At 34.7% G+C, this 60948-nt stretch overlaps 2 protein-coding genes and 1 long non-coding RNA gene across 5 annotated transcripts; 1 reads left to right on the plus strand and 2 right to left on the minus strand.

Annotated features, from left to right (window-relative positions):
• The first annotated feature begins 25085 nt into the window (after nt 1-25085).
• Nucleotides 25086-44711, plus strand: LOC106667206 (sorting nexin-2). 2 transcript variants are annotated; one of them, XM_014395018.2, is made up of 13 exons: nt 25086-25104; nt 32598-32821; nt 32893-32958; nt 33060-33161; nt 37395-37647; nt 39009-39164; nt 39237-39358; nt 39419-39510; nt 39566-39680; nt 39749-39841; nt 42848-42991; nt 43220-43372; nt 44518-44711. In XM_014395018.2, the coding sequence occupies exons 2-13, from the start codon at nt 32735-32737 to the stop codon at nt 44566-44568; spliced, it is 1434 nt and encodes a 477-aa protein (XP_014250504.1). In that variant the 5' UTR covers nt 25086-25104; nt 32598-32734; the 3' UTR covers nt 44569-44711. The 2 variants fall into 2 exon arrangements, with proteins under 2 accessions (XP_014250504.1, XP_024081023.1); XM_024225255.1 differs by lacking the exons at nt 25086-25104; nt 32598-32821; nt 32893-32958; nt 33060-33161 and adding an exon at nt 36800-36990.
• On the minus strand, nt 33986-38115 carry LOC112126353. The gene is made up of 2 exons (XR_002909923.1): nt 37728-38115; nt 33986-34255 (listed from the first exon to the last, which is right to left on the minus strand). It is a non-coding gene; the product is annotated as an uncharacterized LOC112126353 (long non-coding RNA).
• A 4329-nt stretch (nt 44712-49040) lies between the features above and the next one.
• On the minus strand, nt 49041-58612 carry LOC106667191 (E3 ubiquitin-protein ligase UBR2). 2 transcript variants are annotated; one of them, XM_014394979.2, is made up of 4 exons: nt 58107-58612; nt 52782-58021; nt 51378-51714; nt 49041-49225 (listed from the first exon to the last, which is right to left on the minus strand). In XM_014394979.2, exons 2-3 carry the CDS (start codon nt 57984-57986, stop codon nt 51412-51414), a joined length of 5508 nt encoding a protein of 1835 aa, XP_014250465.1. In that variant the 5' UTR covers nt 57987-58021; nt 58107-58612; the 3' UTR covers nt 49041-49225; nt 51378-51411. The 2 variants fall into 2 exon arrangements, with proteins under 2 accessions (XP_014250465.1, XP_014250464.1); XM_014394978.2 differs by lacking the exon at nt 49041-49225 and adding an exon at nt 49252-50558 and having other exon boundaries at nt 58107-58611.
• Nucleotides 58613-60948: the final 2336 nt, after the last annotated feature.

Raw genomic sequence — 60948 nt, forward strand, 5'->3', positions numbered from 1 at the left:
ACACCTTTGTTTGTAATCTTAACGTAAACGAAAAATTAAATTTCTCTTGAATTTATTTAAAGAAAATTTCTAATATATCGCATTTAATAAATTATAGGGTATTTCAACCATTTTACTTTAGTATTCCCTGTATATTAATGAAATACAACATACTCCTAGTGTAGGTATGCTCAGCCATTTAAACTTAACACTTATTGATATTTATTTTTATTTAATCACAATTAAAATTTTAAACTTTGGAGATTAAATATTTACCAGGAATATCGCAATTTAGTTTATATGTGCTTCAAAGTGAGATGAGGCAATGAATAGTCAGGTAGTCTTATAGTCTTTTAACCCGATTCTTTATCCAAGAAATCTCCAACATACAAAAACACCTTGAGTTTATCAATATGGTGCAAAAAGTGGAGAAAAACATTTGATTAATAAACATTTACTCAGTGTACGTACATATTGAAAACACAAGTCTTTCTGCAACGAGAGGAAAACACCTCCTTTAAAAACGGCACCATCCTTTGGTACACAGATAGATCTAGAACACAAGAAGATACAGGGGTAGGAGTATTCGGTCCTGGAACCAAACACTCACAACCCATGGGAAAATACACCGGTATCTTCCAAGCTGAGATTTACGCAATCAAGGGATGTACTCAATTCAACTTGATTAAAAAAGTACAAAAACAAGAACATATAAACTCAGATAACGAAGCAGGCATCACAGCACTAAGTTCAAATATCATTAATTCAAAAATGGTGTTTGTTGGCGCCAGCCATCTCATTTTTAAATATACTTTGTTTTGGATTATTGTAATCCCTAATCCTACTCCCACGCTCCTTGCAAATCCAGTCCTGTTCTACTCCTACGAAAGAAAGTGTCCTTACGCCTCTCTTTAATCTCGTATGTTTCTCTTCTTTATTAATTAAAAAAGATTCAAAATAACGCGAATCTCCGAAAAACCCTCTGTGCTGCTGCATCGATCTCTTCCACCTGAATTCATCGGATATTCTGCGACGAGGTCAGAGGAATCGGGCCCGAGCTCCCTACACTTCGTGCAGCCGGCATCTGAAGGAAGGTGGTAAGTCCACTATGAATTTCTCCCTTATTTTATTTTAATTTAGAATTTTTCTTAAATTTATTTTATTAACGTTTCATTTTTTTTAATTTTTTTTTCTTACACGGCATTGACCGTAACAGTGTTGAACTGCAAAACAGAACAAAGTTAGCCCCTGCTGGGTCCCAGGACATATGGGAGTAAAAGGCAACGTGAAAGCGGAAACCCTTGCGAGAAAAGGTGCTGCTATACCGCAAATAGGACCAGAACCCTTCTGTGTCATAGGAATCCACACTATCAATGAATAACTCAGACAGAAGTATAAAAAGAAAATAAGAGAACTATGGAATTCGCTCATTGAACACAAACAATCCAAGATCTTCCTAACAAATTTCGGACGGAAAGAAGTGATGTAAAGGAAGCAGGAAAAACTGCGAATCCTAACAGCACATGGAGATTCTGCAAAGAGGCAGAGGAGACACCAACACACCTATTAACAAACTAAGATGCCACACTTGCTCGCAGGTTTTTGGGATGTACAATGTGATTCTTAGGCCTATAACTAGACGGCAGACTGTCGTCGAATCCCCCGGGATAACAACTTACCACGAGACTTGGACACGTACGAAGACTTCTCCGACCGAAATCTGGCTTGACTGTCAAAACTAATATAACACTTTACTGGAACCACCACACGGAGTGCGACTGTAATGTTCTGCCAAGCTATCCAGGTAACATCCAGGTCATTTAATCCTTGCAATCAAAAGTCCTCAGTCACTAACCTCAGTTTCACAACTACACAACGAAATTGACCAAATACACCAAATATACACCAAATTTTCAATCCAACCCAATCCTATTGCCCAAACCCCTACCTACTATTTCCAATCTTGAGACCTCCTCCTTTTTTTATACCAGTAAGTACAAACCTCTTTAGCTATTACAAAAGCAATCTAGAGTTAGGAAGTTCCAGAGCCTTCGTTATGTAATTAAAATGCAGTAATAATATACGCTGGAACAGTTCCTTCTGTACGCCCTCCAACTTGAAAAGTTGGCAGTAAAGTCTGAGACTGCTAACAGTTTTTTAGAAAAGAACCTTGCAAAGCACCATACTTAAACTATGTAACACACTATAGCTCTACTTTTATTTTGTTTTAGTATATTTATTTTATTTTTTTAGTTTATCCGTGTATAAATGATACCAAACATAGTTATTGAATGTTCTACTTTCAAGAAAAAAATTAATTAGAAAGACAGGACACTGTTAGGTGGGAACTGATTGTTGTCACACTCGATCGCAAATCGAATCATTCTTTCAACCTAGGTAAGGTGAAAGTTAGTCGAGAAATAGACGAAAGACTAAAAAGTTAAGCGTCTGACCACTCCTCTTAATCGCGCACGTACAAATGACAAAGTGTTTCTGGCCCTTTCTATATCTCGGGGCGACCGAAATGTCATTAATAATACTGATGATAGAACTAAAACGGCTCCGGTCGTTTTCCGACCCGTCCGACCATAACTTTCCAACCGATCGCAACTCCCAGCTTTCCTGAACGGTTGTGAACAGCATGAATGAGCCTCAATTTACTCTTTGTCAAGTATGGGTATGTTGATGTCCGGTTGTTAATTTACTCGATGCCGCACTGGATCCTTTGAATAGGACCCGAGGGAGAGATATCAGATATTAGATGCAAAATAGGTAGTAAATTAATAGAAATGATAAAAGTGAAGTGATTATGTAGATTCACTTTTTTGTAAATTATGGTTTGTTTTTTACAACAATACGGATTTCGAGCATGAAACGCTCATCATCAGGTTGAAGGAGTTACAAGCACGTCTCTCGACATACTGTAGGAGTGAACCCGCCGATCCTCCCCAACGAGATGTTAGAATGAGAAGCTGGTTTTTATTGCCGCTCAATGCGAAAAACGTCAATTACAACACTACATAATAGGGGTATTCACGATCTTTGTGTTAACTCTGTTAGGTCCTGTTAGAACGAGAACAATGATGACGTAGGCTTGTAAGAATCGGCTAGTTAACATTGCTCGATCTAACAGGGTAAGGCCAATGTTATATGCTAAGTCGAAAATGTAGACACCTTGCTATCCGTTAGGGCGTAGGTAACCAACATGGCAGCCATGAATTTAACAGATGTTTTATGTTTACATGTACATATATTTATTCTTAAATACGCATTAATTAAATCAGACCAATACATTTCTTTTGTTAATATCTGACCTTTTCCTTGTACTCTCATTCATAATAGATACATCCCCAACCCTATAAAGTTATAGGCTGTTAGACGTTAGGATACAGGTTAGGTATGTCGGCAGGAATTGAAGCGTGTCATTTGTTAGTACTTTTCGAGTGCATAGCATTTTGACTGAAAGAGTTGATTAATTTTCCTTTTTTACTAACTTCTGGCATCTTACAGTTTAACACAAAATTAAACCATAACATACAACAACAAGCTTTCAAGGACTATTGTATCTTTATTTTTGGTCCTACCAATCGCCACACGGAAAAATTAACGTTTAAAGCTGAGCTCTCACTAGGTCGATGGCGCGGCGCGGCGCGGAACCGACCACCAAGAAGAATACATTGAAATAAATCTAACCACGCACGCTAGGCCGGTAGGGCGGCGCGGCGCGGAGCCGGGTTCCAGAAGTCTGGCAACTTCCTCCGGCTCCGCGCCGCCCTACCGGCCTAGCGTGCGTGGTTAGATTTATTTCAATGTATTCTTCTTGGTGGTCGGTTCCGCGAAGCGCCCCGCCGCGCCATCGACCTAGTGAGAGCTCAGCTTTAAACGTTAAGTTTTATCGTTTCATCGTTCAGAGGAAACAGATGTGCCACTAAGACAACAAATTGAACAACTGACAGGTTCTGATAGGTCACTTTCATATTAGAAGAATATGGGTCATTCCCTATTCACAAAAGAGGAAATTAGGAAAAACTCAAAATATTTATAAAACATCGAAAGCCCACTATCGATGGTCAAAAAACATTGACACAATAACATCGATGTTGAAAACATCGTACATCGGTCGCCTACCATCGATGATTTCTAAACATCAACCATCGATGCTCATCCCTACTACAATGTGTACGGACCTTCACAATTCCGCGCCGCGCCACCGACCTAGCGTGCGCCCAGCTTAGAAAAGAAGGAGGATTTTACGATCTAACTGGGCATTTCTATATTCAAGTTAACACGAGTTAACATCTTACAAACATCGTGAATACCCATATTATCCTATAAGGTAGTAAATTATATTCACTATTTTTCGTGGTCCGCTTGACCAATTAATATCATTCAATTAATTAAGGTTTTAAGTTGGGAATCATTTGTCGCCGAGAATCAAATAGATTACACGACATTTGAAAAATGGCAAAGAGGAGGGAAAATTCAAAAAAGGTGAGGTTGAGATGGGAAGATAGTGCCCGAGGGGATCGAAGATCACGATAGCTCAAGTGGTAGAGTAGCGGCGTATCAAGCCGAAGGTCGTGGGTTCGAATCCCGCTCGTGACACTGACTTTTTTTATCCCAACTTAAAACCTTAATTAATTGAATGGTAGAAAATTATGTTGCTCTAATATTTGACACAGTTTATAAAAAGCCGCGTTAATCTTTAGACTTATAAATTTTACACAAAAACCTAAACATGTAAAAAAAAAATTTATTCATCTCTAGAAACGTTTGTGTTTTTTTTTGTTATTTTTATTAAAAGAATCGAACGCGGGGTAAAATCGACTGTGTTGAAGCTTCCGGGCACGGATAATTTTTTGAATCCGAGCGTAAGATTGTGTCTACGGCACGTCCTGCCGTTACGCTGAAACCCATGAAAGTTTGATTTGATGACCGGAAGCCAACTGGATCGACATATATTGAATTTGGCCAAATCGAATGACGAATAGCGGCGGTTTACTCAGAAAATGGAACAGAAATTACATCCACCGGGTCCGCCATTCGAAAGAATTCTATTACGCCCATCCATTTAAACGGGCATGTACTTTTTTTCTGATCTAATTGCAGATATACGAATTACATCAAATTAAGGCATAGTTTTTTGCATGTTATTTATGTAGAAGTACCTATATTTAAAAAAACATGACTTTATTACCTTGAATCGTCTCGCACTCCCCTAAATATTATTTGTCTTGAGACTCACGGAGATCCGAGGTCGCGGGTTGATTCCCACCGTCGCCCCTGGAATTGTTGACACATCCTACCTCAAAAAAATTTCTCATACGAAATTGACGATTGGCTTATATGATAAATACGAGCCCATTACAAATAAATAAAATTTATTCTTCCTCAAACAGTGTTGGTAAATAAAGCTTAACGAATCATAAATAATAGATAGATATTGTGTGATAGATAGGCAAATCGTTAGGTACACTAGGTCAAAAATTATTCATACACTTGGTTTTTGGCAATTTTTTTTGTAATTAAAACCTCCTTTCTTTACAATGTTATACCTATCGACCACTTTTTCACTCTCGAATAATCCTCGATCATCTTGGCATGGCCTGGATGAAGAAAAAATGCTCTTGTTACTGCCAAGCTTTCGACATGCTTTAACGTCATCATCAGGACAAAACCATCTTAAATATGTCTACATATTGGCACAATTAAGTTTTAAATAGATAGTTTCAACTTTCTTTGACCAAATCCCATCATTGCCAGGAATTGTGAAGTCCCTTGGTTCACAGTTTTCATGGTTCATGGGCACAATATGTCTAATTTAAGGTACAAACTGTCAATCTGTATATCTCAAAAAAATATGTAGACTGTATATTATTGAGAACACGCTGCAACCAAAGCAAGCTTAACAAATCTTTGCTAGTATTAATGACTCCAAGGTATTTTAATTAATAATTGAAACGACTTTGGATCTCCCAAGAGTTCAGTTACTAAATGTTTTAGGTTTATCTGCACCCTTCAGGACGTCCAAACAATGAAAAACTAAAGAAGACTCGAATTATGTGCATTTGCAGCAAAACACTATTACATGCCAATGTAAAATCTCCATCTTGGAATCTTCAATCATCAACTCTTCATCTAGTACAACCTGCCAATAAATGTGTTCCTCCGCCATGTAAAAAGTGATCAAATAGCAGCAACGTTATTAGGGGCATTCACGATGTTTGTAAGATGCTAACTCGTGTTATCGAATATAGAAATGTCCAGTAAGATCGTGAAAGCCTCCTTCTTTTCTTAGCATGTTAAGCTGGGCGCACACTAGGTCGGTGGCGCGGCGCGGAATTGTGAAGGTCCGTACACATTGTAGTAGGGATGAGCATCGATGGTTGATGTTAAGAAAACATCGATGGTAGGCGACCGATGTACGATGTTTTCAACATCGATGTTATTGTGTCAATGTTTTTTGACCATCGATAGTGGGCTTTCGATGTTTTATAAATATTTTGAGTTTTTCCTAATTTCCTCTTTTGTGAATAGGGAATGACCCATATTCTTCTAATATGAAAGTGACCTATCAGAACCTGTCAGTTATTCAATTTGTTGTCTTAGTGCCACATCTGTTTCCTCTGAACGATTATTTTCCAAATCTGGCTGGATTATTTCGAAAACCAGAAATCGCTTAGAGAACTATGGCGTCCGAAGGCAGCCGAATATACCCGAATAGGCCGGTAGCACGGCGCGGAGCCGGGTTCCAGAAGTCTGGCAACTTCCTCCTGCTCCGCGCCGCCCTACCGGCCTGGTGTGCGGGGTTACATTTATTTCAATGTATTCTTCTTGGTGGTCGGTTCCGCGACGCGCCGCGCCATCGACCTAGTCAGCACCCAAATTTAAACGTTAATTTTTCCGTGTGGCGATTGGTAGTACCAAAAATAAAGCTATAACAGTCCTTGAAAGCTTCTTGGTGTATGTTATGGTTTACTTTTGTGTTAAATTGTACGATTCCGCAAGTTAATAAAAAATGAAAATTATTGAACTCTTTCATTCAAAATGCTATGCTAATATTTATGCACTCGAAAAGTACGAACAAATGACACTCTTCAATTCATGCCGACATACCTAACTTGCATCCTAACGTCTAACAGCCTACAACTTTATAGGACAGGGGATGTATCTATTATGAATGAGAGTATAAGGACAAGTCAGAAATTAACAAAAGCAACAAACAGCACAAAAACGTAAACAAAAAACAGCTATTAAATTCATGGATGCCATGTTGATTTCCTCCGCCCTAGCAGCTAGCAATGTGCCTACATTTTCGACTTAACATCTAACATTGGCCTTACCCTGTTAGATCGAGCAATGTTAACTAGCCGATTCTTACAAGTCTACGTCATCATTTTGCTCGATCTAACAGGACCTAACAGAGTTAACAGTTTTTTTTTTTTTTTTTTGAATTATAAAAGGCGATCAACCGCTTTGGGTCATTTTCCGCCTTAAAAAACTTTCAAGCTGGGTGGTGAGTGGGCCACAGCTCAGGAACCCCCAATAGCGGAAACCAGGGCCCCGGCAGCATCACACGCCCCAGACACCCCTTCACAACCACCACCAGATGGGCACCCAAACCGCACCCCAAGACACCTCCCAACATTGAGTGGATTACAGATTATTGTATACTGAACTTGAAAGATTTTGTATTAAATTATTATATCATTTTATCTTCATATTTCCGAAATTAGTTTAGCTTTTTTAAGGAAAGTTACTAGTTTGTCTATTTGGTCGAAGTCATCACCAAGTCTTTGATGTTGGTTGGAATTTCCAACCGATGTCTTTCTTCTACATATTTTTTGCAATTTGTCAAAATGTGTTTAACTATGATTCTTTCTGTGCAAACATCACAAAGCGTTAACAGGGTTAACACAAAGATCGTGAATACACCTATTAACCCTTTCTGGTCAAATGTAGCCCCAGAGCGACTCCGACATTAGAAAATTTGCTCAGTTAGCAAATATTAGTTTAGGAAATCAATTTTTCTTTCAGTTTATTGGCATTGCTGATTTTTTTGCCGCAAATGTAACATCTCCATCTTGGAATATTCAATCACCACCTCATCACCTAACAACTTCCCCAGTAAATTAGACAAATCCCGTGAGATTAGCACTTGCTTAATAATTTTACGAATATTTAAAAAAATTAAAAGTAAAATTAAATTCGAAGTATGTTTTAAATGGTCAACGAGATAAATCAAATAAATTTTCCCATCGCGTTTATACCATTTTTAAATTAATTATACACAATCCATCCATAATAAACAATGTACATTGATAACTGTAATAAATTCTCAATTATGAATTAATTTTTCGATTGAAAACATGTCGAAATGCTGCGAGGTTACGCGGACCAGAACTATTGAGGGGTGGATCAAACTGCGGGTAGATTTTCAACAAATCGCCGACATACTAGGCTGGCCGCATTATGCACAGTCCGTCTATTTCAACTCTTGCTCACTTCCTTCTTCGATTTTCTCGTGGAACTTTTCCCATGAGGTTTATTATCAATTTAGACGTGATAATATCCAGAACACAGAGGATAAATAAAAAAAGACTGTTGATATTGAATAGGACCATTTAAATTGTATAAAGATGAAGCGTCAGCATAATTTCGTTCTGCAGACTTCATTGAGCAAATGTTGCCATCATTACGGAAAGATGATGAATTCTTTTTTTCTGCCCCTTGTACAATAAAATGTGAATTCAGCGTTTTTCTGTCTCTACTGGAGGGAAAAAACACTACCAACAACTTCCACACAAAAGCCAATGGATTCATTGAGGCCATCTGTTAAGAAACCCTCGGGCAATAGTTTGAAATAAAGAAGAATACAAACGGCAGTTTTATCGGTCCAACTGTTCACAGAGCGTGTTTTTCAACTTACGTAATTTTTGTTTTTCAATCTAGGGTGCATTATTGAAAGTTAATAAGAAATTCTTAAATAACGGGTTTCATTAGCTTTCATGAAAAACAGATTAAACTTATCTACAAAAAGCATCTAAATTACCTTAAATCTGCTCAGAAAAATGGGGCCAAGTTCTTCCATACAATGTCGTTTAATCAACCAAATTTTTCTATACTACGAAATTAACTTTTCATCGATTCGTCGGTTGTTAGGATTCTGCCGTGAATACGCATTAATGTCATCACTGATTGTATGGAAAATTTGCAACAGTTACAAAAATAAACAAACATGCTGGATAAGAGAAAACTCCTTCCGTTTTAATTTCAATCTCATTTTGGATAACACAAATTACTGGCCTACAAAAGATGGTTTTATTTGAGCTGGAACGATGAAATTGGAATTGATTTCTGGCCACTGGATTGAGTGCCATGAATAACAAATATCCTTTGCTTTTTTTTTCTTTTTTAAGGTGAACTGTATTATTAAAACAAAAAGCGTAATTGCAAGGGCCCGATAAGAAAATACAAACAAGATAGAAAAAAATACAAACTTGTAACAAATGTTGGTAATTTTTTTCAGTTTATTTACTTAACTGGAATACATTAAATTCGCAGCTGTACTTCGACTTTTTTCCTTTTCGACCATTTCATTAATCACAACGCACATTCCATACTGAATGATGAGTGATAAAACCATTCTGTCGTTTTGGAACATTATGGAAATAACAAATAATAAATTTAAAGTAACGCAACACGTGAGAATTGCTAAGTAGAGGGTAAAGATTCCATGTCAACCAGCACAGCGGGTAAAAGTGAAGAAAATCCCTATGTTTCAAAGAGTATTGGTCAAGTATTTTATACATTTATCTACATTATTATACATTTTACATAAATACATAAACATATACATACATTTTACATATTATACATAAATTTTATACATTTCAAAGTTTTAATACTATTAATTGTACTATGATATGCCACCTTTTATTTAGGTTGTTGTTGTGAATTCATCATGTGATTATTTATTAAATTTCACATCAATCTTTGTTTTATTTTTTATTGCTTGTACGTATTTCGGGACCACTGTAATTTCAAAACTTGTTGTAGCTCGGAGCATGGCAAACTAATTTGTTTTCTGTTTTTCCACCCAAATTATAATTATGATGCTATTATGATGCTAACCGACCATGCTAATTATGATACGATGCTAACCGACTCTTTCTTTTCTTTCTCCTTTTACTAGCCTCTATGTACCTCAGGATCTTGTCAATTGTGGGTAAAATCACTCAAATATACATAGAAAAAGATAGCAAGTTAAAACATGACAGTCTGGACAGCATTTCTCGGGTTAATTGGGGAAGGAGCCCCTCCATTCACGCTAATCGTTACATTCACATAATGCCCCCTCCCCCCCCCAAAAAAACACTCAATATTCCTCGGGAGAAATAAGTGAGAAGTCGCTACATTCACGTTAACAAATTACATTCACACCAGGCTATATTCCCATTGCCCCGGAGTTCTCGTTATTCCTCGGCGAAAATAAACCTTTCCATTCACGCTACATAATACATTCACTTGAATGAATCGACTTCATTCATAGTGCCTCGGATAACTCGATATTTTTTCTGTCTTGCACGAAATATCACATGGTTTTCGTTGTTTTCCCCTTTGTGACCCGTCCTGCGGATTTAAAACATTCCAAAGAAGTCTTGAAAGTAAAGTTAGATCAAACCGACCACAATCCCTTGATGGCGACCTTTTGGGAAAAGAATTTCTCACTCTAACACCAGGAAACTAACAGGCAGTGTATGCAAAACTCTTCTAAATACAAATTTATTTTAAATTTAGTTTAGATTGGCGCCAAAAAAATAAGTGTTGCCAATGCACGGTCAGAACAGCACAGCAGAGCAGGAACAACATTGTGCCTACCCCAAACTCACGGGATTTTCTGCTAACCTTAAACAAAATTGCTAAAATTGGAATTGCTCTGAAGCAACTTTGGGCAAGCCAGGGTAAAATTATAAAACGAATATTTAAAATTTTATGCTCCGCAAATATAACAATCGATACAAGATGGTGAAGGACCATGTTGAAGATTGAAGATTCCAAAATAAAGATTTTAGATTGTCGACAAAACAGTGTTGCCAATCAATACACGGAATGAAACATTGAAGAACCAAGTCAGCCCGAACTCATGGGCTTAGCTAAACTTGAGCAAATTTTCTAAATTTGGTATTGTCCTGACAACTTTAGGCAAGAAAAGATTAACTTTTTCAAATCGTCACCCATGTATCAGCCTGAAATTCTAACCAACTCTGATCATTTCCAATTGGATATGAATAAAGAGTGAAAATCCTTAAGTTAGAATACAATTATAATATATGTCTTTTTCTTTTTTGGTCTGACCAAGCACGTACTTTATGCGCAGTTGACGGCAAAGAAAAAACATGGGTGGAAAATTATATTATACCTCGCGGCCTCCTACTGGTCTACTGGAACGGTTGTCAGCAGATTGATCGATACAGATCTACCCGTTCGCCTTTTCTTCCCATCGTACGATAAACAAGATGCGAAATAAACCTTAAATCAGAGGTGAAGCTCGAGAGCCGAAACGCGTCCGACTTATAAAAGCGAGAACGGGCGGACCCTAAGGTAATCTAGTATCGATCAAACTGCTGACAACGATGCAATTGTTTACTTATCCTATTTCACTGAGGGAGACAAGTAGTGAATGTTTTTATTTTGTCCGCCTTAATCTGTTTTGCTCGGTTTCCCGTCCCGAACGGAGAAAAACAACTGGCTGCTTGCTAACAACGACGACATAAATAACTTAACCAAGTTTTCGCGTTCTGACTTTTGAGTAATGATAGCGAAATTTCTGCCCGGATTTTTTGAGCAACCCTCGTACAATTTGGAGTTTATAAAAATCGTGAACTATTTAAGCGTAAATTAAAATTATTATATTCCGGTCGAGCAATATTCACCCCTGCTTCCTGACGGTTTTTGGCGTTCAGACAGTACATCTCTGTAAGGTAAAAGTCCCTGGTTCGAATCATCGGCCCTGCATTCGAACCTTTCAAATGAGCTTTTTTTCAAAACCATTGGCAAATATTCTCTTAAAAAAAAAAAAAAAAAAAAAAAAAACATTTTAAAAAACACAGGTTTAGTTGGCATTAGATCACTAGTACAAATGAGTGATTTTTGTTTCAGCTTTTAGGTTTTTTTCTCCTCAAGCATTTTTTAGCACGAATGGATTATTAATCAACAAATAAATCTTTTTAAAACGGTTTTGACCCGAATACCGACCTCAATTTGTTGTATTTTAGGTGAATAAATACTGTAACAATTATTGACAATAATTATAATCCAGACTCCTAATCACCAGGAGAGCTGTCTCACACAGATACAAAAAAACTTTTAAAAAAGTCTCCTTTAGAAGAGATTTAGTGATTTGCGAAATGACTTACACTAAAAAAAATGAAAATGAGAGTTACAGACGTTTTTAGATGTACCCTGTTCAACTTGAACAAAGGGTACAAAAACAACACTATAGTCAAATAGCTAAGCAGCATTAAAGCACTAATTGTCAGTTCAAATATCATTAGCTCAAAGATGGTGGGTCCCAAGACTACTCGTGTACAAGGAGTAGAGGGCAACGGGAGAGCGGACGCCGTCGCAAGGAAAGGAGTTATGCCCGGGTACGTCCTGAGCCCTTCGTGGCATACGGATTCACACTATCATTGAGTATCTCAAACAAAAAGACAGGAAGACTCCTGATAGGACACTGCACACCGAATGGATATGGTATAACCAACACGGCACAGATATACCCATTTGGGTTACTTATTGGGCAAAAATTTAATGTACTCGTCTCAAATATGAGCACTCTGAAACTGCGAAAAAGCAGAGTAAACACCAACATACCTATTAACAAAGTGTGGCGCTACATTTATCCGCGGGAGGAAGTGTTTTGGAATGTACAACGTAACCGTATTGGAAATTCAACCACTGAAACTCGACCTGCTAATGAAATGTCTCGATGAAATAAGACTCACTGGTGTGCTATAGGTACAGAACTATACCATATCTGTCAAAAGGGACTGTATATTGTACACCCAAAATTTACATCTACATTTTTGAAAAGTTTGTTCAAGACGGTTGAAAATACGGTATTTTTCAGGTGTATTTTCCAGAGCGTCTATGAAAAATAATTAAACCATCTTTTTTCGCACTTCATTTTTAAAATTTGTTTTAATATTTTGATCAAATTTGATTAAAAACATAAGGACAGAAAAATTTGTTGATTGACAACTGGTTGAAATTTTGCTAAAAAAGTTTAACATTTACAAAATATTTTCTCTAGTTTGAGGATACTCGGACTTCATCAATCTCTTCATTATTTATTAATTATTTGGAGATCGTGAGGTGCGGTCTGGCGTGACGTAGGTTTTAGAAAAACAATTTCTTTATCATGCCAACGTTTCGATCTTTATTGAGATCATCTTCAGGGCTCAATGTGTTTGTTTTCAGTGTAGATGTGTCCAGAGGGCACTCTCAACACGACAGACAAGAATGACACATCTACACGGAAAACAAACACTTTGAGCCCTGAAGATGATCTCAATAAAGATCGAAACGTTGGCATGANTGCCAACGTTTCGATCTTTATTGAGATCATCTTCAGGGCTCAAAGTGTTTGTCTTCTGTGTAATTGTGCCATTCTTACGTGTCGTGTTGAGAGTGCCTCATATACTATGTCTCGTGTTTGTATGTATGTATGTATGTATGTATGTATGTATGTATGTATGTATGTATGTATGTATGTGTGTGTGTGTGTGTGTGTGCGTGTGTGTGTGTGTGTGTGTGTGTGTGTGTGTGTGCGTGCGTGCGTGTGTGTATTCTAATAAATGATTTGTTTAAATGGTCATGTAATTTATTACACCCATTTGGGTTACTTATTGGGCAAAAATTTAATGTACTAGTCTCAAATATGAGCACTCTGAAACTTGTTTACCTTCATAAAATAATGTTTAAAAGATTTGCTAAAATATAACCCGTGCAATATTATATCAAAATGGCCAAGAGAGTGTAAGGTATGTTTTAAGACAATTTTTTGTAGGTTTTCCGGTTAAAATAATCCCCCTTAATATTATAAAAATGACCCTCTTGACTTGACGTTTAAAAAATAAAGTTTGAAAGAAACAAACGTACGAATATTCACAGCAGATTGAACTGTTGTAATTCAATAAAAGCGAACAAGCTCGGTGGAAGTGCTCATTAGTGAACTAGGAGACGGTCAGACTGACTTGATGGGCAGGTTTTAAGATACTATAAGGTGGTAAATCAGCTCCTATTCAACTAGTGAACAACTCGAGAGGGTTTCGAAAAGAAACGCGGACAATTAAAAAAAAAGTTTGATTTAATTCATAAAAGTGATTGTTAAAATTACAGATTTACCTTCGTTATATAGTAGAATAAAGAAAGCCAGTAATAATACTGAAATGGTATAGCTGCAAGGCGAAAATGGGGTAAAAACATAACGTACGGGATGAAATTGAGCAAAACTAATTCGGAGGTCGAGATAAATCATCGGCGGATGAGCTTTCCCAGTTCCTAACCGCGAGGAACACAGTGAGACAATAACACTTTGAGCTTTTTCCAACCCCTCGAAAACCGAGACGAAACATCTCCGCTTTTTTTTCATATATTTCGATAAATTCTTAATTATCGAATTTCTTCTTTTGTTTATGATTTGCGCAAAATTCAAAGATCACTCCACTTTATTTAATTGAATATAAAAATCTAATAGGATCCGAAGGTTCCTGAAATAATTTTTATATATGGAAATTTATGAAACATAAGATATTAAAAGAAGTCGGAGGGTCGGCCTGGTACATACAGAATAAAACATCCGTTGCAGTTTACACTAGCAAAAATGTGAAGAAAAGAAAGAAACGCTGGAAATAAAGCACATTCAATTTTTCAGGTCGGATTACCATTCCCCCCCTTTCTTTGCCATATCCAACTACATAAACATAACTTTTTGAAATAGGTTTTCTTTTCCCAATGGGCGTCAATAGAGCGATATTTTAATATTACGTTAAGATTTCAAAAAAATATGCAAGCAGTAGGCAATATTTGGCTCAAAGCTAACCACCCAAAATTGGAAACCACTGTACAACAATTCTATGTTATAACAATATTCATAATTACGTTTAAAAGTTGTTTTTGAATGCGAAAAAAACGCTAAAAATAAAACATATTCAATTTTTCAGGTCGGATTACCATTTGCTCCCATTTTTTTGCCCTATCAAACCACAAAAACAGAACTTTTTGAAATCGGATTTCTTTTCCCCACTGGACGACAATAGGACAATATTTTAATATTACGTTAAGATTTCTAAAAAATATACAAACAGTAGGCAATATTTGGCTCAAAGCTAACCACCCAAAATTGGAAACAATTGTACAACAATTTTATGTTATAACAATATTCATAATTACGGTTAAAAGTTGTTTTCGAATGTGAAAAAACGCTAAAAATAAATCGCATTCAATTTCCCACGTACGATTGTCATTTCCACCCTTTCCTTCACCACATCCAACGACATAAACATAACTTTTTGAAATAGGATTTCTTTTCCCAATGGGCGTCAATAGGGCGATATTTTAATGTTATGTTAAGATTTCTAAAAAATATACAAGCAGTAGGCAATATTTGGCTCAAAGCTAACCACGCAAAATTGGAAACAATTCTATGTTATAGCAATATTCATAATTACGGTTAAAAGTTGTTTTCGAATGTGAAAAAAACGCTAAAAATAAAACATATTCAATTTTTCAGGTCGGATTACCATTTGCTCCCATTTTTTTGCCCTATCAAACCACAAAAACAGAACTTTTTGAAACCAATTTTTTTAGTAAAGGACGTAAATAGGCGATCTTTCAATATTCACGTTAAGACTTTAAAAAAAAATTATGCAAGCAGTAGGCAATATTTTGCTCAAAGCTAACCACCCAGATTTCAAGACAATTTTATATCAATTCCATGTTATAACAATATTCGTACTAAGATTTAAAAACTGTTTGTTAAAGGAAAGATAAACAAAACCTTGTTGCCGGTGCACGTATTCGCCGGGTGGACACATGAATCTCACACAGGTTCATGACCCGGTTTTTATTAATTTATTACATTCGAAATTTCCTCCATAAAAGTGGATTGGCTATGTAGCAGGGTGGTTTCCCGAGTTCATAAATCTCTTAAATCGTCCAAGGCGGTGTAATAGAGAAAATATTTCAGAGTTTTTTTTTTTAAATAAAGAAAAAACCCAGAGGCCTTGTATCTTTGCGACTATGCAAAAAAGACTATCAAAATACATTATATAATAATTTATCAGTTTGGATTGATACTGGCTATATTTTCAATCCAATGTGATATGCCCATGATCTCAATAATATTTTTCTGGGATTTTTATTTGTCACATTGGAAAATAGCTTCAGTTCGTCTCAATACAATTTTTATTTTATTTTAAAAACCGTTATTTTTATTTTTTTCTAATATGTACAAAAACAAATGGATGGTTCTATTTTATCGTCACGGTATCTATAAATATGCTTTTGATGTTTTTGTACATTGTTTTTTAATTCATAGGAAAGAAGTTGTTTTTTGATTATTTGGTCTTTTGGAAACGTCTAAAAAAATAAGGAAGTAATAAAAAAATAGTTACAATTTAAAAAAACGTACCTATTAAAATACGATACGTGATGTATGAGCTGGTTGAAAGAATCCGCGTAAGGTGGAAGTGTCTAGGAAGGTGGATGGAAGCAGACTGGATTCGCGTTCCAACCCCCAACCCCTCTTTTCTACCAACACAACCCTCTCAGATTCCCTACTCCGCAGCCAGTCCGCTAACTTCGATAAATCACCCTCCGCCTATCCCTGGAGGTAGACAACCAACCCTTTTCCCCAAGGGTTATCGGTTATCCGTCTTTAAAATTGGTTCAGAAAGGAATTAACCAGACGTTGACGTCCGACGGCGGGCTGCTGGGGAAAAAAGCCGAACACGCACGAACCCGTCCGGAAAGAACAGTGCCTGAGCCATAAACGCCGCCGGTAAAGCTCGTCTGTCAAATTGTCTCGAATCGACATAGCATTTCTGTTAAAATACGCCTTCTATGAAAAGGAGTACGCCAAAAATAACAGTTGGAATAAAGGCTACGTTGGCATTAGTGTGCATCGATCGATGGTGGCAGGCGGGAGTGTGAACTGACATTACACTACCTTTTGTAATTAACCAATTAATTACATTCATAAAACTGGATAATTGCCTCTCAAACCGAGCCAATTTATTCGATGGGGGGAAAAATTCGCAATGATCGGCGATGACACGCCGATCCTCATGAGTTCGCCCGACGATTCCCAAGACGACGTCCTTTAACAATTCACCTGGCCAGTCTGAACGATTTTTTTTTCAAACTTTTTCCTGTAACTCTGTTTACCTTTAAAATGAATTTTAGCCTTGCTAGTTTGTACCAAAAGTAATTTTTTTTTTTTAAGAAAATGAGGTGGCCCCTTCAGCTGCTTCTGGTTTGGCATGGTTTGGTATTTAAGCGTGCCTAATATATTCACCAATATACAAAGTCATTTTTTTAAACAAGACGTATTAAAATTTATTCTACATTTGACTAAAACCAAAAAAATCAAACAAAATTAAAGTTTTACAGAAAAATATACTATATTTATACAAATGTAAAGGTTTTTCGGTGTACCTCAGCCAGACAATCAAGCGTCTACCAAAGTGAACTTTTACCATTAATTTCTTCCTTTCGTGAACATTATCTGCGCAAATTTTGATGGGTCCTCGAACACAACTGAAAACTGTCATAGCATATTATATAAACAAAGAGTATGAACAGGGTGTCTCATGAACAGATGTCAATACTTCAGGAAGTTATTCAACATGTCCAATTGGAATAAGAAAACGCATCGTACAATGTCTGAATTTCAATTTTATCCGAGATATTTCACTTTTCGTGTTACTTCAACTTTTTCTCAACGATTTCCCATAAATTACCCCGTATCTCATAAAAATTTCATCTGGATGTCAATTAAATTACATCAATGGAAAGAGCATTAAAACCCTATGAGTTTCAATTGTGGTTTTATTGTAACCTTAAACAAACAAAATACAAATCACTTAGAAGAAAAACTTAGCGAATTTTTAAAGTTCTTGTCTGAAGTTTAAGTAAGATTCTCATGGTTCTGTAAATACTGACAGATATGTGCTTTCAGAAATGTTGCCCCTACTGATGATGCTATAAATGCCTGCAATTAATTTCTATAGGTCAATTATCACCAATGTAAAATTAGCGTTTATTTTCTATTTTTTTGTTACGATTGGTTAAAAAAAATAGACTTTAGGATTTTTGAAACCTCTATTAAAAAAATAATGATAATAATACAAAGTTAATAAAACAGACTTTTTGGCACAAAATTGACTTTTTGCACCATCCCTAACCATTGTTTACATATTAAGAATTACCCAAGGTTTTCATAATAGATTTTATAGTAAATTTTCTTTTTTGTTCGATTTCTGACGAAGTTGGTGGATTGGAGGTTACATTAATAAATTAAGTGCGGAACAGTTAAATCTGAAAGATAATCGGTCTTAGCTTGGAGCTCTGCGTTATTGCCAACAATCTCCAAACTTTTCGAAAAGATTCTACTAAAAGATTAATAATAGTAGTAGAAAAAAAAAGAAAATTATCCCAAACTACCGATTTGGATTCCGAAAACACTCAAGACTAGACCAAATTTATCAAGTAAAAGGTCAAATAGGAAAATCAATTGAAGAAAAACTAATTCGTTCTGCTATCTTCCTTGAAAACAGACTTTTCACAATGTCTGGCGAAGGAGGAATCATAAATTAGAAGGGAAGCTACCAAAACAGTATGTAAAAATTATTACATCCTACTTATCTGAAAGATATTTTAGAGTTAAAATACAAAATTAACGCACCACCCTTAAATTTTAATTATTTAGGTTTAGTCATATTTTGCATACCAAAAATAGGTTTGGTTGTAAAAATAAGACATTTAAAAAGAAAATATTTATTACCTAATTCTAAAACAAAAATTATTGAGTACAGAAAAAAATTAGAAAATAATTAAAAATGTAAAAATATTGTGTACCGAGTATTTCCACCACTGGCATGAATCACGTCCGTTAAACGCTTTTGCATTTCTTAGAAAAGATTTCTGGCAAAATCCTTCCCTTTCATCAAAGTTTCCAACTCTTCTTGGATGTTAGGATCTGGGTTTCGCACTCGTCGCTTAAGTTGGTCCCAAATGTGTTCGATTGGGTTCAAATCTGGACTTCGAGCTGGCCACACCCACTCAATTTCAACCTCATTCAGGTAGTCATCCAAAATACGTTCTCTATAGGGCCTGGCATAATCCCTCGTTGGCAAGAATCTGTCACCTATGTGGAGGCAAATGGCACTACTTGTTCTTCGATTATGTCTTTTGGGTATATACTTCCGTGAAGTTAGAAATCATCCTCGCACAACAACAAATTCGGTGCAGGCGTTCAAAGAAATGCCACCCCAGAACATCAATGACCCACCATGGAATGCCACTTGAGGAACCGTACAGCATGGGGCGTTCCTTACAGTCCAGGAGGAAATCGAACATTTTGGATTGTCTTATCAGATTTCTTATCTCATTTCCCGTAATGCTGCGGTTTCGAAGAGCCTGATGACGGATGAATCTATCGTCTCCCCCCTCCGTAGACCTAGGTCGACCCAGTCCTGGACTTCTAGTGTGAAGCATTGTTTCTCTGAAACGCCGAAGAAACCTTCCTATTGTAGAGTGATTTACACTCAGTCTCCTAGCAACTTCGCGCTGGGTGTATACTTCTTCTAATAATGTTATGACCCTGACACTGTCGTACTCACTCAATTGCCTGACTGGAGCCATTGAAAAAGGTTTAAGATTAAGAATAGTATAAAATAAAATCAACGAAGGAAAAAAATAAACTGAATACGATGGAAGGGCATACTGCTACTTTTTATGCAAATGGGATTAATCATACAAAAGTAAACAAAGGAAGAAAACAAACCATTATTTACTGTTTATTTTGACCACGATAGCTCCCCATTACCAGTAACTAATTTAGAAAGATAATACATTTAATTTTAAACTAAATAAATTGAGACGTGCATTAAATTTGTCCATCAGTGTACAAGATGAATATTCAGACATGAAAAAACAATGTTGGGAATACCCCGAAGGAGCGTATTAGGTCCATTACTATTCGTGCTTTACACTAGCAATTTACCTAATATGGTTAATGTAAAATTAACGTTTGTCGATGATACAGCTGTGATTTGAACAGAAGTCAGTAGACAAAAAAAATCGAGAATCGAGCTCATTCATTACAAATCAACACGCATCAATTAACAAATAAAAAACCGGACCATATTCTGTCAAGCACCATCGATGGACCTATCATACCATACACTGAGACAGCTAAATATCTGGGAACGACCCTTTCATAGTTGGAAATCCAAGAAATTGCAGCCAAACACTAGTCGAAGCGATAAAATATCTACAGGACGGTAGCATTGTCAGAAGATTAAAAAGAACAAAATCTGTTCAGAGATAATTTTGTTACTAACGTGTTTATAAAAACGTGTAAATTACTTATTATATAACATTGTAAAATTAATGGTTGGTCTATGAAGACCAGTTTTAATAAAAAGCATACTAATAAAAAAAAGGAATTCGTGCTACAGCGTTATCTGCAAGGCAAGGCCATAAAACGATTATGACTTTACAATGCATTTAAGTATGAACTAACACGGTGAAAAAAAAATTGGTATTAAAAAACTATAAGGGTCATAAAAACTTAACTTTTCATTTACAAACGGCCATAATTTGCTTTGACAAATGTGTAATTTAGTGTCGCTCCGATGTGGCAAAGGAAATTTTATCAGTTAAAAACTGAACCCGAACACAATAGTACAACAGATAAACTAAATTTAAATTATATTCTTGAAGCCAAAATAAAATTTTGGACCGCTGTGTGGCACGGCGGTGAAATCTAACACTTACGCAACGCTGACAAATCGTGCGGGTTTAGCCTACCTATATAAATATTCAGTGCTACAGTTTAAGATAGAATTGACGCTACAAATAGTCTTAATATTGTTTAAAAAAAGTAAAATTTGTTCAACTACACACCAAAAGCTGCTAGTAATACACGATACTTAATCTGAAAATTGCGTGTTGCAGTTTTTTATAATTTTTTTTATTTATTTTGTTTTGTCTTTCTCGCGTTTTAAGCCTACTAATTTCTTTTCTTGTTTTATGATAAAACCAACTGTCTCTTTCTTTTATCCTATTGCAAGCCTCTCTGTACTTCAGGACCTCTTCACTTATGGATAAAGCACAAATGAACTGAAACGAGATAAAAATATGATAGTCTGGTTAACATGCACACTACGCCAGAGTACTCGATATTCGGGTAATTTAGAATAAGCCTCTCCATTCACGCAAATAAATACATTCATGCCTATAAATAAAGCATACCACGTGAAGGTACAAAGAGCTTTATATAATTTAAAATATTTGTAGTTTTGGGGTTAAGAGCATTATTACAAAAATGCAGTGATCATACGAAGAAGATCGATAAAACAAGATATTAAATTACAATTTATTTTATAGAACTATTGAACTATAAAATAGTTCAATAATAAACTATTTTTGTTTCCTAAACAAAATATTTCTTAAAATGATCATATTGTTTTCAACTTGATATCTCGTTTATGACGATTTTTTTAAATCAACAATATACATTTCTGCCAATTAAGTTGTATTAAAATTACTTAATTTTATCATTTATCATTTGACAAACGATTTGTTATGTTTGACAATAGATTGTCGATAAAACTGATCATCGTGTTCAAAGATTATCGCTGATAGTCTCAAATGATTCACTTTTGTAATTTTATTTTGCTTCGTATAAAGTGATGACGTGCAAATAATTCGCTTGGTTTGAACGTCTTTAAAGTATCTTTACGAATAGGTTGTTGCTTAGAGGATAATCATGATATTAAGCTGCTTTAAATGGATAAACTTTATTCGAAGCTAGAGAACAACTTGTCTTCCAGTTAATCAGAGGTACTTCAAAACGTTCGAAATCTGAAATAATTTATGTACATAGTTGGAAGGAATGGTGAAGATGTGGTGCTGTTTTATGAAACAATTCCCCCAATACTCCCGCCCTTTCAAGAGCGGAATTGAAAATTAAGGAATTCTCCGGTTTGTCCCGCCTTTTGCCCCAACCTCGGGAACATCGAAATCCGTTTGCCTGTCGGCTAAAGAATAAAGGCGGGGCAGAGATTATCAATTTCGATATAAAAAAAACCTTCTACCAAAAACTTCACCAAAATTAGCTTAAACAATAATTGAAATCTGATTCAAACAAAAACCTGACCAGGATCTTTCTTTGATTAGTTGTATATAACAACTCCAACGATTCCATCGTACACCTCACTTTCCTTTCTTATGGAAGTACTTTGTTGTCATTCACTATCCTAAAACCGGGAACACACTTACGCCATGCAAACGCTACCCGATGCTACCCGACTCCAAATCCAAACTCCGATTTTCCATAAGGTTGCATTACCGCCGTGCTCATCTGCCCGATGCTACGCAACGCTACCCTACTCTACGATCGGCGATCCCCACTGTCCAGATTTTCATCGGGTAGCATCGAGTACAATTGAAGACAAAAGAACCGGACACTCATATTTTTATTCAATCTACATGTATTATTGCCGTTATATAAATTACGACATACTTATTTTCATATAAACCAAATTAACCAAGATCAAAAATTCATTAGTTTTATTTTAAAAAAATTAATTTTAATGGTTTGGTAGAAAATCAATCAAAACACCAGAATATCATTTTTTGATATAATAAATTTAACCAACAATTTATTACACGGTTTTGCTCATAAAATTTAACTAATAATTATTTATTTCATGGTTTTGCTCGTAAAATTACACCATTTTCGTCGTGTAACGTCAGAACAGGACACTCATATTTTTTTATAGTTTATTTCAAACTAATTACATGTAATTTTTCGTTATATTAATTACAACATGTTATTTTAATGTAAACCAAATTAAACAATATCAAAAATTCATAAGTTTTTATAAACATTGTTTAACTATGATGGTTAGGAATAACTTTATTTAAAACAATTAAGTTTAACAAACAATTTATTATGGTTGTACTCTTAAAATTTAACTAACAATTTATTACAAGGTTTTGCTCAAAATAGTGCATTAAGAACAAAAGATGCGTTGCGATTGTGATAGTGATTATTGTGTTAAACGCTGTGGACTGTACGCGACGAGTCCTTGCGTCGGATAGAGTACACACCCCACCAAAACGTGGCAAGGCGTCGGGTAGCATCGGGTAGCGTCGCATGGCGTAGCATCGAGTAAGTGTGTCCCTGGCTTTAGAGTTGTCGACACCATTAACTCCGATATGGAGAAAAAGAGTACCGCTTGGTATGTTCCTGGATGTGAATCAAGGTTTTGATTAGGTCTGGCAGCCATCCATTCGTTATAAACTTAAATGCTTACCCACCCTTTACTATTTTATGTTAAAATCCTATTCAACTGATCGCTTCATAGAAAAAACTAAAATCCATTAACACAGTTCGGCCGCAATACATGAAAGCTTACTGCTGTAGAGGATAGGGCCTAGGATACTACCTTGTACTCCAGCGTTAACTGGGAAGATAGGAGTGAGTGCACGATCTTTACTAACTTGAAAATATCTGTTGGAAAGATAGGATTGAGGATAAGGTAGCAGGGAAAGATGTCGTTGACCTTACATAACTGCTTATTCTTGTATTTTTTCCCTATTTGGAATCGAAGGGGCCCCATCCTGAAATACAACCTAACGGACCGCTGCCTTAGAGTGTAGTGCGGCAACGAGTTCTCGGAAATCAGACCGATACAAGCCGATGTCCCACAAAGGAGCATTGTTGGTCCCATCCTTTATATCATCTATTCTGCTAACCTACCGCACGCCATAGCAGAATGACGAGGAAACCCCACACAAAACTTAAAACAAACACCTTAACGTAAGACCTGAACAATTACGAAGTAGGACCGAAATCTGGCATATTTGTCAAAACTAAACTAACGTCTTACAAGACATTACTAGGACCACTTTGGACATACGGAATGAAACTGTGGGGTTCTGCCAAGTCACCCAAAGGAACCAATCCTTCCAATTAAAAGCAATTCTGTCTTCTAACCCGAATACTATCCAAACACCCTTGAACGTCAAAGAACAACTTAAGTTTATCAAAGATTGGTGCAAAAAGAGGGGAGAAAAAGTGTTCAATTTCCTGAAAAATGAAGTTTTTACGCATAAAAGTGAACTTTTTCTCTGAATTATACCGACTGATTACATAACGAATTTTGAGATATTTTAAGTTGATAAATGGTTTTATTTGATTGTTTAACAAGGTTGTTTTAAGTCGTTTTCTTCATGGCAGGGAGACAGCCAATTTGGTCCATATTTGTACGTATCGCTTTATTTCTCTTAATTTAATATTATTGGCTTGATCTTTGCTTAAGTCTTTTCTTCTTGTTTCACTAAATGTTTTTTAATAATACCGATCATTTTTTTCCCAAAAAAGCGTGCTTATTTACGAATTTATATGTAAAATATCAAAAATAAAACAAATTCGTTTCACGTCCACTGGTAAATAAAATAATTATAATTTGTTCGTAGTAAAGTGAAGGGCAGTTTCAAAAGTTGACAATAACAAATTAGGCGGACCTGATCAAACAAAGCCAAGTATTTGTAGTTGGCAGTTTTCGCTAGTTTGGTTAAGTTATTGGGTTTGTTGGTTTGAGTTTCCCGTCTTCGGTAAATCAACTCTAACGCTAAAGGAAAACGTATGATTCACATTCAACAATCACAAATCCATATTTAATCGGAAAAACGATTCCCTGTTTGACTAATACCGATGACGAAACTTTTGATCCTGTTTAGTTAGTTGTTTGGCTTTCTGCGGAACCTATGTTTTCTTCATTCATTTGCTTCGCTTCAACACGTCCAATGCAAGATGTTCCAATGGTAAATTCATGGATTATGTAATTTGTTTCAAATTAGTTATTAATTAATTATAAATATCTGTTGATCATTTTTTAATTACTCATAAATTATTTTATATTTGTTTAAAATATAATACCCAACTATAGTAGTATGTGTGGTGTGTTTTCCCTCCATAGTAACCCAAAAAAGGGAGTGTACATTTTTCAGAATATTGAGTTCCCCATCGACCCTCAATTACATTAGTTATACAATATGTACCTATAATATGGCATGTGTAGAGGTAACTCAATGTGTCCTACTTTCTTGGCTCCATATAGAGAGCAGGTAAGAATGCCACCCGATATGACAATTGTGCTTGAGGATAAAAGTGAGGATTGCAGTTCTCTATTTCGTTGCACATAATTGAAGGTTCCACTCATCGGCTTCATATGGAGAGCATGTAGGAATGCCACATGATATGAGAATTGTTCTTGGGCACGGCAGCAAGAATCTGGGTTCACCATTCTGATTCTTGGATGAAACACCGTTGTTTTATTGTATATAGAGCTGATACTGTTATGTACCCAGTGTGTGTAGAAAGTAATTATTAGCGTGAATGCGTAGTCTGAGATGATGGAATGTTGAGTACTCCATCAACCCTAAATTTGGTTAGTAATATAATAAGTGAAAAGGGTGATGGAGGAATATTGAATATCCATCACCCTGAGTAAATGCTATGTAAATAAGAAAGAATGTTTTTAAAAGTGAGTGGTTTTGGGTCTAGAAATTGATTGCATTGGAGGCAGAAATGCTAGCTGTTGGTAACCCCTGGAGCCCAACATCGGTGGCTGGAAGAAGGATAAGGGTGAAGTTTGACCCCAGACTGCCAACACCGGATGTGGGTGATTATTGAGGTTTGCCGGTAATCTATTGTAAATTACAAAAGCTAGAATTGCCAGTGGGCTGGAAGAAGTGAGAGGCTCAACTCTGTACATGTGTGTGCGAGGTTATATAAATCAGTAATCAGTAACGTATTTTGACTGGATGAGTATGGTTAAAAATGTTATTTGCTCAATTTCTTAAATTGTTTCCTTACCTGTACGTCACAAGCACCATCACTCTCATTATTTTTATATAATAAACAATAGCAATAATATTCCCGTTATTTAAAGGGGGTGATAGGAGTGTGGTCAGCAATTATAGAGGGATTGCCTTTTCTGATACTACATCGAAATTGTTTGTTGGGCTACTTTGAAACATTTACAACAGTGGGTAATCGAGAATAATGCTTTGAATGAGTTTCAGGCTGGGTTCCGGCAGGATTACTCAACGGTATATAATCTGTTTGGTCTGTTTAATATTGTGAAATTAAAACTGTGCGAAAAATGGAAAAAAGTGTACTGTTTTTTTGTAGATTTTCGAGCTGCATTTGATTCGCCAGATAGAAATCTTTTATTTTATAAACTGCACATGATAGGGTTATTGAATAAATTTATAAATGTTTTAAAGAGTCTGTACGAGGAAACTGAATCTGCTGTGTGGATGAAGGAGGGAATTTCAAATACCTTTAAGACAAACATAGGGCTAAAGCCTATGTTTACTATCTCCACTTTTATTTTTGTTATATATCAATGATCTATGTGATTTTGTAGGCGGTGGATTGCATATTGATGGGTTGAATGTTCGTTGTTTGTTCTATGCAGATGACATTGTATTATTAGCAACGGAGCCCAGTACACTGCAGAAAATGATAAATAAGCTTTACGAGTATTGCCAGTTATGGAATTTGTTTGTTAACTTAAACAAGTCAAAAATAATGGTCTTCCGCAGAGGGGGTAGGCTTGGGAGAAAAGAGGTTTGGAACTATGCTGGATAAAATATTGAGATTGTGAACTATTATAAATATCTGGGTATATATCTCACACCGCAGCTTGCTATGGAAAGACATCTTAAAGAAAAATTAAATGTAGCCAAATTTGGTATTAATACTACTTGGAAGTCTCTCTTGTTGAATAGTGATGTTCACATTTCAGCAAAATATAATGTATTTAACTCTGTTTCCAAGGCGGTAATGTTATATGGTGCTTAGGTTTGGGGCTATAAATGGTATGACAGTATGGAGAAATTGAATAAATATTTTGTCAAAAGGCTGTTTTCCTTAAGAAAAGATACACCGGATTATGTCTTATATTTGGAGACAGGGATTGACCCATTGTTTTTCAACACATTAAGCCTGCATCTGACATACATCCAAAAAGTTTTATGATTGTCTTCTACTAGACTTCCTCGAATTTTGGCCTCGAAAATACTAGACAAGAAAATATTTTGGGCAAAAGAACTTGGCATTTTGTGTATACAACACAGTTCAACCCCCTTGAGTTACTCCGACGTAAATAAAAATAATGTGGAAAGCTTGGTAGATGTTTTGAGAACTGATTTTAAAAATAAATTAAAATTAAGAGCACAACGGTCTGTCTTCCATGGCTTATACGAAGAACTGAATCTGGAATTAGGAGAAAATCACCATTATTTAAATAAAAATTATAACTTGAAAATGATAAGTGTGATAATGAAAGCAAGAGGTCAGTTGCTGCCTCTTGATTACTCGGTCCACAGAAATGAGGAAGCGTACCGTTGTGCTTTGTGTAATTTAGGTGTGTATGAGGATGGCTTCCATTTTTTGGCGGTGTGCTCTATATTGAAGGAATACAGACTTAGGTGGTTTGGCAAATTGTTTTTAGAAACAAATGAAGTAATTTCATTTTTGAATGGGCAGAACTGGCACAGTCTCTACAATTATGTTTTGTACTCCCTAAAATACAGAGCGTTCCTAGTCGATAATTTCAATTATTAATAAAGTATTGTGTAAATTATGACTATTTTTATTAGTATTGTTAGTATTAGTATTCGTATTATTAACATTATTAATATTATTCTATGTTTTTTTTTTTTGGCAACTCGACAGACAGCCTGTGGGCTATTGTCTAGGATGTTTTATGTACTGAATATTTTCTGTAAAATAATTTTTATTGTAAATAAACCATTATCTATCTATAATAAACCTAATTGACAGACATGGGGTACTCATGTACACACATTCGCATACACTATCAGTTTTCTAACGGTGCACACATTCACGCTACTAATTACATTCACTCTCAACACACACTAGGGACACAAAACTATCAGTACTATATACAATAAAACAACCCTGTTTCCTCCAAAAATTGGAACAGGAAACCCAGATACTTATGCTCAATCATAATTCTCATATTAGGTGGCATTCCTACATACTCTCTATATGGAGTCAAGGAATTGCACTCTTCAACAAGGTGGATCGAGCAACCTGTCTCTACATGTCAGTCAAATACACAGGTCTTTGCCCAAAAGTAAGTGTCAGTGACCTTCAGGTGTTTCTTCCATTTTGCATAAATCACATAAAAGTGAACTTTTCATGCTTAACCTATACCAACATGAATTGCACAAGGCATGATCAGATCTCAGCCGACATAATCTCTACTTAACTAAACTAAAACTATGTTGTCTGAACCATGGGTTTGAGTTTTCTTTTGGTTTCCTCATGTTAATATAAAATCTACCTGTTTCACCATTCCTAATGTGATTATTCCATTCCTTGGACCTTTTGAAGCTAGTAATTAAGTAGTTAATAAGTAGTCAAATATCTCTAATTGTCCCAGCTGTTGTTCCTTCCTTCGCTAGTATATCCACTCTCTCATTTATCTCAATCCCCTCATAGCTTCTGATCCATGTATGTTGAACATACAATTTCTCTAAATTAGCCAAGATATTAAGGCATATACTATTATGTGAAAATCTCTTTTTCTTGTTAGCAATCAAGTGAAGTGCACTTCTACTATCTGTCAAAATCACAATATGACTATTGGAAAGAGAGAGTGCATATTCCAAAGCCAGCGGTGGCAGACCCTCTGGATTGCAGAGTCCACCCAGACAGCGGGTTGCAGGGAGGGCAGAGCATCTTGCACAAACAGTAGTAAAAATAAAATCTCCATTCTGGGTATTTAATTTTATTTAAAAAAGAGATATTGTTTAGCAAAAGGTTTCAAAAGGAAGAATTTGATTTTTACTTTTTTGTACAAATAAGTTGCAAAAGGATAAATTTAATTCTTTCTTTTGTGATCTTTTGTTAAACAAATACTTTTTTAAATACTCTTTTGTAAATTCTATTCACTACTTTGTAAATCAAATTTACCCTTTTGCAAATTAAATTCACTTTTTTTGAGCTGGATCGACAGAGAAGCTCTCATGTGCCAAGAGCATTATCGATACATGGCCTTGGAGGATCTTCCTCATACAAGAATGATCGTTCTTACCTGATTAAGCATACATCATCTGAGGTTAATACACTGACACTTACTTTTGGGCAAAGACCTGTGTATTTCACTGACATGTAGAAACAGGTTGCTCGATCCACCTAGTTGAAGAGTGCAATTCCTTGACTCCATATAGAGAGTATGTAGGAATGCCACCTAATATGAGAATTATGCTTGAGCACGAGTATCTGGGTTTCCTGTTCCAATTTTTGGAGGAAACAGGGTTGTTTTATTGTATATAGTACTGATAGTTTTGTGTCCCTAGTGTGTGTTGAGAGTGGATGTAATTAGTAGCGTGAATGTGTGTACTGTTAGAAAGCTGATGGAGTAGTATTGGTCAATTAGGTTTATTATATAAAAATAATGAGAGTGATGGTGCTTGTGAAGTACAGGTAAGGAAACAATTTAAGAAATTGAGCAAATAACATTTTTAACCATACACATCCAGTCAAAATACGTTACTGATTACTGATTTACATAACCTCGCACACACATGTACAGAATTGAGCCTCTCACTTCTTCCAGCCCACTGGCAATTCTAGCTTTTGTAATTTACAATAGATTACCGGCAAACCTCAATAATCACCCACATCCGGTGTTGGCAGTCTGGGGTCAAACTTCACCCTTATCCTTCTTCCAGCCACCGATGTTGGGCTCCAGGGGTTACCAACACCTAGCATTTCTGCCTCCAATGCAATCAATTTCTAGACCCAAAACCACTCACTTTTAAAAACATTCTTTCTTATTTACATAGCATTTACTCAGGGTGATGGATATTCAATATTCCTCCATCACCCTTTTCACTTATTATATTACTAACCAAATTTAGGGTTGATGGAGTACTCAACATTCCATCATCTCAGACTACGCATTCACGCTAATAATTACTTTCTACACACACTGGGTACACAACAGTATCAGCTCTATATACAATAAAACAACGCTGTTTCATCCAAGAATCAGAATGGTGAACCCAGATTCTTGCTGCCGTGCCCAAGAACAATTCTCATATCACGTGGCATTCCTACATGCTCTCCATATGAAGCCGATGAGTGGAACCTTCAATTATGTGCAACGAAATAGAGGACTCCAATACTCACTTTTATCCTCAAGCACAATTGTCATATCGGGTGGCATTCTTACCTGCTCTCTATATGGAGCCAAGAAAGTAGGACACATCGAGTTACCTCTACACATGCCATATTATAGGTACATATTGTATAACTAATGTAATTGAGGGTAGATGGGGAACTCAATATTCTGAAAAATGTACACTCCCTTTTTTGGGTTACTATGGAGGGAAAACACACCACACATACTACTGTAGTTGGGTATTCTATTTTAATAATTAATTAATTTAATTTTAAATCTAATAATTTATCAATAAATTAAAAATGATCAGCAGTTATTTATAATTAATTAATAACTAAACTAAACTCCCACCTCAATGCAACACATAAATTACTGAAATATGTGCTGTACTGTTAGCAATATGTGACTCTGCCACACTATTAAACACAAAGACAATCATAATATTTTCAGATTGTCTAGCAGCATGACAAGGAATACAAGATCCATACTCGAATAATATGTTTATACAAGAAATAAATGAACAGATATATGACATGAGTAGTAAGACAATATCATTAACCCTTTTGCTGGATTCCTGGACATGTAGGAATCGAGGGAAATGAAATGGCAGATAAAGCTACAAAACAAGGACTAAATTCAAGTACAACCCAGTGGGTAGAGATTAGAGATCTGAAACGATCTGCCCAAAATAAAAATAAAGAAAAATGAAAAAATGATTGGTATAGAACTACTAACAATAAATTAAGAAAAATCAAAAATACAACAAAAAGTAGCAAACCTCTTCACAAAAAAACAGAAGAAAGGAAATGGTACTATGCCGCCTAAGGATAGGTCACACTCGATTAACCCATCAATATCTCATAGAACAAAAAAACTCTCCAACATGTAAGCGTGGTGAAAGGCTCAATGTTTTCTGCATATTCCTTTCCATTGGTAACGCCCCACCAGAAATGGATAAGAACTTGTCAGTTGTCTTGGGAGACGACCAGCAAAAGATAAAAACCTTACGCCCTTTTAAAACAACTGAATATATATAACAAAATTTAACAACAAAAAGAATTTATATAAAATAATATAAAACAAAATAACTAAAAACAAATGAAAATGAAATAAAAAATAATAACAAAAAGAACGACTATAAAATAGTAATAATAATACTTATAATGAAAAATGAATAGTGGCAATAATAGTGATAATGAGTATTAATGGCAAATAATAGTAATATTAAAAATAAACCAAAAATTTGTTGAGGGGGATGGGGGTTCTGTCCTCGGGCTTGGCATGGGTGACATGGTGGAGGGGCAGAGTAAGAACTAAAGATTGCATGAGCAATCCGAGGCTTGAGAGATGTGGATGATCACAGCCCATGCACATACATAACTTGGCCTGCAAGAGAAAAAAGAAAAAGAGAAAGAAGATTTGCTTACACAACCTCCCTGTGTCCTAACCTCTATGGAACTAAGTGGCCTTCCTTGCGACTTGATCCCATCCACCTAAATACAATATTATTGATAATAAATCAAAAATAAAATAAAAATAAATAAATTTAAAAAATAAATTAATAATAATTATTATTTATTTAGAAATCGTGAGATGCGGTCTGGTGTGATGTAGGTTTCAGATAAACATTTTCTTTATCGAGNAGAAATTAAGAATTAAAAAAAAAAAACAATTTGTTTAACAAATGGTTGCAAACGTTGAATTTGTTTTGCAAAAGGTGAATTTAATTAACTAAAGTGATTTTTTTTTTTTTAAGTTAATTTGTTCAATAAAAGGTTGTAAGGGTGGATTTAATGTGAAAATTTATTTTTTAAAACCTGTATCAGCAGCATCTTTATTTGTGATTTTTAAAACACTTTTGCAAATGATTACATAATAAGATGAATTACGCGAAATTGCACTTTGTTTTATAGTTAAAAATATCGTCTCGTCTAAAATTATTTTTAATGCGTCCAAACAAAAGGAAACGGAGAAAATTGAACGTCGTCAGTGAAAAAAGGGACATTTCGTTGTCAGAAGAGGGAATTTTTTTATCAATTGGGAGGATTGCGTTTGTGATCTCCGATGTTCAGTTTTCGTTTCGGTTTGTAGGTTCGCCGCAGGTGCCCTCGGTTCCGGCAGTCACGGTTCTGAATCGTTCACTGTGTCGTTTTGACTCCGTCGCATCCGACGCGATAACGACCGACAATAAAACACGGGACAGAGATCAGGGTAAGAATAAAGGTACGATGTCGCAGCCCCCTCCTCTGTTGGATTCCGTCGATATATTCGACGCGAACGAAGATAGCGAGGATCTTTTTTCATCGGCCATCGATGTAAGAAAGCGAAAAAAGGGAACAATTTTCTTCACGATTCATTAAAAAAACTTTGTTCTTTATTTTCCCAGGACAAACTAGAGACAAAATCTTGCCTGAACCCCTTGCCCGAACTGCCGACATTGCAGCTCTCCGTGGTAAAATGGATTTTTTTTTCTTTAGAGATCTTTTTTTACCGTTTCGAAGAGGTTTTTGTCTAAATATAATGAATCATCTTTGTTTTTATTGATGATTTCAGGACAAGAGTCCGATCTCCAGCCCAATCGAGGAAGTCTCGGAGGAGCCGGAAGAGGTTCAGGTGTCGCCACCGGCCCAGAAAAAACAATCGCCTCGTCTTAAGGTAAGTCGGAGAATTTTCAGAAATTTTCTACTAAATCGCAATTTTTTGATTATTAATTCTAACGGAAGAGTGACTGTTAAAAAAAGGACAGTTAATATCTGTCAAAAGTGATAAGCGGTGATAAGGATATAATTTGAATCTTCATTCCATGTTTTTTTTTTCTCATATTTGCCTGAATAATTTTCATTTTTAGAACATTTCCCATCGAAATTTATTTTTTCTTAAAAAACCTCTTTTTTTTCTTGCAACAAACAAAAAAGAAAAACAGTTTTCCTTGTTGGCTTGGAAAATGGGTTGTAAATGTGACCAGGCTTGTCTTATTATGGGAGGTGACAGGATATTGGCATCTTCGGAATATCCAGTACCACGGCGCCAGACGTGCACTCCTATTTTTTGGCTGGGGGGGGCGCAGTGCTTTTCCGGGGGGGCATTGTCAGCACCTACGCACTTTCAGGCTATTTCAGGCAGGGGGCAGGACCCCTGTTGCTAGCGGTCTTTCCAGGGAAGGTGGAAAGTATGAAAATCCTTATACGTTACGTTTTCCTTCTTTTAATAACATTTGACAACCTGAGGTACCGTTGAAAGGGTAACAAGATAAGAAAACAGGAGACAAATTATGAGAGTCAGAGACAAAGATGCCCAAAAGAAAAGAAAAAAACACAAATTTTCGCTTAAAGCTCAGAGACCATTTGATGTTTATCAGCCTGTAAATAAATAATAATAATAATTTGAAAAACTTTCACTGACAAAACATTCAAGTCAAATTATCTTAGAACAGTTCGTTTATCAGCTTCTTTTTTTTTTTGTTTTTTAATACTACACTCAAAAAGAAAAAAACGTATTTATTTGTTTATTGTTTACAATAACTAAGATCTAATTCAGGCAGATGCTTTGGGCAACGGACGTTACATGGCTCAAGTCCTGGTTGTGCCGCACCCTATCGTTCATGATGGTCTGTGGTGGTTTAGGGCCACAGGAAGTCTCAATCAAAGATAAGGTCGACCTCGATGTATGAAGGCTAGAGACGACTGTTCTGTTGCTCTTGATGCGCTACTTAACCATCATTTAACAAAGCGACTCCAAATGGTTTATCTCTAAAACAGTCATTAGAAAGCTTCATGAGAATAGAATCTAGATGTCTTGTTAGGTTCTCTACTGCTGGAGTAGAGTTGCTGGAGGCATCGAGTAGAAAGGCAACTATTTTTATTTGTGAAAATATCAAAAATGGCAAATACACCTAAGTCAGAAAAGAAAAATTGTACAGCCTGCCCTCGGTGAGAAAAACTTTGTTTTGGTATAAAATAAATTCCCTTAAGTGAATTCCATTTAAGAATCGAGTTGCTTAGACACTTCTGGAGCAGGCCATGGTGCCAACCAAAATCACATGAACATAAAAGGTAGGAAATTTGATAAGAAAATAGGTGTAAACTATGTCCAAAAACTTATTAGTTATGCCTGTAAAGAGGCGTCAACAATGTTCTACAATAAAGCTCAAAGTCCTCACTGAGGGCTGCCCTGCGTTACACCGACCTTTTACCAATTTCAGCAAATTTATAATTTTTTACCAGTTGTAAAAAGCATGATCAAACAAAATTTGTATTGTTTTATAGTATGCATGCAAGTGCAGACATATTGCTCAACTTTCGATCAGAAACCAAGAAAATTTGTGACTTTGTAGTTATTCTAATCAGTAGTTTTAGTAATTTATTTGTCTAGGGATAGGGAAAAAGTGACCTGTGTAGATCTATGTGTTTTTTTTTTTTCTTATAAATTACTGGCTAGCTTCAGGTTGTAGTTAACCTCCATAGCCTTGCCAGCGGCTCCTTAGTGTAGGAGATTGTTTGTGGCTTTTCCTCTCCTAGCTGCAGGAATTTAATAGAGGGTCCTACATAGACCCTCACAAAAGTATAAAATGTGTTCCCTCCGGTCTACTCGTCTTACTGGAAGAATCTGCACAGTGTTTCTTCTGTCTGTACTCCTATCCAGTGCATGTGCCTTCTTAGGCAGCAGTGCCCTGTCAGAAGTCCAAACAGAATCCTGGTTGAGTTGTGGTTACCCTCTGGTAATCCTATGGAAGTCAATTTTTAATCTATCACTGTAATTTTTTTATATTTTTTATTATTAATTTTCTTTGAAGCCAGCATAATTAAATAATTTTTATTAAAATTTATTTAGAAATCATGAGATGCGGTCTGGTGTGATGTAGGTTTCAGAAAAACATTTTCTTTATCGTGCCAACGTTTCGATCTTTATTGAGATCATCTTCAGGGCCTGGANTTTTTTTTTTTTTTTTTAAATCATTATTTATTAAATCTTGCCTAGTGTTGGAACAAGTGCAGAACGCATTTATCCAAGAAAGAATCAAGTTGTTATAGGCTTTTTTTTACCAGGGAACCAGAAAAGTTTAGTGTGGTTTTTCATTTGTTATTGTTTTAATCCATTAATCAACATTTCTGTTTTCATAAGATTAGATTTTACATCACATATTATCAAAAGGATAATACATCAATTTATAAAGAAAAAGTGAACAGTCCATTGAAAATTATAAAATATTTCCTTTCTTGTATGTACTTACTGTATGAATTTTATCTCGGTACTAGAGTGGCTGAGGCAGCTCATAAAAGTTGCAGTTCATGAGTCAATGAGGGGATTGAAGATGAACCACAGTCTGGTAGGCCTTCTGTTTTGAAAGGAAATGGGAAGTTTTCAAACTTGTCAGAAGGTTGCCAGATTGTTCAATTTAAGCGATGAAACCATTCACTCTAGTTTACATAGACTTGGGAAGACTTGGCTGAGCAAATGGGTTCCTCCCAAATTGACCGACAGTAATAAGCTTCACCTTCTAAAGATTTGCCTTTTATTGCTTCCAAGGCACAAATTCTAGACTCTTTTCCCTTTATGTAGTCACATGAGATGAAAAATTTCTCCTGTAACACTATAACAGCACCAGGAGGTGGTCGTACCATTGGCTATCACCCTGTTCTATTGATACAAAAACCAAATATTCACCAACAAAAGGTGATGATTAGTGTTTTTGTTTAGTAACCTACTTTTTTTAAACTTATTACTTTACTCAAAACTGTCAGTTCTATATACAGTAAAACAACCCTGTTTCAATGCTTACTTCAAGAATCGGCACAGGGGATCCAGATACTAGCTACCAAATTCAAGCATGATTCTCATATCGAGTGGCTGGCATTCCTAAAAACTCTCTTTTTTGACCAACTGTGTACCAACTAAACATATTTGATAACATTATTGTTTCTTTTATTGATTTTATGGACCATTATACCTAAAATTTGAAGAAATTGTTCTTAAAAAAAATTCCACCCAAGACGACAGGTCAGAATTAAATTAGATAAGTATTAAGTAAAATAAGTTGGACCTCTATTAAATTTTAAAATATAGGGGAAAAATCCACCCTCCATCTTTGAAACTCCATTTTCCATTGCGAGTTAAAATACTGCTTATAACTGAATTGTATTTCACTTAATATAAAGGTCTTAAGTGTAGTATTTCCTTTTCATCTCGGCAGAGTCTGCAAAGAGGTTTATATATGTTTAGGAGATTAGTGAGACGTACATTATAAGAGAGAAAATATTGAATTTAGTCGACCTTTGGTCATTTGTTTAGAATTCCAGGCTCTTATGGGATGGACCTCTGTTTTCGGACCAAATTAGACAAGCAAAGTCCGTGAAATTTTCTTTTTTCTTCTTAGAAATATAAAGGGTTCTCCAGCCCACATAATTTTGTATCCACATCCTAAGTCTAAAGTAGTTGTAGAAACTTGCTAATCACCATGGTGTTTCTATACAAGACTAGTAATATGGTGAGTTTTCTTTTTTATTTTAACCCTTTGAATGTATTTGAACAAATTTCCAACCATTTTGCAATGCAAACCTTTTCAAAATGTACTAACAAATAAAAAATTACGATGTTTTACTATCTCCAACCTCATTTCTATAAATATTGACCCCCTTATTTTTTATTATCAAATCTCAATTTAGATAAGTTGACATTGCATAATATTATAGAGTTTTATTTTTATCTTATTTCTTGATGTTTGATCTATTTGTTTGTTTTGATGTTTTAATTACATTACTATCATGTATTAATATTCCACTTCAATTATTTATTCTAGCTATATTCTAGTTTATTTTTTAATATATTTAAACCTAGTGATAATTTTGTGTTTCTTTCAGGATGTAGATTAATTTTTTTTTTAAATTTCAGATCCAAAATGGTGAAATAGAAGATCACCACTTCATAAATATTAGTATAAAAGATAGCAGTAAACAGGGTGATGGAATGGCAGCATATATTGTATACAAGGTCGAAACGAATACAAACATTCCTACATTCAGAAAAAATAGTTTCTGTGTCCATCGGCGGTTTAGTGATTTTTTAGGATTACACGATAAGTTAGTTGAGAAATATTTAAGGACAGGGAGGATAATACCGCCAGCGCCTCAGAAAAGTGTGATAGGTAAGATTTTATTTATTTCTATCTCATCCTTAAACCCTACCTGGCCGATAGGTACTTTAGAGTAAGGGTCGGATTCTCACCTCTTTGTACAGGGTGCTTCAAGGTAGCGTCCTTGGTCCAATACTGTATTCCAGTTTATACTGCAGATAGCCCTTCCCATTCTGACATCGCACTGTCATTTTATCCTCTAACTCTGACCCCCCCCCTCCCATAACTCACCCACACATCTATATTCCGTTGAACAAAAAAAAATTGCCAATCAAACTAAATACCATAAAGTCGTGAAACATAACCTTTACCCTCTGTTGCATCATTCTACATCCAATCTATTATAACGTCAACCCCTCTTTCTACCGAAAATGTCATCTGCTGCTTAGGGCTTTTTCTAGGCAATAGATACTCTCCTCAACATCTAAAAAGGCAGTGGCTCTGTGACCTGCTCTCAGATATTTTGTTTTAATGTATCATGCATCTTAAAAAATATAAATTGCATATTGTTTTCAATTACTGACTAATCAGTAATAATTTTTAGTTTTCAATAACCTTTCCTTATTGATTGATATTTTTTTTTCATAGTAGAAAACAAAAATATATACAGGGTGTCCCACAGAAGATCTCCAACCCCCAACTTCCTTAATTTTGGTCGGATTTTGATACATCTTTTTTTATGATGTCTAGTTTTTAGATATTTCATTGATAGTCTTTTCATCTGAAGAATATTTTGCATTCTTTCACAGAACTAATTGAAATTGAACATCGAATTCAAGTTATTTACCTTTGGATGGGTATTAGGTAGGACTAGAGTAAGCAAAGCATAGATTGCTTTCCTGAAAACAATAATTAAAATAGAGTTTATTTCTTTCTTTTATCCACATCCTTTTTATTTTTTATTATTTTTTTTTTTTTGGCAAAAAAATTGTCATTTTTCACTAAGTAACTAAAGTGTACTGGAGTGATGTTTATTGTAACTGGCTGATGTGAGAGTGTTACTATCCAGTAAAACTCTCTCATTTTGCTAAATTCTATAAAACCTAATATTCGTACCCAGACCAAGGCGAAAAATTCTTAAAAATTATCTAGTTTTGACATCCAACATAAAAATTGGGGGCTCATTTAAAAAAGTTACATAAGAATGAAACAGAAAGTTATTTCTGGAACCGATGAAACATTTAAAAACTTCATAACGAAAAATTTTAAAAAAATATTTATCAAAATTAAGGAAGTTGGGGGGGGACTTTTCCGAGGGACCCTGTTTATGGGCATGTTTGTTAATAATTGAATAACCTAGCATATTAGAGGTGTGATATGTCCTCTTGTTTTAAACAAGATAATTTGTTTTTTAATGAATAATAATAATTTAGGAATGACCAAGATTAAGATGTCAGGACAAGTAGAGCAACCATCATCAAATGAGTTTGTTGAGAGGAGGCGGGCCAGTTTGGAAAGATATTTGCAAAGAACAGCAGCCCATCCGACTCTGTGTATGGACTCAGAGTTTAAAGAATTTCTAACAAATGGTAATTTGATTATTTAATTTCTAAAATATGTAACAAATGTTTTATAAAAGCTAAGATATTTTTTATTATTAGAAAATGAACTTCCTCGAGCAACCAACACAAGTACATTAAGCGGTGCAGGAATGATAAGATGGTTTAATAAAGTAGGAGAAACTGTTAATAAAATTACATATAAAATGGATGAAAATGATCTGGTAACATTTAATTCTCATTTAATTATTTTTTGCGCTCATTAAAGGTATAAAAAATTTCAGTGGTTCGAAGAGAAAACTCAGGAAATTGAATGTCTCGAAAATGGATTGAGAAAGTTACACAGTAGTGTGGAATGTCTAGTATTAGCACGAAAGTATGTGGAAGCTTAGTTTTATAATTGTTGCCTGTAACAATGTTTCATATTTTAGAGATCTTGCCTCATACACTGGAGCATTAGCAAAGACAATGGCAATGTTAAGCAGTTGTGAAGAGCATGGTCTACTTGCCTCTTCGTTGGCTCGATTACACGAACTTCAGGAAAAAGTATTTAATTCCATTTCTCATTCTTCTTTCCCTTATTTATGTTTAAAACCAAAATTTTCATTTTGTAGGTTGAGAATCTTCATAATGAACAATCAAATTCTGACTTTTCAGTACTCTGTGAACTTCTTAAAGATTATATTTCATTAATTGGAGCAATAAAGGTAAATATGGAACGATTTTATTTAAATAATTTTGTAATGATCCAGTCAGTCAGGTGATTAATTTAACCTCTTATACTTTTTGTTGACAATCTAAAATTCTGCTTTCTATCATGACCTTCACTTAAATGTTTCCATGCAGTGCAATAATTAAAATATACAAAGATCATTTTGCCTATCCTCGAAGGATTGGTCTATCAGGCATTTCACCATCAGTGTGGGATAATATTAAAAATATATTCCAAATTAGTATCGGGTTGTCCGGAAAATAATGCAGGATTTTAAGTTTTCATTAAAAAAAATCTATATAAAATATTCTGTTTACGTTTACAGGATTACTCATTTGTATGAATGTCAACACTTATTAATCCTCTTCCAAATGATATTGTTTGTTTACCTCTGTAGCATTCCGCTACTTGGAAATAATTCAGTCATCCTTATAATGTCAAAGCGAGAATTTCGTACGATTTTCTTTTACGAGTTTAAACTCGGCCGAAGCGGAGCCCAAACGGCTAGAAACATTAACCAAGTCTGGGGCGAGGGTTGTGTTAATGAGTGCACTGTGCAAAGGTGGTTTAAAAAATTTCGGGAGGGAGATTTCAGCCTTGAAGATGAAGAAGGTCGTGGAAGGCCTTCCTCTCTTAATGATGATGTTCTGCGATCAGTGGTGGAAGAAAACCCCAAAACAACTGTTCGAGAACTTGCAGAAAGTCAGTAAAACGACCGTCGCTGACCACCTCAAGGCGATTGGAAAAGTGAAAAAACTCGAAAATTGGGTTCCACACTCATTAAACGATCGCCAAAAAAATCAGCGCTTTGATGTTTGTGCATCACTTCTTTGTCGAAACAAAAATGACCCATTTCTGGCCAGAATTGTTACATGTGACGAAAAGTGGATTCTCTACGATAACACTAGACGTTCTGGACAGTGGCTCGACAAAGAAGAAGCTCCAATACATTTTCCAAAGCCCCCAACTCATCAAAAAAAGGTAATGGTTACGGTATGGTGGGCTTCATTTGGTTTAATACACTACAGCTTCTTAAATCCTGGCGAAACCATCAATGCTGAATCATACTGTAACCAAATTAATACCATGCATCAGAAATTGGCAGTAATGAAGCCCTCTTTGGTCAATCGGAAAGGGCCCATTTTGTTGCATGACAACGCTCGACCACATGTGTCACGTGTAACGTCACAAAAATTATTGGAGCTTGGCTATGAAACTTTGCCTCACCCACCCTACTCTCCGGACCTCTCGCCTACTGACTACCATTTTTTTAGACACCTGGACCACTACTTACAACACATAATATTCAAAAATCAAACGGAACTGGAAAATGCATTTATTGACTTTATCAATTCTAAAAATTCTGAATTCTACTCAGACGGAATTAATAAGTTACCAACACGTTGGGAGAAATGTATTGAGAGTATGGGAAATTATTTTGATTAAAGAACATTGCTTTAAAGTAACTAGTTTCTTTTTTTTTGTTTAATACCAAAATCCTGCATTATTTTCCGGACAACCCAATAGTATGATTGGCTCGATTACACGAACTTCAGGAAAAAGTATTTAATTCCATTTCTCATTCTTCTTTCCCTTATTTATTTTTTTTATTTATTTATTATCTTATTTATTTCCCTTAATTCCTCCTATTTCAGACCCGGCCAAGATGGTCAAAAATGATCAGTAATGACAAAATTCATTCATTTCAATTTCAAGTTCATACCTTTACAGACCACAAAGAGAAATCTCAAAATTTAGAATTAAACTGTTTATTCTGATAATCATGCTGAACGAATGTCAAAATTGTATTTATTAATTGCAACTAAAGATAGAGATAATATAATTTTTTTTTAAATATATTTTTAACATAACAAAAGCAGAGGTCATACCAATTCCTCAGGAAGCCAGTGTTTAAAAAATTAAGCCCATTTGTAAGTATGTTTGGTTCGAAGTCAGATTCACTAGATTCGACCCAGGAACTTTAACTTATAGTGACAAGCATGTGTCATCGCTGTAACTCTTGCTGCCACTTAGACCCCCTATTTTTACAGTTATAATAATAATTTTTCATCTTTGGTTTCTTTGTATAAAATTAGTTTACTACAAACAAACAAAAAAGTACAAATTAAGATGATTGAAAACCAACAAATTGATAAACAGTTATGTTTGCACACATCAATTACATCCTGTCTTAATTATGTTGATCGTTTGTTATATAATGTCGTGAGTATATTGGCAGAAAAATAGAATTTAAAATAGTTGTAGGCTGAGATGAATTGGTGTCTCGTGCCATACAATAGCTCAACGGTAGACCATCAGAATATTTGTCCAAAAGTTACGGGTTCAAGTCCAGCGTATCATATTAATTTGTCATCAACTTTCTTTGCATTAGCATGTTATAATTGTAAAATAGAAAGTTGGTTTTTTTGGGCTCTAGGTTGGTTGCATTGGCACAACTCATCACTGGAAGGGTCCCAGGTTCTAATCTCATTGGCCCTCAATTCAATCACAAAATACTAACAAATTGGCTTTTTCCTTCTCCAAAAAAACACCAGAACTCTTCTGTAGAATTGTGGTACATATTATTTAAGAGTTGACAAGCATCTAGTAGTCATCATTGTCATAAAACGGAATATTCTGATTTTTTACTTTCACCCATTTATCTCACTCACTTTTTTCTTTCTTCTTCTTCTGTTTTCTTAACTTGCTTCCCTATACATTGTTACCTTAGTTTGTTAAATTATTATTAAAAGAAGACGACGTCCATACTCCCAAAAGACCCTGCGCAGGCAAACCCAACATAAGTGTAGTCACATTCTCTTCTTCAGAGTACGCAATATTTCTTGGAGTGGAACCCGTTCAGGAAAAAAAATCAATTAAAAAAAAGGCTGTAAATTAATCATCACATAGTAACATTTGATTTATGTCACCTGACAGTTGAACTAAAGTTATATTCTAAACAAGTTATTTTTATGTTTTTAATTATGATTGTACTTCACAGTGTGTGTTCCACGAACGAGTTAAGGTGTATCAGCACTGGAATCACTCGTTACAAATGCTTAACAAAAAACGTGAATACAAAGCCAAAATGGAACTATCCAATAGATCAGATAAAGGGAATGTAGCAGCAAATGAAATCACGGAAGTAAGTTATAAATTACTCTATTTTACATTCTAGGGGGGAGTAAAAATTAAAAAAAAACATTATGAATAATAAAAATTAAGAACTTATTTTTGGATTATTCCAAGTATTACTGGCCTTACAGTGTTGTTAATGTAATAAAATGTACTTTGTCCAGTGATGCCAGTTTTCTTCTGACATCAAATTTTTTTAATATTTTTAAATTATAATCTACTGTCATGATGATTTTAGTGGGAAGCCAAAGTAGAAAGGTGTGAAGAGGAGTTTAACAGCATTTCAAAAATGATAAAGAAAGAAATGGAAAGTTTCTCTGATACAAGAATAAAAGAGTTTAAATCAGTCTTTATTAAATATATGGAACAACAAATGAGACATCAAATGCAAGTAAGTATTAATTAAAGTAATTAATATTTTTTAATTCTTATTCTTGCTCTTAAATAGTACAATTGATTTAAGTTGGTAGTTATGCGGTAAATACTTACATTTTATACTTTATTTATATTTAGAATTTATTATTGTTTTTTCTTTTAATTTTCAAAAAAGTTTTAATAATACTGTGCCCATGTTGGATCACGGTAGCTGAATGGTTAGGGAATCAGATCTCAGCTAGTAGATCCCGCAGTCTTTTTTCTGATGCCTTAGGGGAGTGGTGGCCACAACGAAAATTAGCACTCATCAGTTGAAGGTACGGCGGGATTGGGTTTCAGAGACCCTGACTTTGATCACGACCCCCTTGGAAAAACAAGTTTCTTTGACGGAATAACATTAAGCACACCTTGCTCAATTTACATACGTTACTCCCAAACTGTAATCAGGAAGGAGTGCAATAAGCTGTAAAGCTGCAGTGTGGGTGAACTCTCCATTTCCTGGTATCCATAATCACTTTTTAAAAAAATGCCCACTGTTATCTGGATTGACAAGATATTATATTAGTAAGCCCGTAACAAGGGGATCAACCAATTTTGGTGTTAAAAAATTATTGAACTAGAATTTTTTCTGCGTTGTTGGTGTAAAGGATTTGCATTTGAGTGCTTAATTTAAAAATTAAAGGTCTACATAGATCAAAATGGCATCTACAAATGGATAATTCCAAACATAATGGAACCCTCGCAATCTGGCAGAAATGTCTCAACATCGGCAGTATTGTGTGGCACCAACAATATGATATGTCACAAAAAGTCGAAATTTAAATCTAAACTATAAAAAAACCTATGGTGAAAAGTCATGTTTTTTTACCTTCGTGTTACTTTTACTGTTACTTTCTGTTCAATATTTTTATTTTATTTTTTTAATTTAATAAGGACGAAAAAGCTAAACTTTTGTTGACCACTTTTTGTAAATAAAATTCAGGTGTTGAAAAAAAAAATTGATTGACGATAATTAGACAGATTTTTCAATATGCTCGTTGTATAAAAAATTGGGAAAACAAAATTTAAAAGAAAAATGCCTTGAGAAGTTTAGAATAGAATACAACAGTATTCTAAAATATATTGCCTCATGGACTCAATAATATAATTTTTTTTTTATAGCTTATTGAATACTGGGAAGCTTTTCTACCAGACGCAAAGGCGATTGCATGAAAGTGGCCGAAAAAGTTTTAAAAACTGGCACAAAAATTGTATTCTTAAACATCTAATTATAAACTATAAAATTAAAATCTTCTCGACAAATAGCTATGCCAAAATTTGTTGAATGCTATTGAAAAATATAGTAATTATTTTCATATGGATTTCTTATTCTAGTATTTTAATTTTCTCTCAAAACTGAGAAAAAAAAATTGATGTTATCATCATGATAAATGTGATGGAAAATGTATTGTTATTTAAGAGAAAGTCAACTGAATAGTTTGCATTATATATTTATGTTATTCAATTTATTTTGTTGTATCTTTTTTAAAAAAGGTATTTTAAAGCTTGGTGATGTTATGAAAAAGCTTTTTTTTTTTATGTTCAAAACGATTGAAAAAAATTAGTAATGAATCTTCCGTCGTTGACTCCTCAATAAATGTGCCTTTTGTTTAATAATTACATAATCACTTTTGTTAAAATACTTCTTTGAATATCTAGGCAATTATCCAATTATATTTTTTTGTTTATTTATATTAAAACAAAAACAAATTCTTTTTATATTGTATTATTGCGTAAAAGTTATTAATATTCTTTATTCTGCAATATAATCCCGTGCATTATATAACATTTATTATGTATATATGAATTCTTTAAATAAATATATGTTTATATACTACTGTTTTATATTTTATGTGCATTTATTACAAGAGTGAATCCATTTAAATCATATATTTGTCCAATAATTATTATTATTAAAAGGGAAAATATTTTTAAATAATTTATGTACATCTGCATCAATCACATTTGTAATTTAAAGTCAAGCTTTATAGCCCTAGCCACAAACGATTTAATACATTTATGATTTGATGCTCATGTAAATCATAACTAGATATGAAATTCAAGTCTTTTTTAATGTACTTGATAAATATGTGTATCGTGAAGTATTTAAATATTTTAAAAAATTGTATTTTTAAAATTTTTTTCTTTACAATTTATCAAGCGGTTTTATTTTTGTATATTGCAAAAAAATAAATCAAACTCCAAGTTTAACGCTGAACTCGCACAATATAATCATTTTGACCAACATTGATTATAAAATAAATAATGATCATTTCCTTCTCTATTTTATATCTTTTGACCCACTCATAATTATTTCTGTCTTTTAGTTCTTTTTTTTATTAAATCTAGTCAATATTTTTAATTAACAAATCACAATTTTTGAAGGTAGTGTTAACAGGTATATAATTTTGGTGTACAATTTTACTCAAAATTGCAAATTTTCATTATGTATTGTTATAATATTTAAACACCATTTCTCAGATAGTATTAACTATGTCAATTCTTCAAGTATTCGTTTAAAAACTGTTTTTTACCACACTGAAAGAAAATAAATACTGGTTACATTTTTGTGTTATTAATTTTAACCTGATTGCATAGAAGATGTCACAAAATCTGTAATAATGAAGTCTTAATTGAAAAAAACTAAAAAGCAGAAAGTGTTAAAATACCTAGGTATTATCCTTAGCAAGAAATTACCCTAGAACCTTCACCAGCTACACAACCGAAAGTAAAATATCCCAAAAAAGGCTCACCAGAAAAACCCTAATTAAATAATTGGGGACTAAAACCAAAAATAGCACATTGGATGTAGGTGGTAGTTATAAGACCTATGGTTCATTAATCTGGTAGAATAAAGCTCAACAAAACAAGAAACTACCCGAAAATTAGGCAGTGTCGGAAATACTATTTAAAACCGAAAAAAGAAACATGTATACAAGATGAAGCTAGGAAAGCCCATGCAGATTCTTGGAAATTGGAACTGACTAAGATCAAAGCACACATAATTACTCAAGAGCAGAACATATTGGTCTTTCAAGCTGAAACACATCCTATTAATGCTTATTAAATTATAAAAGAGGTTACACAGAAAAAAAAAATCAGCCAGCCCTAAGAGAATTAAGATAAAAAGGTAACATCCCAAATGGTCGGTGAATACACCCAAAACCTGGGAAAACATAACGTAACAATGTATTGGGTGCCAGGGCACAAAGAAATTCTTGGTAGCATCAGACAACCCGGACAGAGGATCTGCAAGACTACCCCATTGCTTACAATTGGCTTGACAAGATCTAACATGGGCTCTTCCATCTCAGAATAGGTCCACAAAATAAAAGAAAGGAGATGTGAATGAGCTCCAGAGGTGACAGACATGGTAAACTGCATTGCTAGAGTTAAACAGAGTAAAGGCCATTGGAGTGGTAGGGATCTGAGAAAACACCTACAGAACTGTGTACACAATGATGACCTTATTAACCTTCGGGAAGGAAGAAACTCCACCCATATTATCTTGTAATGCAAATTACTCAATGGAGACATAAACTAGTGAACCAAAAAAACTGGAAAAATAGCAGCAATGACTTACTTCTTAAAAGAAGAATAGAGTTGAACAATTCCTAGTTCCTAAGAAACTAGGAAAAGTACAAGCTGCAGTGTTTGGAGAATACCCCCCACTTCCTAGTATCCATCTCCTCATCATCGCAGCAGTTGTGTGCAAATTGCAGTTTTACTCTTGGAATTTTTCAATCACTCAGAACTTTTACTAATTCACAAATTTGTTCTGCCAAAAGTGGAAAGACAAGGCCATTTAAAAATGAACTTTTTGACTGTTTTCCTGTCAAAACGGTTAATACGGGAAGCAGGATACAGTTACATCATCCAGTATGTTCTGAACTGTGGAATCAGGGTTGGAAAAACTCAATATTATTATCTCAATATAAATATTTGTATGATTTATCGCCTTTTTTATGGTCTATTTTATCTGTATCAAACATGTGCAGATATCAAAAATGGATAAGACAATAATTGTTGATAATGTAAATTGTAATTATTGTTTGATGTCTCTGCATGGTCTGCACAGTGTTGAATCTGTAATTGCAATATTATTTACTCAACACATTAACTGTGCAGTTGTTGTGCAATGTAGGTGTCATACTTTCAGATAATACCTGAAAATAAGCCACTCAAATGTGATTGGCCTCTATATATTTTCCCTAAAGTTCTTGGCGATTTATTTACGTAAAGTTCTACTAGCCGTAGTAAATATACAGTACCACACAGACCCACCACATTAGGCTAACATGTTTAGCCTAATTTTGTTTATAGTGAAAGAAGGTCGGCACTGGCATATCAAATACCCCAATGACTCCCCAAATTTTATCTGTGCATATGTTTATGGCAGGATATAAAGTGCCCCATAGTTTTTATATTTTTTAGTGAATGTGGGCGAGATACTGACATAAAGCCCCAGTGCCTTCCAAATTTTTAATTGTACGTATAGTATGAGTTTGTAGTTAGTGTGAATTTATTTGTTAGTGTGAATGATTGGTTGATTCAGTTCTCTGAGACGCGCCAAACTTAGGTTATGCAGAGTAGTTGTAGAGCCTTTTCGCCAGGCTCTCCTAAAGGGCCAAATTTTCTCAATCAAAAAAATGCAAAAGCCATGTCATTAGAAAAAAGCAGTGAAATGAGAAAGTTTGTTACCCTAATGCCCAAATTCTGAGGTCAATATAATTTCTAACTGATAAATCAGCAGATTTCAATCTATCAAAATTAAAAAAAAAAAACCTAATGCACAACTGGGACTGATTTTGACAAGAGGCTCTGCAGTTAGCCAATTAAAAATACTATACTTACCTTTTTTAAGGGTACAGCATTAGATAGAATCTTTTCTGTATTAAAAATAACAGTGAAGTACACAAAATAGCACATTCCTGGGATATGTGCAGAGAAATTTGTACAGCTTTACATCATCAGGAAAATTTGGCAAAATTTTATCTTTCTTTTATTAACACTCACACCGCCTTGAATGTTTCAACACCCATTTAAACCCCCCCCCCCATTTAAATCTACTCTCTAATGTATTCCTCTATTATGTTTTCCCTGAACATAAATTAAATTTTGAACAATTGTTATTGCTTATTTTATAGATAAAAAGATGCTTGCCATTCACAGTCCATGTCATTTTTTTTCCAGTACAATTTTTCCTCTTACCAGGAGATTCACAATGTTGAAATTAGATAAATGTCATCACACCTACATATAAAATTTTTTATAAAATTTATAATTATATGATGTAAAAAATTTTTAGCTTATTAAATTTTTTATTTATAAGTCGCCTGTGTGTACACTAAATAAATAAACATTATAAAACGAAAAAACCTTATTGTAGTTTTTCAGTTTAAAAAAATATTTTGGTCTTAAATGACCCGCCATTTATTCTTCGGCTGTCCATGTTATTCTTTTACTGACGGCGGTGTGAGTGTCAATTATCTTGAAACTATGTACAGATATAAATTATCTTCTTTTAGAAAAATAATGATTGAATAAGAAACAAAAATTATAAATTCTATTATTAATTTAAACAGCATACAATAAACTTTATACATATAACATTCATAAATAAAATACTCTAAAGTAATTTTTTTACTCTTTAATTTAACTTTTAACAACAATGTTTTGCATGGATAATAATTTTTTGTGTCTTTCTGAAAATTTTGATTGGAAATACGTACCACTGACAAATCCTTTTTATTGTAGCCAGTCGTCGATATGAAGATTTCCGAAGTCTTATGTTAACAGATTCCCCTCTTTAATTTCCACTCAGATCACCCTACAATGAAAATGTTAAAAATAAACTTCATTTGGACAATATTTTTATTAATTAACAGTTTACATAATTGTTAATAAAGCAATACTTATATAATTTTCAGTAAAACCTCATAGGTAGACTTACATTCAGATATACCACAAACCAACAAGACGTTATATTAAATTATATACAATTTTGTAACTAAGAATATTTTATTAATCACAGCACGCACACTATTCTATATGATGATAGTAATAAAAAAAATAAGATTGTTTACATTTATTGTGATTCATACATACATTTACATTGAAGTAAAGGAGTTTTAATCTTTTTTTAACCTTTCCAAATTGGCAAAAATGAAAGCCCCATTGTTCATATTAATAATAATATTTGACCTGTCATTGGTTTTGACTACAAGCCCTTCTTTCCTTTCTCAAAATAAAAATTAGTCATGTACTAGAATTCAAAAGTATAAGACAGTCGGTTCTCATTATTTAATTTAAAGTACACACTGATTTTGTGATATCTACCCATTTAATAAGCACTAATTAAGCAAGATTGTTAATATTCAAACTAGTAACAGAACTTACTAGTTAAAAAAAACCTTGTTAATATTTATAACTAGTAATAATAATACTAGTTAAAAACCTAAATACACTCTTTGAAACTTAACTTTATAAGTTTACATATGGAATAAACAGTTCTTAACTGTAGTATTTAAGATTATATACATTTTTTTGGGGTCCAATAAACCTTTTCAAATATGAAATGGGTTCAGTGAACATAAACCAATTGATGTAATAAAACAAAAAAAAAATTAATATATGATGGAAAAAACAACCCTAAACCTCTTGATTATTATTTTACAAAATATATTTCCTTAATTTTTAAGAAAGTAAATTAACAATTTTGATTTCATATCAGTATATCAATTCATTTGAAATATTTACAGAATTTTTTTTTTTAAAGAATCATTTGAGATTAGAGCTTTCATTTGTATTGTTTGTTGATATTTATCAATTAAATAACAATGAAAATTTAATTAATTTTTACAATTTATTTCATAAATAAAGAGATTTCTTTCCCCGCTTAACACACTGACATTTACATATTTTACATATACACATATATGTTCACACATGCGCATTATTTTAAAACGGGGGATTTTTTTTTTATGTGCAGAGGAAAAAAATTTACGTTACAAAAAACATATTGTTGCAAAGAAATATATTGTTTCAAAATACTTAATATTAATAGAAAGAGAAGATTCTCTCCTTTGGTACATGAATATTATAATCGAATCTAATTATTTAACCGGGTCAGTGTTAGTGCTTCATTCTCTCCTCTTCCCTCCCTTTAAAAAAAAAAAGAAAAAAGTTGTTCAGACCTAATACTATGAGACATAGTATATTAATTATATATATATATTTTTTTAAACAAAATGAATCTGTATGTACAAGCGTTAATGTATTTATATCTAAAATTTGACCCTTGATTTGCAATTAGGGTTTTATCATAACTACATTTTGCAAATTTTTTTTGAAATTTTTATATTTTATTTAATAAATGTGCAATAGATATAAAAATAATTTTCTGTAACAAAAATAGAAAAGTTTACTTACGAGGTGAACATAAATGTAAATACTAGTATCTAACCCATGATAATTAGCAATTGTTTATTAAAAAAGTTCCGTTTAAATACCTATACAAATTTGATATCAAAACTGGCACTTTTTAAAATAAACAACCAAGCATTTTCAATATAAATAAATGTGCGAATAATAAAATAAACAAATAAAAGGGACAAACTAAATTTTCAGCTGAACTTAACATTAAAATGTTATTTGGTAACATCACAAAGTCCCTCGGGAAAAAAATAATAAAATAAAAAATCCGAATATAGTTTAAGTGAAATGACTAATATATATATGTGAACTGATTTCAATTGAAAGAAAATATATATTTATATTATATAAATAACAAAATGTGTGAAATAGGTCACATATCAATTAAAGTGAGCCTTATTTAATTTTGTATTCACACATAATAATATTTACAATATTATTAACATTACTTTTAATTATCATTGGAAATGAAATAATACAAAATGTACAGTATTCAATCAATGACTTTTAATTTCATTTTGAATTCAGCCTGAAATTAGGTTACATACCGTATCCTCCCGTCGCACGATTCAGCGGTTCCAATTACAAATGCTGCCATTGCGTAGGCATGAGAGTATGCGATAGCTCGATCGCTCTTGCGATCTCTTCATGGATGCTATGCGAGAGCCACATGAGTTGCAATTTGTGATAGCTCTCCTTGCAAAGGTGTAACGGGTTGCCTCGGCGCAGTCCTTGATCCACCTCGCCATAATCATCGACATAAGGCGGAGCTCTAAAGCACCCTCGATTCGGCGTCGCAAGGAAAAGAATTTCACATTCTCTTATTCGCAAAAATATTCCAGCCCCAGCACCACATGCATGGGCATGGTATGTGCAGGCTCCAACCTTAAAAGACAAAAAATAATAATAATTTGATTTTTGTTTTCAATATAACCTTAAATAAGCAAAAATTAGAGTAGTACAAGCTTGTCAAAATGTGCGAACAAAATTAACCAAGTCAAAAATTATTTTTTCTGGCAAACACATTTTTTATAAGCATTCTTCTTGCAGCAATTTTGTTTAGTTTTGGCAGTTAAATTGGCATACTACATGCGCTCCTTAAACAAGCAGTCATCAATAAAATATTTTCCTGTCTTTTTGTCTAAATCTTCTTTGATCCGCTTAAGCTTCTAAGGAAATAATCCGCATAAATTATATTTCTTCACCATACAAATGGCCTTGAAAATGTCCATGATCAATGTTTTACTAATCCTTGTGGAATTCAATCAACGTAATTTAGGTTTGATGACTAAGATTGCTAATATGATAGTAGAAGTATTGTAATTTTACAAATTCTTCATTCGATTAGATTTCTATCTGAATTCATGTCGTCAAGACTCGTTTGGCTGAAAAAATTGACAAAATCCATTTTGTTTAAACTGAAAATGAATGACAATGTGGCTCGATCCATAACTGAGTCAATTTATTCATCACTCAACAAAAAATAATTATTTATGTTCAGTTGTAGAAAAGTTGCAGTCCTGTTTTTTTCAGTTGAGTCAGCACTTTTTAGTTGATTAGTTCCCATTAATCTGCAGAATCTAATCTCTTCAATTTTCTTTCTTGAGTTTTGTTGTTATTAAAAACGACAGTATCTGGTATTACTAATTTTATTGACACTTTACTAGTTTGACAGCATTTTAATAAAGGCTTAGATAATATATTACAACATGCTATTAAAAAACACACACAAAAGCGTAATAATAATATTATAATAAAAAGAAAATGGCTTCAATTCCCACAGTTGGTAACGTGAAGAGCAATAAAAGCAAACATTTGAATCATAAGTTGTTTTAAGCATACCAAGCAGTCTCTTATTTGAATATTAGAAAATGGCTATATTACTAAAAATAAAAATAAAATGTCCAACACCGATTTATTAAAAAGCAATCCATTGCATGCAATGCACTCACCAATACTTTGTCAAGCTCAGTTTGACAGCAGTAAGTTTGAGAACAGAGCACCTCGCCACAAACCAGACACATGGTAGGATTCCTCGAGTCTTCTCTGTCACTGTTTGGGCAAGTAAAAAGTGAAACGGTGTTGATGAGTTCACTGTAATCATCAGGTAGTCGGACAAGTTCATTCAGAGGCACCATATTTAGAATTGCATCGTTGTGAGATCTTAAGCTTACTATTTTGCGATGGCTAGCCCAATTATTGTATAATTTTAATACATAACTGTGATTCATGAGTTCATTACACGTTGAAGGTATTCCTAAATAGGCGCACAGATTTTCAAAAGTGTCACCGCCGACTTTCTTTAATGCCGGCGGAGCCGGTACTCCGGTTAGAAAGTGATAATATATCGCACAGCATCGTAAATACGAGAGAGACGAGCTTTTCAGCACCTTCCATACCTCATCTGTGTTTACACTGGGTATGTCTCTGAAAATCCTTACTATTTGTGCGAGGCATTGCGTCTCCTTGGATACTATGTCTACTTCTTTTTCTTCATCTGCCCCGTCGTTCATTTCAAGAGAAATAATAATTTGTGCAAACTGAGCTAAAAACATCAAATAGAATGAATGCAATTCTAACTGTGAGCCTGAAGGTACTGGTACTGGATCGCAATGAAATATACTAGGAAATGTTGATGTGAGAGGGACCAATACACCAAAACAATCCCAATCTAGTATAGACGGATCACAAGAGTAAGTGCCCGGTGTTCCAATTATCATTGTTAATAACTGTACACCGTGACGATTGATGGCTTGTCTTTCTTTCCAAGCTGTGCCTAAAACACCGGCAAGCCTTATTAAATTTTCTAGTCCGTCTTGTTGTCTACATGTAAAATCTCCTAGCAAAGGTTTTTCTGTATATCGCAGAAGCCACTCTATCGAATGGATTGTGTAAGCGCATGTTTTCCACGCCATCATAGGTATTGCAGTGTCATTTTCGTGTGGATCGACATCAAGTCCTTTGGTGTAAGCGATCAAAGAGAAAATATTTATCATTTCCAATAAATCTTCAGAAAGGCCACAACTAGCACCACTCTCTTCCCCATCGCCGATATCTTTGTCGACTCCATCCGACCACTTAGAAAATACCCTCAGCTGTAAGTAAACGTCACTTTCTGTGAGAGGAACTATTGCATTTAAACTTGGATAGCTATTAGGAGATGTTGAAATCAATTGATTCGCTGGTTCCAAGGTATCATCATCCATGTCATCGTCCGTTTCATCTGAATCTGAATGTATTACAACTGTTTCTATGTCCTGGGAGCCACTACCTGAAACTGCAACCGTACTACTGTCCTTGAATTCAGTGTCCATCGACTTCAGCCCGTCTTCAAACTTGGCTAATAGATTCCCTTTGATTGACATATCTGCTTTCTGCTTGTGTGTGATCGCAATAATTGATGCTTCATACCAATTGGCAAAAGTTAGTTTATGTGCCTGTGTAAGGGGCTTCCCATTGGGTAAAGTATTAAGCATCGGAACTATTGGAAGTACTGTGTTGTTAAGACATTCACAAAGTGGGCAAAGGTATTCATTCTTTTCTATATCAAATGACGTCGGTTGTCTCAATCTGTAAGGTCGTCTGTTTTCTTTGGAATGAATTGTCTGGATGTACTTCTTCCAACATGTACTATGCATTACATGGCCACAAGTTCCTGTATGCGGTGCAGGTCCCATGTTAGAATTCAAAATGAGAGGTAGCTTCTTGTCATCAGATGCACCGAAAACATTTCTGTTTCTACACAAAACTGTAGATTTTTGAACGAATGCTGCCAACACCATTGCAGGTCCATTACGTGAAATTTCCTGATCTTCCTGGCACAATATGCATGTGAATTTTCTACCTTCTGATACTTTAGGCGATTGGTTTGGCCCCAATGCAATAGGCGTTCCATCATTGGACGATTTTGCAACTTGAGGTACTTCTTGTGGTTCCATTTTTTCTGCTGTTGACACCACAGTTTTTTCAAACAAGTCTGCATTGTCTTTCATAAAATTTTGTTGCATTTTTAACATCTGTGCCATAATTGCTGCTCTTTTTTCCGCTGCCAATCTAGCTCTATATTGCTTCTCTTGCACTTCGGATAATTTTGAATTACATGGTTCAATAAGGTCGACGTTTTGGACAATGCTCGGAGATGACAACTGTTTAAACTTGTTTACGGTCCATTTCAATAAATGTTTGTATACTTCAACTCTGGAACTATTGCACAATTCCTCAAGCATAGCTTCCAAGTCCCATTTTCTTGCACGTTTGGTAAATGTAAAGAAGCTGTAGTATTTTTGTTCTTCCTCGTGTAACGCATACCCGATGAGGTGTAGGATTTTTTGTAATTGAGCTTCCGAAAAACTTCTCGATCGTAAATTTAGACTCCTCTCTAGCACCGTTCTCATCAGATATAACATTACATCACATTGCAGAAGGTTCGCAACCATACTGAACGGTTCAGTCAAAGCGGGAAGAACTGGCGGAGGGCAGCATTCCAACCCAGTAATGGACTTGCGTAATTTCCTTTGTTCTTCTTCGGATCTAGATAATTCTTCTTTGGTGTAATGGTAAAAAAATACATTGTATCTGTCAAGATATTCGCGTTTGATTTCATAAACCCCCTTGCCAGAGTTTTGACTCGGCTTTTTAAAAGTGGCAACTTCATTGATTACTCTTTCCATCCCGGTTTCTTGGTTCAAATCATCAGGAAGAGCTTTATTGACTTCAGAATGAGATAAAGGCCTAATAAAAAGTTGGTGGATGATTTCATTTTTTATACACTCATCTTGAGTCACCATACCTACTCCTGGTACGTATCGCTCACCGATAATAACGATGAGGAGAGATAAAAATTCTTCGACCAAATTTATTGTTTGTTTCATTCCTTCCTCTTCAGAACTCCTAGCGGTATTTTTGTCAAAATCCTGACTAGCCCAATTGATCAGAGCGAATTTATTGAGCAAGTGAATTAAAAATTCATTACTTTCAATCAAAGATGCACACATTTGTAAGAGAACAATATCTTTATCTAACATTTCTCCTCTACATTTCACATTATGATAAAAATAGATTTGGTTTGCGAGTGAATATCCGTTACGCCTCCACATTCCAGCATGTACTTGAGCTATCATCACCTGCGTACGGAGCACGGGTTCCAAGATTTGTTCAGGTGTCTGTTTTGTCACTGAAACGAATTCTTGCGAATCGAAAGATAAGTTGAACTTTTCCAAATGTAAATGTAAACCGGCCAAAAACCTAGAGAGAGGCAAATGGATAGAAACGGGTTGAGTGGCTACATCGTACTGTAAGCAAGAAGCGCTGTGATCGGCCAATTCTCTTACTTCGCCTTGCTGGCTTTTGTCATAGCTAGCGTTTTCATACAATCTCGTCAATGTTAGTCTATAAGCTTTAATAAGTACTACTCTATCGGTGGCACACCATTTCAAAAGCAATGTAATAACCGGTGCCAGTTTCAAATGAAGGTTAAACGCGGATTCCCATTCGGGCTCGTACTCCATGTGCTGTCCAACTTGCCTGGTTACAGAATCCATTCCTTGCATATAAGTCAACAGCGTCAAAACTAGACTAATGCTTTGTAAGAAACCACGTCTTAAATCATCCGTCCATACCTCAGGAGGCACGCCCAAAAGATATCTCAAATCGTATAAGATATAAGTCGCCCTTTTAAACGGTCCATTTGGCGTCGATCTGTCAAACTCAAGTTTTCCTAATTTGTTACATTTCCTGTAACATTCAGATATGAAGGTGTTCATTAAAATGAGCATGGCATCTTCTCGGGCGATGAGATAGTGAGCTAGAGTCGGAACTGTGAATATTTGAATAGAGAGAGAAGCAACTGAAAATGAATGGTCGTGATCGTCACGGATGAAATCTTTCATAATGTTACCGTAGAACTTTGTAAAAAACTTGGCAAAATATTTTTTGTTTCTATACTCCATGAACATGCCGGCGATGAAAAGTCGATGCCAGTGAAGCCTCGCCGATTTCCAAAGAAGAGAGTCTCTCTGAAGTATTCTTTCTATGATGGCAGGTTCCTCATTGTTCTCTTTTAAAATGACGATGGTAAAAGCATTCCTGAAACCTTCAGCGTAAGAGCACAGTTTTTGAAGCCATGTCAAGAGCCTCAGAGCAAAATTCTGATGAGCGATCACAAACGCGTGAACGACAAGCACTTTAAGGGGTCGGGTACCGCCATGCCTAGAAGTGAATTTTTCAATGTCGCTTTTTAGTTCGGAACAGTGTTGAAACGTAGAAGATTTCACGACAGTACGTCCCTCTCTGTCAATGTTGGTAACAAACTCGATTGCATCTCTTTGGGAGCACTTGATAACTCGAGCCAAAGTGTTGATCACTTGTTCGAAAGTATGCGTCTCGTCGTTGTACATCACAGTGCAATACTGATCGGCTTCGAACATGGCAATCGGATTGTCCTGTTCTGTCCCTTTAATCCGCAAATCGTTTGGGAGCCATTCCAAAGTCAATACTTGGTAAGCGTAACTCAGAATGCAGTTGAAGAGCAATTCAGTCCTTTCGACGAGATCCCTAGGAAATCTGTAGCGAACATTCCCACTACCAGACGGTATCAACGGTTTTATAACTTTGTGCTTATCACAGCAAGGGCCGATTTTCCAAGCTTCGACATCCCCACAATCGCAACAGCCGCCTCCGCCCGATGTGCCCATCTTGTACTTGTGCGTCTTGTGTATGGATTGTTTAAAACAATCAACGCAAAGGACGCACGTCGCATCCATCCCGCATTCCTTACAGTTGTATGTCGGTTCTCCCATTTTGAACACCTTCCCGCATACAGCAGAAGGGTTGTCAGATTCGGACAGCATGTTGAATATGACATCTTTGTCCCCGTTGCATATGAACTCTTCGAGGGTCGAGATCAAGTCGTCCTGAGGCTGGTCTTCTTCTTTACCACTCCAATGCATGGGCATGTTCATCGCGTGTTTCGGCACCCAGACGCGCCAGTAATCGCGAAAATCACTGCTCGTCAACGTACCTTCGTTGAAGGAGTTCATCCATTTCTTGACTATGGGCGTCTGAGGATGCGTGTACATGGACGTCAAGTCGATCACTTGTTCCAACTCCATCTCGACGTCCGACATCTCTTCCAAAACCCCTTTGATCTTCTTACTCATCGGTTCACTCCAATTCCACCTTAACAGCTACCGATCTAAAAATAATAAATTAAGAAAGGCGCAATTAAAAATTGATACGGACTTGGAGATAACGAGAAAATACGCAATATCGCTACTTACACGCTAATATTCCGGACACATCGCTAGAAATTGGATATCGAAGAACGAAGAATAATCCTCACGCAAACTGGAAACCGTTTCCTCTCAATATTGTTGAGTCCTTGATGACGGAATTGAGTCGAGAAAAACGGCCGAGGCCCACTTCCCGACACCCGAACTTTACAGTACAATTAAAAGGGATTCTTTTTTCTTTTTCTTTCAGTGTCTCACAATAAAAACAAAAACAACGGAAAAAATCATAGAATTGAAATGTAACAAAAAGTGTTTTTTTCTAATATGGGACCCACTATACAGCTGATGGATAACTTATAATGACCACTAATCTGCAATTCAGTCTCGCCAACCCGACTTGTCAGCCGTCAAAATATTACCGCCCAAACCAGAACTCACTTTTCGTCCGATTATCATTTTTAAAAACATTTTCTATGTGATTTAAGTCGGAAAAATGAAATTATTTCACGAGGGTGGCATATTTCAACATTGTCAAATTCAGACGAGGCTCTAGACACGGACGTCACCCTGCTTATAACCCAGCTACATATTAGACACTACACAATGACAATTTCTGTTTCAACACAGAATATTTAGGGTCAGAGACAACAAAACATTCTTAAAAAACTGTTGACACAAATTTAACCAATCTTAAAATTATTATAGAAAAAAAAAGATAAGAAGACAAGAAAAAAAACTTTTATCTAGATCACCCACTTATTTTCTTTTATGTGATTGAATTTCAGTAGACAATTCATATATGGAATATATTTGGAGAAAATCAAAAGCCTCATCCCGTAAATCAGTACTCACAATGACATCTAAACACTACAGCAATAATTAAAAATATTATTGTTACTTATAAATCTCCACTCACCTTGGCATTTTACTATATTAATAACATTACTGGAAGCTGCCTCTGACAATAACAACTATCTTAATTTTTAAAAATAATAAATAATCTAGATATTCTGTCGGCATCAGCACTTGCAATCTTAGTCACTTGGCAGTGATATCTATAATTTAGGAATTTTAAATAAGTAAATTATCTTTGTCTTACAATTACAGTAATCTGTTTTCGCACTTTCAAAACTAGATTATTAATTTATTTAGCCTGGAAACTGCTCCTGATAATGGCATCTTAACCCTAATTTTTAACAATAACAAATAACCTAGATGTCCTATCGATGGCATCATTTCTTGCAATGATATCTATAATTTAGAAATTTTAAATAAGTAAATTATCGTTGTCTTACAATACAGTAATCTGTTTTCGCACTTTCAAAACTAGATTATTAATTAATTTAGCCTGGAAACTGCTTCTCATAATGATATCTTAACCCTAATTTTTAACAATAACAAATAACCTACATGTCCTATCGATGGCATCATCTCTTGCAATGGCATCATAAATTTATGCACTTTGAATAAATAAATTATGTATGCATGTCTTTGTCTTATTATTTGCAGTAATCTATTTTCACACTTGTGTATGTAGATTATTGATTTATTTAACCTGGAAGCTGCTTCTGACAATGACATCTTTACCGTAATTTTTAAAAGTAATAAATAATCTAGATATTCTGTCAATGGCATCACCATTTGAAATGGCATCATAAATTTATGCACTTTGAATAAATAAATTATGAACGTATGTCTTTGTCTTAAAATTTACTGTAATCTATTTTCACACTTGTGTAACTAGATTTTCAATTTATTTAACCTGAAAGATGCTTCTGACAATAAAACTGTCTTAATTTTTAAAAATAATGAATAACCTAGATATTCTGTCAATGGAATCACCACTTGCAATAGCATCGGAAATGTATGCACTTTGAATAAAAAATTATGTATGCATGTCTTTGTCTTTCAATTACAGTAATCTGTTTACAAACTTTCAATGATGATGATGGTTACTAGGATGAGGGAGTTTTTGTTCCCCGAGCACTGTAGCCTTTTGGCTTATTGCACTTTCCTAGTTCCTTACTTAGTTCAGAGCAACCAATTTTATTCTTCTAAGAAATACTAGGCCATTGACTCTCATTGCTGTAATTCCTCTCTCTGTGTTTTCTTTGTATTCTAGATTGTCTCCATTAATAAGTTGATTTGCTTTCAAAGATGATTGGGTGGCTGTTTCTTCCACTTCATTGCATAACCTACAAATGGAGTCATTATTGAATATGTCCATGCTGTGTAGATGTTTCGTCAGGTGCCATAGACCAGTAGTCAATCACTCTTTTGAGTTTTATCCTCTCTAACTGTAGCAGTGAGTTTTCTAGTATTAATGAGGGTTGTTTTAGCATACCTTACTGTTTGTAGCACCTATAGATTTTATCCACTTCTTCTTTGGCCTTTTTGTGTATCCATTCTGTAATGGAGGATTCTTGTTTGTTTTTATCCCAATAATAGGTTCTGGGCTTATATGGTCTTGCAGATCTTCCTCCAGCTGTGTATCTGCTTTTTTGTTACCTAAAATTCCATTGTGTCCTGGTACTCAAGATATCATCAGATTGTGGTGTTTTGCCAGGTTTTGGGGTTTTAGATGCATCCCCTGTCTAGTTTTGATGTGATTTTTTTTTATATGCTATTACTTTAACATCTTCTTTGCTATCTGATTTTATGAGAATTTTTTTGCCAGTGTCATCTTTTTTTAATTTTTTAAGGCACAAGCAATGATGGCATGTATTTCAGCTTGAAATACCAAGGTGTACTTCCATAATGTGTTTGATTGTTCATGTTTTGGGCTTGTACACAAAATACCTGATTTGGTTTCCTAATTCGTTTTGGCCCCCTCTGTATACCATGTCATTAAATATGATTTCTCCTGAATTTTTCTTCTCCTTTATAGCCT

This window comes from Cimex lectularius, unplaced genomic scaffold (assembly GCF_000648675.2).
Source record: "Cimex lectularius strain Harlan isolate CLEC.00 unplaced genomic scaffold, Clec_2.1 scaffold27, whole genome shotgun sequence".
NCBI classification, from domain to species: Eukaryota; Metazoa; Arthropoda; class Insecta; order Hemiptera; family Cimicidae; genus Cimex; species Cimex lectularius.

Bases quoted from the DNA above. Each gene is read 5' to 3' on its own strand.
- LOC106667191 (XM_014394979.2), bottom strand. From the start codon at position 57,986: ATGAGTAAGAAGATCAAAGGGGTTTTGGAAGAGATGTCGGACGTCGAG. The intron at 51,715-52,781 runs GTGAGTGCATTG...TTGTCTTTTAAG, and splicing joins CTGAGCTTGACAAAGTATTG to GTTGGAGCCTGCACATACCA.
- LOC106667206 (XM_014395018.2), top strand. From the start codon at position 32,735: ATGTCGCAGCCCCCTCCTCTGTTGGATTCCGTCGATATATTCGACGCG. The intron at 32,959-33,059 runs GTAAAATGGATT...TGATGATTTCAG, and splicing joins CGACATTGCAGCTCTCCGTG to GACAAGAGTCCGATCTCCAG. The intron at 43,373-44,517 runs GTAAGTATTAAT...TTTTTTTTATAG, and splicing joins AAATGAGACATCAAATGCAA to CTTATTGAATACTGGGAAGC.